Source organism: Trichosurus vulpecula, chromosome 8 (genome assembly GCF_011100635.1).
Source record: "Trichosurus vulpecula isolate mTriVul1 chromosome 8, mTriVul1.pri, whole genome shotgun sequence".
Taxonomy (NCBI): Eukaryota; Metazoa; Chordata; class Mammalia; order Diprotodontia; family Phalangeridae; genus Trichosurus; species Trichosurus vulpecula.
The window spans coordinates 215,330,591-215,402,414 of NC_050580.1; the positions used below are offsets into that span (position 1 = coordinate 215,330,591).

The 71,824-nt window shown below is 38.6% G+C and overlaps 1 protein-coding gene across 1 annotated transcript; it reads right to left on the reverse strand.

The window, feature by feature from the left end:
• Positions 1–9,483: 9,483 nt before the first annotated feature.
• DHRS7 (dehydrogenase/reductase 7) lies at positions 9,484–41,018 on the reverse strand. Its single transcript, XM_036769560.1, has 7 exons — positions 40,288–41,018; positions 33,265–33,417; positions 31,248–31,354; positions 29,613–29,852; positions 20,805–20,927; positions 19,724–19,939; positions 9,484–9,666 (listed from the first exon to the last, which is right to left on the reverse strand). The coding sequence occupies exons 1-7, from the start codon at positions 40,418–40,420 to the stop codon at positions 9,619–9,621; spliced, it is 1,020 nt and encodes a 339-aa protein (XP_036625455.1). The 5' UTR covers positions 40,421–41,018; the 3' UTR covers positions 9,484–9,618.
• Between the last annotated feature and the right edge of the window lie 30,806 nt (positions 41,019–71,824).

Below are 71,824 nucleotides of genomic sequence, written 5' to 3' on the forward strand. Positions count from 1 at the left end.
GGAGGAGCCTCTGGGGTCTATCTACAGGGGCTAATTTCTGGAGAGGGGTACATTTCCTTCCCTCATTCTTTTCTGAACCTGATAAAGGTGCTCATGCACATGCGTGCGTGCGTGTATGCACATGTGCGCGCACGCACACACACACGCAGAGTTTTGCGTAGAAATACATCAAAACTATTTTGGCATTGGTTAAAAATAGTGATGTAGATGAGTGAAACTAATTAGGTACACAAGACAGTGGAGCAAAGAACATAATACTTTAAAAATTATTTAATATTTTATTTTTACCCAATTATACAAAAAACAATTTTAACATTTTTTAAAAATTTTGAATTCACAATTCTCTCTCACCTCCCCCTTCATAGAGAAGGCAAGCAATTTTGATATAGGTTATACACGTGCTGTTATGCACAACATATTTCCATATTAGCCATGTTGTGAAAAAAAATACAAATCAAAAAAAGAAAAAGAAAGTAAAAAAATATGCTTCAATCTGCATTCAGACTCCATCAGTTCTTTCTCTGGAGATGGATAGAATTTTTCATCTTAAGTCCTCCAGGAATTTTCTTGGATCATTATATTTCTGAGAATAGCTAAGTCATTAGTTGATCACTGTACAAAATTGCTGTTACTGTGCACAGTGTTCTCCAGGTTCTGCTCATTTCCTTTTGCATCCTATAAGTTTTTCCAGTTTTTTCTGAGAGCATACTGCTTGTTTCTTGTAGTACAATTGTATTCCATCACCATAGTAACATACTTTTGATAATGACACAACTATGGGGAGAAGAGAAGCCATTAAAGCCTTAAATTCAACAGAAACTTCTAGAAATACTGTGAAGTGGCCTGGAAGAAATTAAGCTATAGCCTATATCACATGCTATCTACCACAATAAGATCCAAATTAATACATGACCTAAATATAAAAGATCATATTATAAACAAATTAGAAGAGAAATGAAGGTAAAATCCTTTACAGTTATGGGTAAGGGAAAAGTTCTTGACAAAAAAAAGGGAAAGAGATGAATTCATGGGCAAGTTAACTTAAAGTTAAAAATATTTTGCACAAACAAAATCAATACCATTGGAATTAGAAGGGAAACATTTAACCAGGGGGAAATTTTTTGCAGGACATGTCTCAGATAAAGGTCTAATATCCAATATTGATGCAAATATATAAGAGCAAGGGCCATTCTTGTTCTTAATGGTCAAAGGATATGAACAGGTAATTTTCAAAAGAAGAAAGGCAAGCTTTCAACAACCATATAAAAAAGTAAAATAAATGATAAAAAGGGAAGAAAAAAGGAAAAAAGTTATATAACTTTATTATATATTAAAAAGGAATAGCAAATTTGCAGTTTCATGAACAATCATCTCTTTTTCTATTCCACTATGTTATGGAAATGCTTGTTTTATTTCTTAGGTTCATAATAAAATAAGTAAAATTTTAAAAATACTACATCACTGATAATAAGAAACATTTAACTCTCAAGTTCCACCGCACACCTATCAGATTGGCAAAGATGAATGAAAAAATGACTCTAAAAGTCCTATGCTAAGTGCCGGGGATACAAATACAAAAAAGAAGACAATCTTAGCAATCAGGGAGTTTACTTTCTAATATTGAAAGACAACACATAGTCATGGGGATGGAGAACTGCTCATGGAAATCATAGGAATGATGGATTGAGTCTCAGAGCAATTGATACATTCTTTCTGGGAATAATTGTGTTGATTAAGTTTTGACTCCCAGAGCTAGAGGTGGAAATAAAACATGGGAAGGGGGGTGGGTGGTATAACATGAAAATAGGAGTCTGTGTAGGAGTCTGAGTCAGCCTAGAAATGGTGAAGTCCTAGCTGTGTGACCTTGGGAAAGTCACTTAACCCCAATTGCCCTGCCTTCCTCCCTCCAAAAAAATAATTAAAAAATAGAAATTGTGAAGTCTTATTGATCAGAAGCCCAAGGAATCAGGGCCAAGACTCAAATGTATGTTTGGAGGTAGAAGGTGGTGTGCAGGAGCATGGAAGGAAAATGGCTAGGAAACAGCAGCATGGAGTCTTGGGTCAGGTGAGAAAAGATGAAATCTTGCCAATCAGAAGCCCAGGCACTGGGGACAAAAGGTCAGGTGATGTGATGATAAAAAGGGAAAATGACTATTGTTGGCTGTTATCAGACACTCTAGTTCACTAAATATTGGGCTCCAATTTGGAACTTTACTCAAAAAGTCACTAAACTAGATATTCTCCTTGACCTGGTGATACCACTACTATTCGTCTACCCCAAAAAGATCAGAGAGGGGAAAAGGACTTACCTGTATGAAAATACTTATAGCAGCACTTTGTGCTATAACAAAGAACTGGAAACAAAATGGGTACCCATCAATTGGAGAATGGCTAAATAATTTGTAGTATATAACAGATATTATTACATTATAAGACATGATGTAAGGGAAAGATTCAGAAAAAACCTTGGAAGACTTCTTATGAACTCAGGCAGAATGAAGTGAGAAGAAATGCAACAATTTCCACAGTGACTATGCCATTATAAAAGAAAACAGCAGGGTGGCTAGGTGAGTAGAGCACTGGCCCTGGAGTCAGGAGGACCTGAGTTCAAATCTGGCCTCAGACCCTTGACACACTGTGTGACCTTGGGCAAGTCACTTAACCCCAACTGCCCTGCCTTCTCACCTCCAAAATAAAATAAAATAAAGTTTTAAAAAAAAGAAAACAGGTTTGAAAAATATTCATCAATTCAACAAACAATTATAACATCATAAGACTCATAATGAAGCATACTTCCTGCCTCTTGAGAAAACTGATGAATTGTAGATGCAAAAGAGACATGTTTTCAAATATGACCAATCTGTGAACTTTGTTTTCTTTTTTACTCATTTATTATGAGAAAGGGCTTTCATTTTCTTTGAGGGGAGAGAGGGAAAAGAGATTGTGGGTAGGGATTGAAGTGAATAATGATAATGATGCTCCTCTTTCCCCAAAAAGAGAAAAGAAAGAAAATAACATTAATAAAGAATTTTTAAAACATACCCAACAGAGGAGATAGAAACTTGGAAGGGGATGAAAGCAAGCAGGGCAAGATGCTACTCTGTTATACATATACATGTACACATATATATATATATACACACACACACACATACATATACATATATATATATACACACACACATACATATACATATATATATATACACACACATACATATACATATATATATATATTAAAAACAATGGGGCAACTAGCTGGTGCAGTGAGTAGAGCACCGGCCCTGGAGTCAGGAGGACCTGAGTTCAAATCTGGCCTCAGACACTTGACACACTTACTAGCTGTGTGACCTTAGGCAAGTCACTTAACCCCAATTGCCTTGCCTTCCCCCCTCCAAAAACAAAACAAAACAAGATATACCTAATAATCAGTTTCATATATCTTCTTTTTTCTGTTCTCCTTTGTATATGGAAATATTCATGTTTGTCAAGTTCATGATAATTTTTTAAAGAGGAAAAAAAAACCCACCATGGTGTTCTTGTTACCCAAGCCTTTTCTCCTTCTACATAAATTTTACCTACCCTTCAAAGTGCAAGTCACAGCTCTTTTATGAAGCTGTCCCGACTCTAACCCTAACCCTAAATTACCACGCCTCCATCACCTCTTCTGTCTTTTCTGAGTTGCATTTACTATGTACGCTAGATCATCCAACATTTGCATTTTTCTTATATTGTTTGAGAATACTCTAGCTTAGGCAGCTAAGAATAGTGCGTTGCCTACAATAAACTGGACCTGGAGTCAAGACAACTGGGGTTCCAATCTAATCTCAGACACTTAGTAGTTATGTTACCCTAGGCAAGTCACTTAACTCTATTCATCTCAGTTTGCTCATCTGTAAAATGGAGATAATACTAGCACCTACCTCCCAGGGTTGTCGCAAAGAAAAAAATAATATTTGTAAAGTCAATGGCTGGCACATAGTAAGCACCAAATAAATGTTCAGTGTCTAATAAATCTTGTCTAACCCCCTTGTTTTACAAATAAGAAAACTGAGGCCTAGAGGAGTGAAGTGATGAGATGAAAGTAATGTGTCAGAGGTAGAATTTGAATCCGGAGCATCTGTACTAATATAATCTATAATCTATTGTAACCAGATGACTAAGGTCTTCTTTTTTTTCTGTATCAATTATTTTTTTCCAACTGTAAATAAAGCAAAGGCAATTTTGTTTTTTTAAAGTTTTAATCAACAACACAGTATTCTCTATGCTGTTTGGTGTGACTTTGAATATGTGTAATAGCAATTTAGATTTGAATATCTTTTCCACTCATTAATAGGCCATGTGACCTACTTATGTCACAGGAAGCCTAAGTCACATGTGGTGGGAGGAGCTTACTGAGAAGAAAAGGAAGTTGTGTCACAGGAAATGCTGAGAGAGCAGTTACTACAGTTAGAACTGAGGTAAAGAAAGCCAACCTGTGATAGCTGAGCAGCCTGTGGTGGCTGTCAGTGAATGAGCCCCCAGCAGGGGGCAGAGAGATTTTGGGATGGTGAGGCTCCATGCTGTGATATTGTGTTTTAAGTTCCTTGCTGTTATGATAAAGTGGGCTCACTGGTTGTGGGAGCTGGTGGCTTGGTTATGGGATCTCATTATCTGGTGCCTGAATAAATGTTTTACTTCTTCTACCTACTATATGGAGTCTTTCATACTTTGCAATACAGAACTACAGAGACATATTCACTATTATCATCAATGTTGTGTTTATTGCCTTACTGATACAATATGTGATGGACTGAAGAAAATAATCTATCAAGGCCTGCCTGTGACCATCCTACAAGAACAGGAGAGATATCCTTAACATATGTAGATCACACTGTTTTTTGAAGAGAAGAGGCATGAGTTGGTAGTTTTTAATGTCAGCTGGTGGCACAGGGGATAAAATGTCAGTCCTGGAGTCAGAAACATCTAAGTTAAACTCCAACTTCAGGCACTAGTTGTGTGACCTTGGGCATGTCACTTAACTTCTATTTGCCTCAGTTTTCTCAATGATAAACTAGGGATAATAATAGTACCTACCTCACATAGGTTGTTGTAAGGATCAAATGCAATAATATTTACAAAAAGCTCTTAGCACAGTGCCTGCCATACAGTAGGCACCATATAAATGTTTATTTCCTTCTCAATTCAGTTGCAGTGGAGGGGCTGGTTTAAAAGTATCACCTGTGATCTTTTTAATTCTCTTGGAATCTTTTCTTTTACGTATCTTAAAAAGTGGTCACTATGTTGCCTCCAATAGGATTTTTTCTGCATATATCTGGTCAGATCCAGCAATTCTTCCTAACTCCTATCTTCTTTTCTTTTAGAACAATCACAAAATTATATTTCAAATGAAGTTCTAATGGAACAATCAATTCATTTGGTATTAATAATTTTACTGCTGCAGTAACAAGATCTGATGCTTCCCATTTTCTGTGCAAAATTCCTCTAACATACACTTTTTTTGAGGAGTGAATAGATAAGTATTTATTAAACACGTACTGTATACCAGGCATTGTGCTAATACAATGAATGTAACCATTCCTATTCACAAGGAGTTTACATTTTTTTGGATTATTTATTTATTTAATATTTTTAGTTTTCGGCATTGATTTTCACAAGAGTTTGAATTACAAATTTTCTTCCCATTTCTACACTTCTCCCCATTTCTACCCTCCCCCCCATTCCAAGATGGCATATATTCTGGTTGCCCCATTCCCCAGTCAGCCCTCCCTTCTGTCACCCCACTCCCCACATCACCTTTTCCCTCACTTTCTTGTAGGGCAAGATAGATTTCTATGCCCCATTGCCTGTATATTTCCTAGTATATGCAAAAACTTTGAGTTCCAAATTCTCTCCCCTTTCCCTCCCCATCCACCCTCCCTAAGAAGGCAAGCAATTCCTCGTAGGCCACATGCTGCAAAAGACTAACTATATTTTGCTTCTTCCTATCCTATCCCCCTTTATTCAATTTTCTCCCTTGACCCTGTCCTTTTTTGAAAGTGTTTGTTTTTGATTACCTCCTCCCCCTATCTGCCCTCCTTTCCATCATCCCTCCTTTCTTATCTCCTTCCTCCTTCTTTCCTGTGGGGTAAGATACCCAACTGAGTCAATTGAGTATGTATGTTATTCCCTCCTCAGGTCAAATCCAATGAGAACAAGATTCACTCATTCCCCCTCACCTGCCCTCTCTTCCCTTCCTACAGAACTGCTTCTTCTTGCCACTTTATGCAAGATAATTTACCCCATTCTATCTCTTCCTTTCTCCCTCTCTCAATATATTCATCTCTCATCCCTTAATATGATTTTATTTTTTTTAGATATCATCCTTTCATATTCAATTCACCTGTGCCCTCTGTCTCTCTACATATGTATATTCCCTTCAGCTACCCTAATACTGAGGTCTCATGAATCATACACATCATCTTTCCATGTAGGAATGTAAACAAAACAGTCCAACTTTGGTAAGTCCCTTATGATTTCTCTTTCTTATTTACCTTTTCATGCTTCTCTTGATTCTTGTGTTTGAAAGTCAAATTTTCTATTCAGCTCTGGTCTTTTCACTGAGAAAGCTTGAAAGTCCTCTATTTTATTGAAAATCCATATTTTGCCTTGGAGCATGATACTCAGTTTTGCTGGGTAGGTGATTCTTGGTTTTAATCCTTGCTACACTGACCTCCAGAAAATCATATTCCAAGCCCTTTGATCTCTTAATGTAGAAGCTGCTAGATCTTGTGTTATCCTGATTATGTTTCCACAATACTCAAATTATTTCTTTCTGGCTGCTTGCATATTTTCTCCTTGAACTGGGAGCTCTGGAATTTGGCAACAATATTCCTAGGAGTTTTCTTTTGGGGATCTTTTACAGGAGGCGATCTGTGGATTCTTTCAATTTCTATTTTACCCTGTGGTTCTAGAATATCAGGGCAGTTCTCCTTAATAATTTCTTGAAAGATGATATCTAGGCTCTTTTTTTGATCATGGCTTTCAGGTAGTCCAATAATTTTTAAATTATCTCTCCTGGATCTATTTTCCAAGTCAGTGGTTTTTCCAATGAGATATCTCACATTGTGTTCCATTTTTTCATCAGTGGTTCTGTTTTATAATATCTTGATTTCTCATAAAGTCACTAGCTTCCACTTGCTCCAATCTAATTTTTAAGGTAGTATTTTCTTCAGTGGTCTTTTGGACCTCCTTCTCCATTTGGCTAATTCTGCCTTTCAAGGCATTTCTCCTCATTGGCTTTTTGGAGCTCTTTTGACATTTGGGTTAGTCTATTTTTTTTAAGGTGTTATTTTCTTCAGTATTTTTTTTGGTTCTCCTTTAGCCGGTCATCGACTTGTTTTTCATGGTTTTCTCGCATCACTCTCATTTCTCTTCCCAATTTTTCCTCTACTTCTCTAATTTGCTTTTCCAAATCCTTTTTGAGCTCTTCCGTGGCCTGAGACGAGTTCATGTTAGACTCTTTGACTTTGTTGACTTCTTCTGGCTGTATGTTTTGGTCTTGTCACCAAAGAAAGATTCTGAAATCTGAGTCTGAATCTGAGTCTGTTTTCACTGCCTGGCCATGTTCCCAGCCAACTCACTTGACCCTTGAGTTTTTCACTGGGGTATATGACTGCTTGTAGAGTATAGAGAACTTTGTCCGAAGCTCGAGGGGCTGCCACACCAGTGCTACTCCTTCCCCAAGGATCACCAACCTGGACTGGACTCAGACCTAAGCTGGCTCTGCACTCCCACTCAGATCCACCACTTAATTCCTCCCACCAGGTGGCCCTGGGGCCAGAAGCAACTGTAGCTGAAGTTCTGTAGTGGCACCACCTCCGCTGCCCCTAGGGTGGTGGCCGAACCGTGAACTCCTTTCACTCTGTCCCTGCAGCTTTTCCCACTAACCTTCTCTGTTGTCTTTGGTGTTTGTGGGTTGAGAAGTATGGTAACTGCCACAGCTCACTGATCCAGAGTGCTAGGGCCTGTTCCACCTGGCTCCCAGTCTGGTTGGTCTACGCAGCCCATGCTGGGCTCTGCTCTGCTCCACTCCCAGGTCAATGCAATAGACCTTACCCTGCCACCATCCAGGCTGTCCTGGGCTGGAGCCCTGCTTCCCTCTGCTATTTCATGGGTTCTACAGTTCTAGAATTTGTTCAGAGCCATTTTTATAGGTGTTTGGAGGGACTTCTGTGGGAGCTCACAGAAGTCCCTGCTTTCCAGCTGCCATCTTCTTACATACACTTTTACATGTTCAGTTTACATCATATGTAATCATATTTATCAATTGGGGTATAATTACTATGAGTAGTTTTTACAACTTATTAGATAAAACAGAACAGCTACAAGGTTATACTACTTATACTTTTCCATCCTCTTCCTCTGTAACATTTTGCAAACAAGTTTGTATTCTAAATCCATTATTTTTCTTGGTGCCTTCTCTCTTCTTGGCAGAGATGCTGAATAAATATATGGTAGTAGATTCATTAAAAAAAAATCAAAGTATTTTGGCATATATATATATATTTTAAACTGTTAAGGCACCAAAGCCAGTTGTTCAGTCATTTTTCAGCTGTGTCCAATTCTTCATGACCCCATTTGGGGTCATGATACTGGAGTGGTTTGCCATTTCCTTTTCCAGCTGATTTTACATGAGGAAACTTGCCCAGGGCCACATAGCTAGTATCTGAGGCCAGAGGTGAACTTAGGAAGATGAGTCTTCCTGACTCTGACTCCAGGCCTGGCCCTCTATCTATACCCCTAATTTGGTTTAACAGCATTTGCTATGTTCTACGCATGTTATACTTAGGTGTGTTGTCTAACTTTTATTATATTGCAAACTCCCACAACAGTGGACAGAACCTTGGCCAGTCCACATATATGTTGTATGTAGGCAATCAATTCACTTTCTTCCAACCTAAATTTTAAGTGCATATACTAGAGTATTTGTAGCTGTGTTTTGAATAGACTTATATTAATTTTTTTGTTTTTCCATCACTTCCTCTTTATTTCCCCTACCCCCTCTCAGAAAGCCATCCTAACAAAGAATTTTTTTAAAAGGAAGAATGGAAAATAAATTCAACAAAACCAATTAACACACCAGCAAAATCTGAAATTATATGTAATGTTACATGCCCATGGACCCACTCCTCCCCCATCTCTGCAAAAGAGTAGATAGTAGATTCTCCTGTCTCCTTTGGGGCTAAGCTGTTTCTTTATACTTTAGCAATAGCCTAGTTTGACTGTTTTGTGGTTCTTTTTCTATTTTCATTGTTGTAATCACTATATATATTATTTCTTGCCTTTCTCTATTTATTATGTTCATTGTTTCTTGCAGTATAGTATATTCCATTACATTCATGTACCACAATTTGTTTAGCTCTTTCCCAATGGATGGGAATCCACTTTGTTTCCAGTGTAGAGATGTTTGTTGTTTTTTTTTTAACTCAAGAATATGAAACATAATGTTTAAGATCTTTATTGAAGTATTTATGATTTGTTTTATGAATCAAGTTATAGAAATATAAACTGCATTTAAAGCATTTCATTTTTTTCCATCTCTTCAATTACAGTGGGAAGAAAAATACTGGTATTCTTTCAGTCTGATTTTTTCTCCGATGGTGTGAAATAAGAGCAATCAGCATCCTGTAACACAAAGATTATATTAGTCAACATAATCATTCCACATTTTTCTTACTTCTGTTAATGATGGAGATATTTTTTGGTTAATCCTATCAGTTTTATATTGTGCTTAAGGCCCAACTCTGCTTTATTGCTGTCATTAGAATGTTTGGAAGAGAAATAAAACTTGGGGCCTACAAATGAAGCCTTATAAATATTTCATTAAGTTAAAGCTAAACCCTTCAGCACCCATTCCAAAGATACTATATTCCATAGCCTAGAATTATTTAACAACAATAAAAAAGAATAGAAAGGGAGCTCTCTTAAGAAGTAGAACTTTTGAAGTATTGAAAATGTACATCTTGAATTGTGTGGTGGATGTCGTAAGAACTCTGGCTTTGGGCTGCAGCAAATCTGGATTCTCCTACAATTGCAGCTCTCTACCAAGGGATAAACCTATCTCAGGGGGCCCGAGACAAAGATAATATTGACAAGGGTCAGTATTACATTCATCCTTTCTGTGATGTCTACCAGCATTGTCTCTAGACTTTTCCTTCCTGCTCGTGGAACAGGAACCTCAGAGACTTTTGCAACCTGATTGTAACAAAACATTCTTTTTACTTTTATGAACCTCACTTAAAGGATTATGCTCAGTTTGTACAATTCTTGGGAAAACTGGATAAAGACTCAAATTTGAATGATAAGCACACATTAAAATCCCGGAGTTTAGGCAAAATGTTAATCCCCTGATAGTTTGTTGCAAAACTGTAATCTAACCAGTTATGCTATCAACTGTGTTACTGTATTAAAGAACAGTTGGCATCTGCTCATTCCACTTTTAAAAACTATTTTTCTGCATTTCTGGACTAGGATACTATCTGCTATGATTTGTCAGAGTAAATTACAAAGGAAAGGTTTAACCATTTACAGGGCAGATACATTTGACATGAGGTGAAAGGCAGATGAGTTTGCAATTTGTTAGATTTCAAAGCTAATTTTAATAATGAAAAACCATTTTAAAAAGGGGGAAAGGGGGCAAAGAGGTGGCACAGTAGATAGAGCACTGGTCCTGGAGTCAGGAGGACTTGAATTCAAATCCAGCTTCAGATGCTTGACAATGACTAGCTGTGTGACCTTGGGCAAGTCACTTAACCCCGAATGCCTTGCCCAAAAAAAAGATAATGAAAAACCATGAACAAATAAATTTCTAACAGACAGAATTTGTAAGCTAGCAGAAACACTAAATTCACAAGGTGGACTGTGTTTTTGCTTCCCCTCCCCCATCCAAGATAAATATTCATATAAATACTATATATAGATAGGATAAACTCTTCCAATCCTAAGGGTTGAAACTAAAGAGAGAGACAAAACTTAAAGCAATACCTTTTTAGCTTTTCCTTTTATGTCTTTATAGACTATATTAACAGACTCATTTATTAAGTACCTACTATGTGTTAAAGTACTCTGCTAAGATTGGAAATACAAAGAAAAGCAAAAAAAAAAAAGTCCTCGTCCTCAAAGAGCTAACAATTTCATAGATTTTTCACTATCATAGTTGTCCTTCTCTGGAATCTCTCCAACTTGCTAATGTCCTTCCTACAATGGGGTGCCCAGAAGTGAACACAATACTCAAAGTGTGATCTGACTTGGGCAAAGTCCAGCAGGACTATCCCCTCCCTAATCCTGGATATCTCACCTCTCTTAATGCAGTCTAAGATTTCATTAGCTGTCATAATGCACTGGGCTCAAACTGAGCTTACAGGCCATACCACACCCACATCTGTCCTGGATGAACCCACATCTCTACTTCTCCCATTCTGTACTTGTAAAGTTGTTTTTTTAACCTAACTATAAGACATTATTAAACCTCTGCTTAGTACATTCAACTCAATGTTCTAGCCTGTCAAGATAATTCACCATGAGTTCTTCTCTTCTCATCTCAAAAGCCCTTGAAATCCCTTTACTTCTCTCCCCTACACTCCAGTCTCTAATAATGAGATAGTCCTTCTCTCCTCACTAAGGCTAACTCCCCTCTCCTCCAAGAGACTGCCCTCTGAATTATCTTCTATCTCTAATCTACAAGTTACTTTCCTGCTGCATATAAATATGCCCAAGCCTCTCCTCTCCTTAGAAAGCCTTTTCATTAGACCCTACCACCCCCCTCAAGCTTCTGTTGTTCTATCTCTTCACCCCTTCTCAACCAAACTCCTAGAAAAAGCTCTTAGTATTGCCTCTACTTCCTCTCCTTTCACTTAGTAGCTCTACTTTCTCTCCTCTTAGTAGCTCTACTTACCCTCCTCTCACTTAGTAGCTCTATTTCCTCTCCTCTCACTTAGTAGCTCCATTTCCTCTCCTTTCTCTTAATAGCTCTACTTACCCTCCTCTCACTTAGTAGTTCTATTTCTTCTCTCATTAACTTCTCTATCTTTTGTAATCTGGCTTCTGATCACATCACTCAACTGAAACTACTTCCTCCAGTTACCAATGATCTCTTTTTCACCCTAGACATTTTTAAATTCTGACTTTAAATACCCCCCAAAAGAGTATTTCCATACATACAGCAGAATATAAAAAGAGAATTCTATATGAAGCTGTCAATCGCCATTTCAAGGAACTTGCTTTTTTTTAAAGTGTTTAATAAATTCACCAATGATTTCTAATGGCCAAATCTGCTGGTCTTCCACATGTCCTCATTCTTTTTGATCTCTGAAGCATTTTATATTGCTAAGGATGCTCTCCTCTCTGGGTTTTCATGACTCTGTTCTCTCCTGGATCTCCCTCTATGTGAATGACCACTACTTCTCAAGTCTCTTTTGTTTGCCCAACATCTCTGTCATAGTCCCTGACTACGAATGTATCTGTCCCTGTTCTCTTCTCACCGTTCTTTCTTGCCTAGTGACTTTACCAGCTCCCATGGTTTTAATTATCATCACTATGCAGATGACTCATAGATTTTTATATCCAGATCTAACATCTCTTCTGACCTCTAAACCCACAAGAACAACTGCCTATTGGACACCTCAAGCCGAACAATCTCAAATATCCAAAGATTTTTTTTAAACTCAACACATCCAAAACAAACTCATTATCTTTTCCCCAAAGCCCACTCCTTTTCCAATCTTTTTTCTTTCTATTGTGGATGTCAATACCATGGTCCTTCCAGTCTGCCAGATTTGCAAATGCGGCATTATCTTCAATTTTCTGGCACTCGCTGCACACATCCAATCATTATCTAAATCTTCCCATTTCTAGGTCTATAACATATCTCACATTCTTCCCCTTCTTACTAACTCACACAGCCACCACCTTAATTCACACTTCGACTACTTTTTGACTGGATTAGCAATGGCTTCCTAATAGATCTCCCTGCTTCGAGTCTCTCCAATCTATCCTCCACACACTGCCAAAGTGATTCTCCCAAAGTGAAGGTCTGAGCACGTTGCCCTCCTACATCAATAAACTGCAGTGGCTCCCTATTGCTTCAGGGCAGCTAGGTGGTGAAAAGGGCCTGGAGTCAGGAAAACTCATCTTCATGAGTTCAAATCTGGCCTCAAACATTTAGTAGCTGTGTGACCCTGAGCAAGTCACTTAACCTCATTTGCCTCAGTTTCCTCATGCATAAAATGAGCCGGAGAAGATAATGGCAAACTGCTCCAGTATCTTTGCCAAGGGAACCCTAAATGGGGTTGCAAAGAGTTGGACATGACTGAACAACAAGAATGTATTGCTTCCAGGGGCAAAGGTGAACTCCTCTGTTCAGCCTTTACACCCCGGCCCTAACCTAACTTTCCAGCCTCCTCATACACTACTCCCCTTCTCACAATCTACAGTTTAGCCATACAATCCTTACTGTTAGTGATTTTGTGCTGGCTTGTCTTCCATGACTGGAATGCATCCCCTCCTCACCTCTGCCTCCTGGAATCTCTTACTTCATTCAAGATGCAGCCCAAGCACTACTTCTGACTTTTTCTAACCCCACAACTACTAATGTTTCCCTTCTCTAAACTACCATTTTATTTTGTATTTATCACTTATGTACAATTATATGTATCACTTATAAGTACATATGTACTTATATGTGCATTTATCATTTATATGTACTTATATGTATCTTTATTTTTGTCTTTTGTCACATACATATGCATGTGAATATATATAGATATTATATGTGTACACACATATTCATATACATGTGTGTATGAATACATTCACACACAGAGCAATAATATATAGTCAAACACATGTACTTGAATATGTGTTAATATATTCACACACATATAAGTGAATGTATGTGTTGAGTATATATTCCCACATATAATGTGTGCATTTAAGTATAGATATGCTTGTAATAAATGGATTTGTTACTTATTGTCTTTATTTATTAGTGACTTAATAAACATATTGCCGAGCCACTGTCAATGGCTCAACAATCATGTCTGCCCGCTCTTTCAGGACTCTAGGAAGTAGTTCATCTGGGCTTGGTGTCTTAGACTCATCGGGAGCTGCTAGGTGCTTTCTTACCTTCTCCCGATTTCTCTTGGATTTCATCTCCCTATGAGCATTTCTGTTCTCTTTTTCCAGCCCAAACGTCATTGGCAGAAGAAACAGAAGCAAATGATAGCTGAACATGCCTTCTTTCATCTGTTTCTGCTTTCCCACCCTCCACCCAAACAATCCTTCTATACCTTCTTTGACTGCCCTCTTTTCCCCAATACAGTTAAAAACAGTCTTCATTCCCACTCTCACACCTCCCCCAAACCTCATTTTTATTGCTGCTCTCCGCTTTTTCTCAGCAGCATCAGCTCATTCAGGAATTTTTTCACTCTTGACACTGCTTTTAAAGGAAAGCGTCACACTTTTGTTCATCTCACATCATCTGCCCTTTCTTCCACTTTTTGTATAGATCTTTTTAAAATATCAGTTGGTCGATGCGTTTGTTTTCTGTACAACCACAAAAGTCGCTTTAGACAATTGCCCAGCTTCCTCCTCCTCAGAATTGCTTCTCTTCATATCTTCAGAATAAAGGCTCCTGCTCCCTCCTCGCCTGACTTCACCATGATAATAAAAGCCAATGTTGTTCTAACTCTTCGTAATCCCATTGACAGAGATACTGGAGGGGTTTGCCATTTCCTTCTCCAACTCATTTTACAGATGAGGAAACTGAGGCAAATAGGGTTAAATGACTTACCCAGGGTCACACACCTAGTAAGTGCCTGAGGCCAGATTTGAAATGAGGAAGATGAATCTTCCTGACTCCAGGCCTGAGCCTCTATCGACTATACCACAATAATGGCTAATAGCTAGCATTTACATAGGGCCTTAAGTTTTACAAAGCACTTTGAAATGTCATCCCACATGACCTTCAACACAACCTTGGAAAGTAGGTGCTATTATTATTCTCTTTGTATAGATGAGGAAACTGAGGCCGGCAGCAGTTAAGTCACTTGCTCAGGGTGACACGGCTAGTAAATGTCTGGGGCTAGATTTGAACTCAGGTCTTCCTGACTCTGGGTCCAGCATTCTAGCCGCTGTACCGCTTTCCTGCCTCTGTGGAATTTTAGGCCATGGGACACTACTTATTATTCCTCTGAAATCTTTCCTCCTTAAATCTATGATGCTTATCAGACTGTGCCCCACTTGCCTTTCTTTACCACAAATGCTAATATGGAATGGTCACTTCCCCCCACGGTTTCCATTGAGTTTCACTCCAATAACCAGTTCCTCCTTGTTGGTGAGAATTAAATCGAGAATAGGAGCTCCCTTGGCAGGTTTCTCTGCTCTTTGAAGGATAAAATGGTCTTTAAAGCAAACTAATGCTCTGCTTGAGGCAGAAAGAGAAAGATTCAGCAGGTAGAACACTTTAATTCTCTATCACTACTACATTATTCCTTCATGCCAGACTTTCCCAAACCATTTCACTTAGTTCTTTCTGTCTAGGGGGTCTTTAGGATATTTCAATGACATCCCCGCTTGTTTTTGCCTCCTCTCCCCAATTCATCTTCAGTTACTCTTAGAACTGGACACCCTGTAGGCATCTATTATCTGCCCTCTTCCCCAAGCCTGCTGCTTTTCTGAGCTTCTCTACTAATGTTTAGGGTACCACAATCCCTCTGGTCACTGGGGCTCAAAAACTTGGCCTCATCAACAACTCCTTTTTCTTACCCCACGTAACAAATCATTTGACAGCTCTTATCTTTTCTCTGCTTCCAAGGGCCTGCTAATATCTTCCTTCAAGTTTCTCTCCCACTCTAGTCTACCCTGGAGTCCCTAGCGGTCAAAGTGATTTTCCTAAATGGTAGGTCTGATCGCATCACTGTGACCACTCATCAACTTCTAGTGGCTCTCTATTACTTCTGGGATCAACTATAAACTCCTCTGTTTACCATATAAAGCTCTTTACATCCCAGGCCCTTCCTATATTTCTATTCTACTTACATATTACTCCCCTCCACATACTCTATAGTCCATTCAAATGGATCAAATCGCTATTCCACACATATGAAGTTCTATCTCCCATCTCCAAGCCTTTGCTCTGGTTGTCTCTCCCTCACTGCTCCCCTCCCTGACCCCAATGATGTCTGGAGAGCTCTCTTCCCACATCTCTACTTCCTAGAATTCCTGGTTTCCTTCAAGACTAGGCTCTTTTGCATGAAACCTTGTTTGGTCCCTTCAGATGTTAGCCTTCCCTCTAAGGAGCACAAGGTCTGTTTGCTTTTCTTCTTTGTATCCCTAGACTTTAGCTCAGAGTTTGGCACCCAGCAGGTGGTTAATAAATGCCAGCTGGCTGATACGTTCATTAACTTAATTCCTCTATAATTTTTGTTGCTGTTTCTGTTCAGTTGTGTCCGACTCTTCACGACCTCATTTGGGGTTTTCTTGGCGAGGTACTGGAGTGGTTTGCCAATTCCTTCTCCAGCTCATTTTACAGAGGCAAACAGGGTTAAGTGACTTACCCAGTGTAAAGTGTCTGAGGCCATATTTGAACTCAGGAAGATGAGTCTTCTTGACTCCAGGCCCAGAGCTCTATCTACCGAGTGACCCAGTGTATCTTTTTACTACTACATCTAACTCTGCTACTTACTACCTGTGTGGTCTTGGACAAATAACACTAGGCTTCCCCCTCATCAGTAAAATGAAGGAATTAGACTCGATAACCAGCTCTAAGCCCATGATACTGTGATCAGTCAAGGTACAAAGCACTGTGTACCTAGCTTGCTGTCAAGTTTTTAGAAATGAAAACTAATCAATTAATTAATTAACTCTGAGCTCAATTTGTAAGATAAACAAAAGAAAACTCTTTTTCTATGAACTTTTTTCTTGTTTTCTCAACTCCCCTCATCTAAGGGTAGCCTATATTAAGGCCAATGAACTGTTTATGGTGAGATAAAGTGCAAGTTTCTTAATTTATGAAAACTAACTTATGAGCATCTAAGAAAAGTGTTTGAGGTAGACATCTGTTAAGTTACAAGAAATTCCTCTGACTTGTTTGGGTTAAGCTAGTGTTTCCCCAGAAAGTTAATTTTAATTATTCTCAAAGATTAGTTACTTTTAATTGTCTATTGAAGGTGAACACACAAAAGCTATATTTAAATGCGTTTCTATTGTAGGAGCACTGCGTGTGCGTGTGCGTGTGTGTGTGTGTGTGTGTGTGTGTGTGTGTGTGTGTACGCGCATGTGTGCTTCCTATTGAATTGTTACCCTTGGTCCAAACTTGCTGTACTAATGTTCTTCCTCACTGACAATGTATTATGGATAGGTTAAGTGATTTGTCTAATGTTAGGAAATAAGATACACACATAGAACCACTGTTAAAATCTAAAATAAAACATTACAGGTAGTGACAGGAGTTAAGGAATCTTGAATTCTGGTCTCTATTCTAACATTCTACACTGTTTACAAGTGAAATCCGAGGAAAGTCGGTCCACAAAAGACTGAGAATACCTGTAAAATTATCAAACTTACATGACTGATCAGTCAGTAACCAATTATTAAGTGCCTACTGTGTGCCAGGTACTATTAACATGGAAAAGACTTGTTTATAGCATCATATTTTTTTTCTTAACTTCACGTTATTTCCTATGTTACTATAATAATAGCTCATATTTGCAAACCTCTTAGTTTACAAAGTGCTTTATATACTGAGTAGTATTTCATCTTTTCCTCACAACAGTTCTGTGAGACGTAGGAATCAGTCCTATTTTAGAGATGAGGAAACTGAAGATCCAAGAGGTTATGTGACTTAAACTCCAACATTTTAGCACAGTGCCTGGCACACAGTAAACACTTAATAAATGCTTCCTGACTGACTGACTTGCCCATAATGACACAACTAGTTAACTGTCAGAGGCAGGCTTCAAACCCAGATGTCTCTTGACTCAGAGCCCAAGCTCTTTGAATATTAACTCTTAATCTCATTTCCACTGTGATATTCATCATTTCCTCAGGCAAGCTATAAAATCAGGCTGAAGAACAGATAGTTCCCGGTAATCCCTGTATAACATGCTTTGGTATGCCTGGCCTCCTTGTTTACAGATACAGTACATGACTAGGATCTAGAGGTGGAAAACCTCTTAAAAGTCTAAGCCAAGCCTATCATTTTAAAGATGTGGATGCTGAGGTGTAATGAGGGGATGATGTGCTTGGTGAGTACACACAGTTTCTAAGTGCCACAGTTAAGAATTTAACCCAGGTCTACTGATTCCAAATCTACTAGGGGTGGGAACAGGAGGGAAGGTAGCAGAGAAGAGCAGTAATTAAACTGACTAATAAATTGAGTAATTCCTCCTCCTTCCATTTTTAACATCATAAAATCAAACATTGAACTTTACAGACAGAAGAGATCTTAAGAGATCATCTCTCATTTTAGATGTGTTGAAACTAGAAAAGTCAATTTGGACTACATTAAATACATTAATATTGCACAGATAGGACTATAATACACAGAGAAAGGGGATTGGCAGAGGAATTAGCTCCACTTTGTAAAAGGCTGTAGTGTCCAGGACTGGTAAGAGTTTGTAATGAGTCAAACTAACAGGATGTAAAGATATTTTTCTACTTTCTGGCATGTTATCCGGGCATACCCCACATCAGGTAACCTGAACAATACTCCTTTACAGAAATATAATAACTAGACCCAATCATTCAGCCAACCATCCATTTATATAGCGTGATTGCTATGGAAGGAATGATCCTCATGACATCATATCGCCTAATAATCTTTTTGCTGTGCTACTCTGACAATGCTGCTGCTCCTGCTAGAACTCCTGCCCTGGGACTAGACTATCCTGATTGGTGAGAGGTCACTACATTGAGCCAGCCTAGACCCCTGGCTGTGCTTTACTCTGGCCCTCTTCCTGCTGTACACATACCCCTCACCACACCGCCCCCCCATCCCAACTGTCCCCTGCATTTTCACATCCTCTTCTGAGCACATAAAGCAAATCAATGCTGCCATTGCTTCTGGAAAGAGCATGTCAGTTGACTGACCTATAGCTTCATACCATCCCTCTGAGCTTCCAGTTAAAAAAGCAATTCCCTAACCATCGTTCCCCCATGTTTGTGGTCTCCCCCATTAGAATTTCCCTAGCACTTGGCAAAATGTTTGGCACTTAAATGTTTTTCACTTGTTCATTAAACGTATCAATTAATATTAGACAGGAACTATGTAACTATATAACCAATGTGTTGATTTTTTAAAAACATATGTATACATATATGCACAAATATATACACACACATATACATAATTTATGAGCATACACTATTTAATGTAACCTGTGATTTCATTACTGTTGGGAATTTCCAACAAGGAAATTTGTTCTATCAATGTAACTAGTCTTAGAGAATTGCCTGGGACACTGAGAGGTTAAGTTACTTGTACAGGTCACCAAGTAAGCATATGTCAGACTCAGGACTTGAACTCAGGAGACATACAGGCAAATAGACAACAGACAGACAGACAGATAGATAGATAAAGAGATAGAGAGATAGCTAGATAGATTTGAAAATAATAAAACATGAGAACCAACAAATTCTTTGTATTCTTCTGCAAAGCTATAGAAAAAAATTCATAAGACCATACCAGTCCATTCTTAAAATTTTCGATTCTTCTGCGTCCCAGCTTGTTTGTTAGCCAGCAGGCCCAGGTTGGGGCATACTGCCAGATGTAGCAAAATAACAAATATGGGTGTTCAGAAATCCAAGCTTCTTTTAGATCATTGGCCATGGAGACCAGCATCAACCGAACACAACGACTGGTTGCCATCTTATACTGCTGATTTCCTGGGTTCTCTAGTTTCTGGAAATATAGCAAAAAATTCCAGTGCTGTAAACTGTCATTCAAGATTGGTGTTATTAAGTTCTATATACTGAATGCAGGCTATTTATTTTCTCAATCATATATAATCAATTTGTCTGGCCTGGTATAGAAGACCGTAACAGGGCAAACTTGAAATAGGTAACAATTCAATAGGAAGTACACACACACACACACACACACACACACACACACACACACACACACACACACAAACACACACACACACACACAAAATGCTCCTACAATAGAAACACAGTTAAATATAGATTTTATGTGCTCACCTTCAACAGACCATTAAAAATAACTAACATTTGGGAATAATTAAAATTAACTTAACCCAAACGAGTCAAAGGAATTTCTTGTAACTTAACAGATGTCTACCTTAAACACTTTTCTTAGATGCCCATAAGTTAAGTTTTTATAAATTAAGAAACTTGCACTTCATCTCACCATAAATAAGTTCATTGCCCTTAGATGAACGGGGTTGAAAAAGCAAGAAAAAAGTTCATAGAAAAAGTTTTCTTCGTTTTATTTTACAAATTGAGCTCAGAGCTAATTAATTAATTGATTAGTTTTCATTTCTATTAATGTATGAGGATATATCAGATTATACCTCTTGATTGACTTAGAACTCAGGATGAGATCAAGGAGTGAGCCAAAAGCAGCTAAAGAGGCTACGTGTGGGAAGTGGCCTCTCTAATCCTGATTACATTTACAATGCTGGGTTGGAGTCACAAAATAATCAAAAGTATATTTAACCTATTAAAACAAAAAAAATCTACATATATTAAAATAACAATGATCCCCACATAATTCATATTTTTCCAAATGCAAAAATTCTTACCTTTGAGACTTCTTCAGTAAAGGCATTTTGCACAATGTTTGACTGTACAGGTCCAGGACAAATGTTCATAATTGTTATGTCTGGATACATTACAAGTTCACCTCGGAGGCTATTAAAAAACCCCTAACAGAACACCCCCAAAAGATGTTTTTGTTATTAAACATAGACATAAGAATTAGCTTTCTTTAATCATTTATAAACTATGACCTCACCACAATTCTTTTACCATAATCTGTTGTTTGGATAATGATATGTAATAAAGTTTCACCTTTTAAAATGACCCTAAGTTAATTTTCTTACCCCTTCCATCAATTTTGAGGAAGAAAATGCAAGATATTTTTCCTTGCCACATAATTTCTCCCCTGCTAGCAGCCCTTGTTAATTGGAACAATCCTGAACTTCTGTGGGAAAAGAAGTAGCTCCAACTTGGTCAGATTGTTAAGCTCTTATTTAAGAAGCGTTGACATTTAAATTATCTCCAGGGTTGTTGTTTACTGTTTCTCCTGTTCAGAGTAGGGAGTGGGGAGGGGGAAATAGAGAGTTCACTTTTATGATCATTGTCTATAAGGAACATGCCTATTTGCAGTTATCGAGAGGATGGCACCTTGTTCTGATGACACTCCTAACCCCAGTATGTATTGGGACAAGAATATATTTGAAGTGGTTTCTCCTTGTCCACCAATTGAAGGGGTTTGACAAGATGGTCTCTTTTAGCTCTAAGTCCTGGGATCCCAGGATCTGTGTGTCCTTCTTTAAGGCTAAGGGATATGGACAGGTGGTATATTTCTTTCTGTTCCTGCCACTATGTAGAAGGGAGGTAAAAAAAAATCTGGGGAGAATGAGGATAAAATCTAAAAATACTACCTGTCTTTGATATGTCAAGACTATTTCCTGGAATCTTAAACAACCTAGACACCCACAGTCCTATTACATTTAAATTAATATCATTGCCCTTGGAAATTCTGATTAATTGAAGAACAGCTAGGCTGCCACTCAGAAGGAAATTATGCAACAACTTCTAGGAGGGATGCTGTCAGTACAATACTGTCCCCTTAATCCTAACATTTTAACCTTCTGTATGAAGAAAATATCTAAAAATGGGGAAATCATTCAAAAAAAAAATCATGGGCAATACAATATCTAAAACAACTGCTAAATTATTATGTATCATAACTAGCACACTACAGAATGCTTATCTAACCTGCTGAACATTCATCTCCTGGGCATGACTTTGCACAGACACATCCTATATGCCTGTAATGTACTCACTATTCACTTCTGCTTCTTTAGAATCCCTTGTTTCCTTCAGTTCAACTGCTGCCTCCTAAATAAGATCTTCCTTGGTGTCCCGCATAGACTGTCAGTTCCTAGAGTGCAGGTGCTATTTCACTTTTGTGCCTAGACCAGTGCCTGGCACACAGCAGGCGCTTAATAGATAATTGTTGATTGATGTTAAACATTAAATGGTCTTTCTGCAGCATGCTCATGGATGTCATATACTGAATCATGCCTGAGGGCAAAAAGTACCACTCTCTAGAAAGACTCCTGCCCTCTTGGTTAACTACATGAGCGGCATGATTACTAGGTGAATGAGTAATCCCTTTTAATTTAACTAACCTTTATCTTCAGAGGGCTAGGTAGCCCAGTGGGTAGAGTGCTGGGAATGGAGTAAGAAAACTCATTTTCTTAAATTCAAACCTGGCCTCAGACACTTACTAGCTATGTGATCTTGGGTAACTCACTTAACCCTGTTTGCCTCAGTTTCCCCATCTATATAATGAACTAGAGAAGGAAAGGACAAACCACTCAAGTATCTCTGCCAAGAAAACCTCAAATGGGGTCACAAAGAGTCAAGTATGACTTAAAAACAACGGAACAACAAATCTACCATATTTCGCCACATAATCATCACAGATTTGTGCCAAAATTTTTTTGCATAAGTGGGGTGTGACCATTATATGATTTTTGAAAAAAAAAAACTGTGCCGGTGTTACTTAAAAATCCTTTATTACTAAACTATCTTTGGTGCAAGACTAGGATGCATGGAATACACGTGAATATGCATTAAAATTGGGAAGATGCACATCTCACCATATCATGTGACTTATTCACAGCAGCTTCACCTGCCTGCTCCCTTGCGCCTATTTGAAGTTTAAAAAAACTTCAATGGTTGAGTGACAATACCATTAGTACTGCAGGCTCTAAACAAACCATGCAAGTCAGCTTTCGTAAATATACTGACAATGCATATGAGCTGAGAATTCTAGGCTCTGGGCTTGCAATGTGTGTGAGATAAATGTATATCCATATGCCACTGGTGAATACATAGCTGCTTTGTTTACCTTTTAAGTGGAGCAATGAAGGGAATTATACCATGCAACAATTAGGCACTAAAAGGTTATAAACCAATTTTTGGACTGAAAAAACAGGGTGTGACAATTATTGATGGTGACAATTATGTGGCAAAATATGGTAGGTCTTCACCAGGTATAGTCAGCACAGAGCCACAGGTTCCTAAGGACTGGATTCAATATGCATCCTGCTAGGATGCTGGCAAGATGTAACACATGTTTAACAGTAATTCTGTTTTAAGTGCTGATATGGAGAGGGACATACACTTCCTCTTTTCTACAACAGCTGTCCCCCACCTCACCTCTATAACCTTAGGGTGCAATTACTCCCATGAGACTCTCTTGCCACCCTCTTCTCTTTACACTGACCCATCAACCCCATTCACTGTCACGCTGTCCTCTGCCCCTGCATGCTGTCTGCCCTGATGCAGCTATAGCTGGATAGTTACATCTCTAGATCTTACCCAGCTACATTCAATCAGGGGGTTCAAGCCTAGTGAGGAGTCGCTAAAATGTTGTGGGTCATGGCTGGCCAAAAGCACCATCTGTGGATGGGAACGCCCTCTCTACTTACCCTAGTAGTCACTTTTAATTTCATATAAACTCTTTGATGCTAACTAGGTGAAGATGACTGTCTTACCATGTCAGGCCCAGTGGACTGACAGTGCAGTGTTACCAAACAGGAATACCAGCTCTAAAACTAGACCTCTCTTTGTCTATTGCTCCATCAGGAAATAAGTCACAACTGCCCTCACAGCTGATGAATTAATTACTTTCTTTACCTGAATTGCTAAATTTGCCTAGAGACAATGCTTCTACTTCATCATCATACATCCAATCCTGAATATGACTGTTAGTCCCACTAAAATACTGCGACTGTTCTCTTGAGGGTCACCAGTGACTGTTCAATTACTTTTCTGTCCCAATTCTCCTGCACCGCTTTGAGCGTGTGTTTCTGTTACTTAACATCTCTTTAATAATCTTCTTCCTTAGTTTCTAAGACGTTACTATCGTCTGGCTCTTTCCCTACCTTTCTTACCTCTCCTTCACTTTTGCTCTCCATCATTATCCTTATCTGACCCCAGCCCAAGTGTGTGTGTCCCAGTGCTCAGTCTTCATCTCCTCTTTTTTTACATCCTTTCCATAGGAGATTATGTCTACTCCCAAGGCTTCTTCACTCATCATCCCTATCAAAATGACTACCAAGTCCTTGGTTACCTCCACTCAAACTCAACATGTCCAAAAATAAACTCATCATTTCCTCTAATTCTTATCTCACTTTACCTTTTTAATCTGCTAATGACACTATCATCCTCCCAATCACAAAACTTCAGGGTCACCTTTGACTCTTCCCTCTCCTAAAATCAAAACCCAGCTCATGTGTGTATTAGCAAAGCAATAATCACAATATAGACGATAATTATAAATGTAGTTCTGTATTGCAAAATATAAGAGACTCTTTATGTGGAAAGTAGAAGAAATAAACCATTTATTCAGATGCCAGAGAACCAGATCCCAAAACCAGCAAGTCCAATCCATCATAGCAGCAAAGAAATTAATACACATTATCACAGCAGAGAACAACTGCATCTCAAAACCATTCCCACCCCATGCTGGGGCCTTGCTACCAAGAAACACACTCACAGCATAGCTGGCACATGTCCGCTCTCTCCCTCAGCTCTAAAGGTTCTGAGCATTTCCTGCTCCACCCTATCCTGTTCCTCTCATTCAGCAAGCTCCTCCCACCACATGTGACTTAGGCTTCCTGTGACACAAGCAGGTCACATGGGCCTATTAACCGGTGGGAAAGATTTTCAAATTTACATTACCATTACAATGTGCCACCTCCTCCAAGGTCTTCCCTAACTCTCCTTCCCCTCTACCTAAAGAAATCTCGCTGTTCCTTCATACATGACACTTCATCTTCTGTCTCCATGTCTTTGTATAGGCTGTCCCCCATTCCTGTGATGCACTGATGCCTTACCGCTACCTCTTAGAATTCCTAATTTTTTTCAAAGCCCAGATCAAGTACTGTCTCCTGGATGAAGAATTTCCTGATCCTTCAAGTGACGAGTGCTTCCTCACGACCCCAAAATTGCTTTGTATTTATTTTCCACATATATTGAATCAGCTCTATGTGTGTGTGCTATCTTTCATGGTAGACTATAAGATCTTTGAGGGCAGAGACCTTTTGATTTGACACACAGAAGATAATTAATATATTCTTCTTGACTGATCTTCCTCATTCAATTTTGTTAGAGAATTTTGTCTGGATCACTTCTTAGGATCCAAGCTGATCCTAGAGCTGGAAGGGGCATTAGAGATCATCTGATCGAATGCCTAGAGAGAGCTAAGTATGGCAGACTTGAGTTCAGATCTAGCCTCAGACACTTCCTAGCTGTGTGACCCTGGGCATGTCATTTAACCACTGTCTGTTTCGGTTTCCTCATGTGTAAAGTGGGGATAATGATGGCACCTCCCAGGGTTGTGGTGAGGATAATATGGGATAATATTTGCAAAGCACTTAGCATAGTGCTGGGCACATAGAAGATACTCATTAAATGTTTTATTTCCTTCCTTCCTATGTGCTATATGTGCTGTCTGCCCTGATAAAATGTAAGCTCTTTGAGAGTAGGGAAATTTTTTTGGCACATAGTAGGTGATTACAATTCTTGTTGATTAATTGATTGATCTTCCTACTTCAATTTTGTAAGAGAATAATGTCTGGATATCTCCTTAGGATCAAAGCATGTAGAGTGGAATGGACACTGAAGATTATCTAATTGAATTCCTTCATTTTCCAGATAAGAAATTCAGGCCCAGAGAAGTGACATGATGCATCCATGGATGTGTCCTCATTGTCTGATTCCATGATAAAGGGCTCTCTTTGCCCCTTTCACATTCTATCTTGTAGCATACTTATTTGTATATTTATTATATCTCTGACATTTGACTATAGGCCCTTTGACGATAACAACTGTGTTTTTCATCTTTGTATCTCCAGTATCTAACCAGGACCATGCTTGTTTTAGGTATTCAATAAACTGCTGTTGAATTCAATGGAAATTTAACCCTATTACCACCTCAAAACTGCTTGCATGCCCTTCAAAGCAGTGACAGCATAGGTAAATTACTTGTTACTTCCTTTAAAAAAATTATAATTTAGAGAGGATTCTGGGAAGATGGTAGAGTAGGTCAGAAAATTCCAAGCTCTCTCACAAACAAGACAAAATAGCATCTCAGGGTGAATGTAGAGCACAAGAGTTGAGGCAGAACAGTGGTTCTCCTGGGACAACCAGGAGAAGATCCAAAGAAAAATTCCAGGACAGAGGTTCAGTCCCTGTAAAATGTAAACACCTCCAGGCTAATTCTGCTGAAACAGCAAGCAGTGAGCCCTGGGCCTAACTGGGTTCAGAGGAAGCCTCAGCCCCAGCCACAGTAATTTACAGTGTGGGGCCTCCAGCTCTGATTGGGGGAAGATTGAGAGAAACTCTAAGAAGGGATGCCAGGCCCAGCAGTGCTGCCCATATGTAGCCCTGAGCAAGAGAGAACGCACACACGCCTAGTGAGTACAGAAGCAGTGGGGTGGGGACACCACTGGCTGTAGGAATTTACAGGAAGGCAGAGTTCAGTTACGGGCCACAGAAGGGGACTGAAGGAGGAACTAAGGACAGAAACACCCTCCTCCCCATACCCCAGGACTAGAAGTGATTACAGTAATAAGCTGCTACAAATTTTTAAAAATGAGCAGGCAAAGGACAAAGAACCCAACTACAGAATGTAACTATGGGAACAGAGAAGACCAGGGTTCATCTTCAGAGGAGGATACTGAAGCAAAAAAAAACCTCTCCTACCCCAAAGAGTAACATCAAATGGTCACCTGCCCCAAAAGAATTCACAGAATAACTTAAAAAAGACTTTAAAAATCAAATGGGAGAGATCAAGGAAAAATTAAAAAGAAAATAAGAACAATCCAAGAAAAACAAGAAGACTACAAAAGAAGATCCAGAATCTTAAGGAAGAAAACTCCTTAAAAATTTGAACTGGGCAAGGGGAAGCCAGCTAAGTTATAACAGACCAAGAAATAATAAAACAAAATATAAAGAATGAAAAAATAGAAGAGAATGTGAAACACCTTATTAAAGAAACAACTGATCTGGAGAACAGATAGAGAGAAAACATAAGCATAATCAGACTAACTGAAAGCTACGATCAAAAAAAGAATCTTGATACAATAATACAAGAAATAATTAAAGAAAATTGCCCTGAAACATGAGAACAATAGGGGAAAGTAGAAATAAGAAAAATCCACCCATCAAGAGATACCACAAGGAAAACCTATAGGAATATCATAGTCAAATTCTGAAACTCCCAGTTCAAGGAGAAAATATTACAAGCAAGAAGAAAATAACAATTCAAATATGGTGGAGCCACAATTAGAATCACACAAGACCTAGCAGTGGTGACACTAAAGACACTAAAAGTCTTGGAACACTATATCTGGAAGAGCAAAAGAACTGGTGTTGTGGTCAAAAATATCATACTCAGCAAAGTTAAGCACAATCCTGAATGAAAAAAAAATGGATATTTAACGAATTGCCAGACTTTCAGGATTTTGTTGCAAAAAAAACCTGAACTCAACAGAAAATTTGATATACAAAATCCAAGAGAAATATACGGTACACATCAAAGACTAATTACAAGGGACTCAATAAGGACAGACTGTTTACTTTTTATATGAGGAAATGTAAAACGACACAGATTGTTATAAGTAATTGGGTAGTTCAAAAGAAAAATTGGGATAGACCTGAGTATGATGTGATTTTAAAAAGTACCAGTTTAAGAAAAGGTAAAGAGTAATTATCTTACACAAATGAGGTATAAGAGAAAGAACTGACACAGAAGAATTAGATAGGGGAGGAAGGCTGGTAGATCTGGAACCCCAGTAACATTGGGAATAGGTTACAGAGGAAACAATAGATAGATATCTAGAAGAGTATAAAAATCTTCTAAATTCAGAAAGAAATAAAAGGCTTAGGGAACAGGGAGGGTGGAGAATATAAAGGAGGTATTTTTAGAGGGCACCCTACTCACATCAGATCTGGTTTAAAGAAAAAACAATATATACATTTAGAAAGGAATAAAAGTCTCCTAAATGTATAAAGAAATAAAAATATGAGGGAATAGGATAAGGAGAGGGCATAAAGAAGAGTGTTTAGATAAACGAGCATGAGAGGATAAGGGAGGGATCTTTGGAGGGAGGTAAGTTAAGTAATAGGAGGGCAAGGGAGTGGGCAGAAGTAAAGTAGAGAAGTCGAGAAGGATAGGAAATAAGAGATACACAGAAACATAAAACAAAGATCAGAAGTAGGGTTTATTAGGAAAAAAAGCAGGGGAAGTAATCATGATTTCAGCCAAAGTTAAAGGGAAACCATACTATTATGTCATTTGTATTAATCAATATTGTTTTAGACCATTTAAAATAACTAGACAATATAAGGCTGGAATATTGCTGTGGTGTAGAAAATGATGAGTGGGTGGATTTAGAAAAAATATGGAAAGACTTGGACTTATGAAGGAAGATGTTACCTACCCTCAGAGAAACAGGACAAACAAGTATAGTACGGTCTTATATAGATGCATATGAATATATATGTCTATATATGAGTATGATCATAAATATTTAAGTATATATATATGCATGTATGTGTATATGTGTGTATATATGTTTGTGTGTGTATATGTATGCATGTGTATATATATATATATATATATATATATACGTGTATATAGAGATTTATAATTTTAATTGTAGCCTTCTTGAGGGAAGGGGCAAGGAAAGGGGAAAAAAGAACGAAGTAAAAAGCACACAGAAGAGAACAAAAGAAAATTTACAAGGAAGCAAAGAAAAGATGGACAGCTTTCAACACAATACATAGTATTTATTAAGCATTCTTGAGATGGAAATTTATTGCTGTATATTTTGAATTCCCTTACATTCTGTTGTGCACATGACATGCTTTTTTTTCTTTTTTATTGTGTATTTAAATTTCAGTAATAAAAAAGAAACAGAAATTTATTGCTGTATATCTTGAATTCTCTCTTATGCTCTGCTGTGCACATGGCAATACTTTTTTCTTTTCTTATTTTGTATTTACGTTTTAACATTTAAGTTTACTATACTTTCTTTTTCTTTTCTTATTATGTATTTACATTTAAAATAATAAAAGTTATAATTTTATGTACATACATAAATATATATGTAAAATTATGAAATGTCATATCTGCAATTAAACTTTTTATAATAATATTAACTACAGATATAGAACTATCTTTTCCAAACCACCAATTTGGACATGTTTCATTGAGTCACTGGCCAGCAGAAGAAAGGTGGGGCACAGCTCTGGGGGAGTTCTGAATACAGAATATTACTTAAGTTCAATAAAAACCAACTTACGTGAAGTGCATGTTTGCTAGCGGCGTATCCTGAGCCAAGAGGGGCTGCTGCAAGGCCCATTAAACTGGACACCGTAACTATTTTCCCTTGCTTCCTTTCAATCATGTGAGGCAAAACACATTTCGTTAAGGAGAGAGTGCCCATAAAGTTAATTTCCATTATCTCTTTATAAACATCCAGGTTTGTTTCCTCAAACAAAGAACGTTGAGACCTTCCACCATTGTTTACCAGAATGTCAATCTTGGGTAAAAAAAAATAAAAATTAAAAAAGGCAAGGTGACTATATTATTAATTGGAATGACTTTTCATTGGAAGATTACTATGCTGAAATATTAGGTAAGGCATCATAGTTCTAGCCAGAACATCAACAACAAAAGTAACCAATCAACAACTCAGAAACAGAAACGGAGAGGAAAAATCATTATTTCAGTCTCCAATCTATTATAAATCACTTATAAGTAACTAGATGGCAAACTAGATAGAGGCCTAGACCTGGAATGAGGAAGACCTGAGTTCAAATCCAGTCTCTGACCCTTCCTAGCTCTGCAACCCTGGACACAATGTCTCTCAGCATCAGTTTCTATAAAAGTAAGATGCTAATAGTAGCACCTACCATTTATAAAGTTCATTGCAAACTTATAAATGCTGACTATTATTATTATCATGAAACTCTTCTGAATTAAAGGCCCACTGCTCTAAAACTGACAAAGGGTAATCAATAAATGAACTAATTTTCATTTTTCATGAAAATAATTTCTCTATACTATATGTATTATAACACACCTTCTATAAAGAAAGCATATCAGGGTAAGAATAAGCCAGCTCTTACTTCTATACCTTAGACCCAATTCTATCGACAATCTAAAAAAAAATTTTGCTGGCTTATAAACTACTCCTAGGATGGTGTCCAATCTATCTCTCCGCCCCTTATCATGCATTCTTGCCCAGGGTTCCTTCTTTACAACATTGCTCCTAGGTCTGACTATGCAGTAGTCACAGTTCCTATAGTATAAAGTTAACAACATTTTTATTCATGTTTCAGAAATAAAGGATTTTGAAATATGCTGAAGCAGACACCTAACGTACTGACTCTCCCTTGTAGGTTGCTGTTATATATATATACATATATATATGTGTGTGTATATATATACATGTATATATACATATACATGTGTATATATGTATATATACATATACATGTGTATATATGTATATATACATATACATGTGTATATGTATGTATATATACATATACATGTATATATGTATATATACATACATATATGTACATGTACATATACACTCATATACATTTTAAAACAATTTTAAACATATTTTTAAAGTTTTGAGTTCCAAATTCTATCTCTTCTGCCCTCCCTTCCCTCCACCCTCCCTGAGACAGTAAGCAATCTGATATAGGTTATACATGTGCAGTCATGCAAAACATTTCTATATTAGTCATTTTGTACAAGAAGACTCAAATTTTTAAAAATAATGAAAGAGAGAAAGAATGAATGAAAGTGAAAAAAGCATGCTTCAGTCTGTATTCAGACAACATCAGTTCTTTCTCTGAAAGCAGGTAGCATTTGCAGTTACTTTTTAAAAAATTGTCAATCAACTCAAAACATAACTTACTTGACCGAACTTTTGGAGGACTCTTTTTGCTGCTGCTTCATGAGAACTTCTGTCAGTCAAATCAAGGGGTAAAACAAGGATATCTTTTTCTTTCAAGTTGCTAATTTCTAAATAAAGAGGTTGAAACACCGACATGACTGCCAGGTCACTGCTCCGACACATTCCCATCAGCATTATTCCACCACTAAGAAAATGCACTTTGCTATTACAGTTTTCCATGGATCTCTAAAAGAGGAGTCAGATATGTACAACTTGGGATAGTAGAGGACAGAAGATATCATCTAGATATCTTGGTTGGATTATCAAAAAGTGAGCTATCCCATTTCTATGGGCAGAAGTCCCAGCAGCAGGAGCAGAAGGGATCATAATGAAGTCCAGACTCTATTATAAAGTCTAAAGGAGGACCAAATTGGATTTAGGACAACCCCTTGGGAGGCACAAAAGGACTATATGTATTTCCTATATGGCCCCAACATTAGCAAGATGCCACAATCAATTGTTCAGAGAATGTAATTTATAGAAGTGTCTGTTAGGAATTATGGCCAAATAAAATGTAGCAATGATTTTTTACAAAGAAGGAGTTAATAGCCAAATGACCCAGATAGGCTCAAATAATATAATACATTGCAAAAAGTGAGGGGGCATAATTCGAAGTGTGTGTGTATTTTAGCTTGCTATCTCTTAAGGTTAGGGTCATTCCCTACAATGCACATTTTAGCCAGAAGAGAACAATGGGTATTTGCCAAAGGAAACAAAAGAGACAGCCTGAGGGTTCTGAAAGAGACTCAGAGGCATAATAGGGATCTAAATATAAGATTTAAGTGTTTGGTGATCTTAACTTCTTATAGACTCAACATTTCTGATTTGGCCTCTTTAAGGCCTGATTGTTGTTTGTCCTTCTTCTTTGAAGAGGACCGTGACATCAGGAGGGTGATGTTATGACTTGCAAATGATTTGCAAAGAATTTAAGTAAGGGAGGGAAGTGCAAAGTCACCAGCCTCACTCTCTCCTCTGGAGCCATCTGGGTCTAGTGGCCAGATACAGATCAGAACAACTGGAGATGGCCCAGGATGCAGTGGGAGACCTTGGCCTTTTTCACCTGGTCTCCCTAAAGAGCTCAGAGAGGGCTAAATGATCTTGGTGTCTTAGTGATGGGGGACCTGATGAAATTGCAAAGAAAGCCCCCCAAAAATGCAAGTTTTCACAGTGGTCAGGAAGGGTGCTGAATAAAACAAGATAAGAATTGGCTATAAAAGGATACTTTGACTCCTTCTCAGCATTAACTTGGCATCAATCAAATGCATTGAAGAAGGGATTTCAGAAGGAGGACTGATTGAATACAATAGGGTTCTTTCTGTCTTATCACCAAAACAAGACTATTTTTGCAGATGGAATAGAAACTTTTCTAACAAAAAACCCAAAATTCTCAGAGTTTGGGGCTTGAATTTCTAATAATAAATATTAGCTAGGATACTTGAGATTGCTTCTAAATGACACTCCAAGAACAAAAATATTGAGCCTGATCACCATATTTATGACACCACCTTAAGGGTTATTAGGCTATTACTGCCTACCCCCTGCACTACCTCTCTATTTTGTAGAGCAGTAATTCTAGAAGGGACAAGTGCCTAAGAAAGAACCAAACGGAATGGTATGAAAATTCTGAGGAAAAAGGAATGAGTTATGGCTAGGAGTGGGGGAAGGGGAGGATCAAGAAAGACTTCATGCAAGTGTACAAAATATAACCCAGGTACTGGTAATGACATCAGGAGGATGACGTCATAGAATGGCTGGAACACAGAGCACAGTGGTGGGGGAGGGGTGGGGGGAGGTGGCAGAAAGATAGACATCTGGGTCCAAGTACTCAAATCACAGACAAGGCAACCACCCCTCCACCAAAAAAAAAAAATTCTACCAAATTCTCACAACTGTATTCAAGTTTAGACTTGGATTAAAGTTAAAGAAGTTAAAGAAGATTTTACATACATAAATGAAGTACATTTGCAATTTTACTTACCAAGACATTTATTTTTCACCCTTTCTAGTTCATTTACTTTTCTTGATGACAGCACAAGGGATGTTCCCAATTTAGACAACTGGTAGACAAGCTCCTCGCCAATTCCACTTGAGGCTCCTGTCACCCAAACCACCATATCAGATAACTCCCATTCTGTTCAAAAGAAAATAGGAAAAAAGAGCATATTGATTATAATAACATGTAAATGAATAACAAAAACCTTATTCCTTCCTCCCAAAAATAACTTTAACACAAAACACAAGGATAACACCTGGAAGAAAAACATGAAAAATAAAGTCTTTAGGAAAATCTCAGAATATTACTGACAACCTCTGAGAGGGTAGTTTCAGTGGAGTGATGAGGTTGGAAGTCAAAATAGAAGAGCAGAGGAGAGAAGTGGAGGCAATGACTGTGAACAGCTTTTTCTAGTTTAGCTGTAGAAATAAGACAGCTATAGGATGGTAATGAAAGAGTATAGTAAAGTCAAATGATAGCTTTTTTTAAAATAAGGGAGACCAAGGCACATTTACATGCAAAGGGGAATGTGGCAGCTAAGTGGCGCAGTGAGTAGAGCACCGGACCTGGAGTCAAAAGGACCTGAGTTCAAATTTGGCCTCAGACATTTGACACACTAGCTGTGTGACCTTGGGCAAGTCACTTAACCTCAATTGCCCTGCCTTCTTCCCTCCAAAAAAAAAATTAAATTATATGCAAAGCAGAAGAAGCCACTAAAGAGAGATTGAAGATACACAAAAGAGAAGGGATAACAGTAAGAACTAGCTTCCAGAAGAGATGGGGGGTGGGTGTTGGGATCACAGGGCACAAGTAGCAAGGAGAAAAATCACACCTCTGTCCGTTGTTGTGTTTGTCCTTAGTTTTCAAAGAGGACCATGACATCAGGGAAATGATGACATGACTTGCAGCTGACTTTGATTTGAAGGAGGGAGGGCTGTGCAAGGTCACTTTCTCCTCCAGAGCCACCTGGGTCCAGTGGCCAGATATTCCTCAGGATGACTGGAGATGGCCTTGCATGCAATGGGAGACCCTGGCCCTTTCAGGCTTAGGCTTTTTCATGTAGAGTGAGGTAATGCCCATTCAGTAAATAGTCCTCTTTAAGAAATGAGTCAAGGGATGGCCCCTTTAATTAGAAAAAAAGAAAAAAAAATCAAGGTGGGAGGGGAAGACCCTCAGGGTTGCTGTTCCAAAGAGAAACAATTACCATTGACATTCATTCTAAGCCTGGAAGGCCCAAAATACGGCCTTTGAGTGAAGTTTGGGCAGGGACCTATAGTGATACAACCAGTGAACTTCAGAGGGGAAGGGAGGGGAGGAGAAGGGAGGGCAGCGAGGGAAGGGAGGGAAGGGAAGGGAAGGAGGAAGGAAGGAAGGAAGGAAGGAAGGAAGGAAGGAAGGAAGGAAGGAAGGAAGGAAGGAAGGAAGGAAGGAAGGAAGGAAGGAAAAGAAAAAGAGAGAAAGAAAGAAACCTAGACAGTAAAACCCAAGTTAAGTGGGCAGCACCTCTGTCTGAGACTAAAGCAAAGGAGGAGAGAATTGGAGCATTAGGTTGAGGATTTTAAGATTTAGGATGAGGATGAAAAGGATGATTTCTATTTTTCTCATAAAGTAGAAAACAGGATCCTTTGCTGAGAAGGACTGAGGAGGAGGTGGCATAAGAAGAAACTTAAAGAGAAACAAGATGTTCTTTTTAATTTAATTTTTTTTTAAGTTTGGAGCAACTGATGTGGGAAGTCAATTAGGGAAAATAAAAAGACTGCTACGGAAGATACTTCAGGGAGACAATGGCAGAGTAAGCAGTAAATCACTGTAGCTCTCCCACATTCACTGTCAAACAACCATAAAATAGTGCCCAGAACAAATGCCGGAATGGCAGAGACAGCAGAAAGACAGGATGGAGCAGTCTTTTAGCCCAGGAGACTGGGAGGATTGACAAGAAAGATCTATCACACTCAGGTAAAAGGGGAGTGCATTCCAGGACAGGAAGAGTCCCAGCAAGCCAGCAGCAAGCCCCACCAAGCCCCACCAGCAAGCAAACCAGTGGGAGATCCTGAGCCCCAGTGTGGTGGGACAGGCAACGCCAACACCAACATCCCGGCATGACTCAGCATAGTCAGAGGAACTGGCAAACTCCAGCTCCGAGAACCACCACATGCTTCAGCGCAGCCCCAGGCTGGGCCGGCAAGTGACCTATGGTGGCTGGACCTCCAAGTGTTTCAGCTTTGCTCTGGGCTGCCATCCTAAGGCATTTGGACTTCCACTTGCTTTTGTTTGGCTTAGGACAACTAGGCATCCTCCAGCAGCCCAACCTCCATATAAGTCAGTGTAGCCCCGGGGAAACACAGAAAAACCCCACCAGGCCTTAGCACATGCCAGACATCACCACTAAGACCCCAGCTCAGCACCAGGTAAACTACCAGATCCCTGTAACCTCCAGCAGAACCAGCCACAGCACAGCACCAGGTAAACGGCTAAGCACAAGAAGCCCGAGACAGTGACCCTTCCCCTGGGAGCAGAGCTCAAATTTAAAAGAAAGGAAAACGGTCTAAAAGGGGCAGGGCAGGGGGAAGGGGATAAGCAGAAAACAACAAAAAAAGAAGCTGAACAGAGAAAGTTATTATGGGGACCGGCAAGACCAAGACACAAACTCAGAAGAGGACAGCAATGTCAGAACACCCAAGGGCAAAACCCCAAAGAAAAACGGGAAGTTGTCTCATGCCCAAGAAAGAGCTCATGAAAGAGCTCCAAAAGCAGTTTAATAATCATATAAGAGAAGTAGAAGAAAAATGGGAAAAAAAAACAAGAGTGATGCAAGAGAATTGTGAAAAAAGACTCAACAGCTTGGAAAACAGCTTAAAAAGTAGAATTGGACAGATGGAAAAGGAGATACAAACATTCACTGAAGAAAACAACTCCTTAAAGAGTACAATTGGCCAAATGGAAAATAAAGTACAAAAGCTAATCAAAGAAAACAACACTTTAAAAGTTAGAACTGGGCAAGTGGAAGCTAATGACTCTATAAGATCATGAATCAATCAAACAAATTCAAAAAAATGAAAACATGGAGGAAAACATAAAATACCTCACGGGAAAAACAACTGACCTGGAAAACAGATCCAGAAGAGACAATCAGAATCATTAGACTACCTGAAAGCATAATCAAAAGGAGGACCTGAATAGCATCTTTCAAGAAATTATCAAGGAAAAATTGCCCTGATGTCCCAGAACCAGAGGACAGAATAGGCACTGAACAAATCCACCAATCACCTATGGAAAGAGATCCCAAAATAAAAATCCCAAGAACATTGTAGCCAAATTTCAGAACTATCAGGTCAAGGAAAAAAATACAGGAAGTGACCAGAAAGAAACGATTCAAATATTGCTGAGTCACAATCAGGATCACACAAGACGTGGCAGTTGCAACATTAAAGAATCTGAGCTCAGAGAACATAATGTTCCAGAGGGCAAAGGAGTTAGGACTACAACTAAGGAATCACTCACCTGGCAAAATTTAGCATAATATTTCAAGTGAAAAAATGATCATTCAACAAAATAGGAGCATTTCAAACCTTCATAAGGAGAAGACCAGAACTAAATGAAAAATTTGGCGTTCAACATCAAGACCCAAGAGAAGCATAAACAGGTAAAAAGGAAAAGAAAACAGAAGGGATTCAGTAGAGCTAAATGGTTTACATCCCTGTACCTCTTAAAAATTGTATCACTATCAGTACAGACAGAAGGAATACACAGAGGGGGTGCGGGTATAAGGTATATTTGAGGGAATGACACAAAAAGTGATAAGAAAGAGGAGTAAAATGGGTACAGAAGGGAGAGGTAGAATGGGGTAAATTATCTTACATGAAGAGGTGAGAAAGATCTATTACAGTGGAAGGGAAGGTGGGGGAGGGGTGATGGGCATTACTTGAACATTACTCTCAGCAGTATTGGCTCAAAGATGGACTAATACACACAATCAGATGAATATAGAAATCTATCTTACCTACCAGGGAAGTAGAAGGGGAGGAGATTAAATAAAGGGGGGGAGGGTAGAGTGGGGACTGATAGAAGGGAGGGCAGATCAGGGGAGTGGTAGACAAAAGCAAAACATTAGTGATATGGGAAAGGGTAAAAAGAGATAGAAGACAAACAGGAGGAAGAATAGGATGGAGGGAAATACACAGGTAGTCATCATAAATATGAATGTGAATGGGATGAACTCTCCCATAAAACAGAAGCAGATAGCAAAGTGGATCAAAAACCAGTATCCCACACTATGTTGCTTACAAGAAACACACTTGAAGCAGAGAGACACAGAGCATAAAGGAAAACCTGGAAAGACTTTGTAGGAACTGATGCAAAGTGAAATTAGGGGAAACAGGAAAACACTGTACACAGTATCAGCAACATCGTGTGATGATCAACTATGAATGATTCAGCCTTTCTCAGCAACACAATGATCTAAAACAAGTACAAAGGACTCACAAAGGAAAATGCTATCTATATCCAGATAAAGAACTGATGGACTCTGAATGCAAATTGAAGCCTATTTTTTTACTTTATTCTTTCTCCTGTGTGGTTTTTTTTTTTTGCTTTTGATCCATTTCTTCTTCCACAACCATGATGAATGTTTTACATGATAGCATATGTATAAACTATATCAAACTGCCTGCCATTTTCAGAAGAAGGGAGGGGAGAAAGGGAGGGAGAAAAATTTGGAACTCAAAATGTCAAAATGAATACTAAAAACTTTCTTGATTTGTAATTGTGGGGAAAAAATAAAGTACTATTTAAAGTAGAAAAAAAGACTGTTATGCAGCAGTTAGGGCCCAGCTAAGATTAGATAACAAATTTGTAGCCCAGTAGGCATCATCGTGTGGCTCACTCCTACAGCATTCAGCTGCACACATGTATCAGTGGAGAAGGGGGTGGTGGCAGTAACCCAGGGTTGGGTTATAGTAAAGTATGAGCCATGGATAGAACAAGGAGGCAAGCGACATAAGAGGAGTGGACAACATATAGCTGAACTGGTTAACTACAGAGTACTGTTTGCTTCAACCCAAAGTGGTGGGAGATGATACACAATCTGATGAGTCCCTGCACCTGGAGCAAATCATTAGGCCAGAAGAGGCCTAAGCACTAGCCAAGGTCCTAACAGCAAGAGGAATGGGGTCCTAGACATCTGGTCCTGGTCAGATTCCTGAAGGTGAAAATTCTGGTGTCAGTGGGGGAGGCACTGAAGAGAGGACATTTTCTTGAGTGGGGTCTGGTCCAGGAAAGGGAGCTCTGTGGTAATGAAGAGGTGAAGGGCTTGTGGCCATGAGTCACAGCAGGGTAGCATCATATTCCAGGGCTGTGGAGGTGGGAATAGGAGGCCTCCAAATCCATGCCTTGGGCAGACATGGTGCCAGAGAATCCCCTCACAGTGTCAATAGAAAACAGTCCCAGATCCCTCATGGTAACTCTTGAGGCAACTGTTGCATTCCTGCCCCTCCCGTGGCCATTAACTATTTCCCACCTCCTGATGCCACATCTCACAAGGACTTGCACCTGACAGTGCAAAGAAAGCAAGAGGTTGATCCGCAATACTCCAAATGTGGTCTGAACAAGGCAAAGTACCAGGGGGGCTGTATCACTTCCCTCAGTCTGAGGACAATGCCTCTATTGCTGTTTGCTCTGCCCTAAGTAGTTCAGAAAGGTCTTGTGAGAATTAAATGCAATGCATGATGCAAAGCATTTTTGTACCATTCGAGCACTATATAAATACAAAGGAGAAGTAAAATGTTGTCAGTTCAATCAGACAAAAATAAGGACTTAATCTCTCCCAATAGCCCGATCCTTTTACTCCTTCCAACACCTAAGACAGAGTGAAGCACGCAGAACAAGGGAAAATCCAAATCATACTGATACATGGTCACATCAAAGCATCAAGATCATATTACCTAATGCTCCAGAGGTTGTGAAAGACGTGAAAAGCAAGGGAAAGGGAACATTACCAGTGTAGTAACTGAAGGAGCTTAGAAAGGCTTTCAAAAAACGCTCGACCATCTGCTGTGCCATGAAATTCTACCTGCCTACTAAAATTCAAAGACCCTTGTGGAAGATCATCCCAGTTTTCTCCACTTACTTGTAGTATGTGGGAAAGAGCATGGACTCAGAAGTCAGAGATCTTTGGTTCAAATCTCACCTATTACGTGTGAGATTTGAGGCAACTAAACCTATGATCCTCACCACGTACGTAAGTAGAGTGCTTTGCAGAACCGTAATGGGTGGTATAAATACTCCAGAAACTAGCAAAAAGAATAAATAACGTTTGCGTCCACTTTAGAAAGAGTATTCTTGAATCACTCCAAGTATGAAACAACACCGTGCAAATTCTATCGTGCTAGGGCAGGACTTACTAAGCATGAACGACTAGCCCTCATCTTTCACAACTGCGCAGCTCCTTGAATTTGCTGAATGAACATTCTGCTCCATTTACGCCTTACTCCTAAATTCTGCCAGTACTAGTCCCTTAGGTAAACAAGAAGGGGCGGGGGGGGGGGGGCCCCCGCAGGAATGGCTTGGGAAGGGGCCATCCTAGATTTACTAGGTGTAAGTATGAACTCCACCCTCCATCCAAACAATGGGGATTCTTGGGGACGAGCGTCCCCAATCTGGAAACTCTTCCCCTTCCATATTTTGCAGGAGGTGTGTCCCAAGACAAGAGGCAGCGAGGCCTACCCAAGAACGTTCCTCCCTAGCCATTAATAGAGCTACTCAGCAAGATTTCTCAATTTCTCCTTCCCTTCGGAAACGGGGCTGGGCTGTGCACCGCCCTGCTTCTGGCCTTGTGAGGGAGCGCCGGCGACTCCGCTCCGCGCTCTCCTCCAGCCCTGAGGACGGATGCTTTTATCCCACACCAGAGGCAGTGCCGAGATCACACCCCAACCCCTTGGGAAGCCAGCAGCCGCAGCTGCCACCGCCACCAGTCTCACCCGACAGTCCCTAGAGCCCGGACGAGGTCCTCACCTGGTCGGCGTCCCTGCCATTCTGCCCACAGCAGAGTCAGGTCGCCGTCGGCTCGCACGAAACGGACCAACTGCACCCCTAGGTAGACGAGCACACAGGCCAGCAGCAGGGACAAGAAGAGGTCCCAGCTCATGCTCGCTGCGCCCTGCTGTACTCCCCAAGAAAAGGTAACCGCAGGAAGCCCTCTTCTCCTGGACAGCGACCTTCCTCTTTTCGGGGCTCTTGCCTTACCACTGAGGCTCAGCGCAGGCGTTCGCTCAAAAAGCTAGGTGGCCCTGCGACCATTCCTCGCCAGGCCAGGAATCTAAATATAAAGACTTTCTCAAGCCCCGCCTCCTGACCCTTGCTTGCAAACTGGTCCGCCCTGTACTCACTTCTGCCAGCCGAGAGAAAGAATTTTCGATAACAGAGGGAACTGTACACGAGGAATGGAGAGGGACTTTATAAGTCACTTAGTTCTACGCCCTCGTTTTACAGGCGAAGCTACTGAATCCTAGAAGGATGATGTGATCTGTCCAAAGTCAGACAGAAAACAACAACAGTGATGACGATGATGATGATTTGAAAATACTTTCTCTAACTCCAAATCAGTACTCTCTCCATCCACCATGCGGTCTCTTTCTGCACCCTACGTGCCAAACTCCTGCGACAGCTCACGATGTTAGAAAGCACGCACCCAAGATCAAGGAAATTTGTTCTGTATAATTAATGCCGAAGAAAGGAGATCGGGCAAAAGCGGGGCGGGGCGCCGGGGAGAAGGGGCGGGGCGGGGAAGGCGGTGCCGTGTGGGGAAAGGGAAAGAGGGTACGGTTTCCGGGCAGCTAGATGGCACAGTGGATAGAGCACTGGTCTTGGAATCAGGAGGAATCATCTTCGTTGAGTTCAAATCCAGCATTAGATTCTTACTAGCCGTGTGACCCTGGGTAACCTGCTTGCCTCAGTTTCATCTATAAAATGGTCTAGAGACGGCGAACTATCGTGGTCAAGAAAACCCCAAATGGAGTCACCAAGAATCGGGTATAACTGAATAGCAACATGAATAACATGCCTTGTTCCTGGATCATTTCAACATGTTTTAACAAGCTCATTCTGTTCTTTCTTGTAGCCAGTTATCAGTTTTTTATCAGTTCCTCTTTCAGAGTGCCGGGTGCTGACTTAAACTGGTTGGTTGGTTGTTTTCCTTCCTTCTGTTAGAGCCAAGTTACATTGTGTCTGACTGTGACTGATTGGAATGCTCTAGCACAGGTCAGGCACAAATAGTCAACCTGAACATTTGGTGTGGATTCATTAAATTTGTGCATCTCCTATTTCTTTTGAGCTACTTCAATTCTGCTTTTCTCCTAGAGCACAGTACCTTATCTAATGAGGGCACTCTGTGCTGGATGCTCTTTTGCCAGTGTCTCCCATGTCACACTGTCACACCATCAATTCCAAAGTTCTTAAGAGAGACCTTGAGAGTGTCCTTATATCGCTTTTTTCTCGACCACCATGTGAGCACTTGCCCTGCATGAGTTCTCTATAAAATAATCTTTTTGACAAACGACACAGAACAGGGATCTTGAGATAGGCTTTTGGGGGCTGGCTACCCCAGGAATTCTTGATTTTCTTATGTGGCGCCGACTGGAAGCAGATATTTTCTGCAACTTTACCCTTCTTGGAGAACATGACCATTAAGAGAAGGATCAGCCTGAGCACGCTCTGGCTTATTAGAAGACAAATCCTGAGGAGGTATTTGGAGAATTGAAGATGAAATATTTATTCAAAAATCTACACTAAATGCCTCATGTGTAAATATTTTAAGCATCAATCCTCCCCAAAGATAGAGTAGGAATTATTGGCAATGTTTCATGTTTCAAGTCTTGGTCACTTTGTGCTTAAGAATCTTTTGTGGTTTAAAAAATTTCTTTGTGTGGAGAAAATTAATAGCTACCCTATACCTAATCTCCCTATACTTTCAGTCTGTTTCAAGTTTCTTCTGGTTTGACACTGAGACACCAGACTTTTAGCTTTAAGTGATTTTGCCCAAGTCTAGGGGGAAGGAGGACTGCATGCATTAAAAGAAATTAGATATGTTCTTGTGACTAGCATTTTGAAAAGTCTAGGACTAAGTCCTCTGTGAGGAGAGAGGCCTCCAGCCTTTATCCACTTACTGCGACTGTTTTTGCTTTGTCCCAGTTGTGTATATTGGATATGGTATGATCTTATGAGCTTTGAGCAGCTGGAGTCCATGCTGGAATTTGCCAGAAGCCAGAACATGAGAAATAATATCCTCAGTAATGACTCAGTCTGGCTATAGCAGAGATGCAGATTCATCCACACATCGGCCAGCCCGTGCTGTATTTTGGTTGTGGTTAAATCCCAGTTCGATATCCTTAAGGATCAAGGTGTTAGGGAATGTATCCCCCCAGGTGTTTGGGGAAAAGGTTTGGACTTCTGTTCTTACTTTATCATTGCAATAAATATCTCATTTATAAAAAAGGGCTTTGTATGTTTGTTTTATTTTTAAACAGCCATAGATAATAAGAAAGAGTCTAACCCCTCTCATTAGAGACCAGGCTAAACCCAATCCAAGTGAATAAAGAGCTTAGGGATTCCTTACCGAGATACATTGCCCCATAAGCCCCTGAAATGGTCAAACCTTTGATTTGGGAACATCACTTTAAGAGAAGAGTGGAGAATGGACAGGGATGAGGAGAGACTTGAGGCAGGGAAACTAACCAACAGACTATTATAATAGTACAAGTGCTGGTGATGAGTATGCATACCAGGATGGTAGCAGTATCAGAGGGGAGAAGGCAAAGTACATGTTATGAAGGTAAAATTAACAGAACTTGGCAACAGATTCAATATAGGGGCAGATGGGTGAGAGAGAGTAAGGAGTCAAGGAAGCCATCAAGGTTGCTTAATTTGACACAACACAGTTTCTTGTAATAATTCAAGTAATAGATTAATAAATTCTTTTGAGTAGCGATGATGATGAATCATAAATGCCTAACATTTGGTTCTAGGTTCCTCACTGAAGATGAGGGCTTGGAAAGTCAATTAATTTTGATGAACATTTCACATTTTAAAATATAAAGTTTCAAAGTTGAAAGGGACCTTAGAAGTTATCTAGTCCTACTCATGCTTGAACCGGAAGCCCCTCTGAAACGTTTCTGATGTGGCCATTCAGCCTCTAATTGAAGATCTTCAGAGATGTGGCCCCTACTACCTCCTGAAGCAGCCTCTACCACTTTAGGACAGCTCTAATGGTTAGAAACTTTTTTCCTTAGATTGAGCTGAAATCTGTTTCTCTGAATCTTCCATACATTACTCGTAGTTCATGAAAGGAGTGATTATTTCACAGTGTTAATCTCCTCCAAAAGGAATGAATATGAAAAAAAATGGTTAATGGCAGGGACTTTTCTTGGTACCTAGTCCACTTTCTCGCATTGACAATCTGGGCATTGAGGGAACTGCATTAAGCAACTTCCAGTAGTTTTTAGAGAATGTATTAGAAAATGTATTACAGCATTGGAAAATAAACAATTTTCTTGAGGAAGAAAAGAGTTAATATGTCTGAAATTCCTGACAGTTCAAAATTTATGCCCTGATGAAGTCTAATGAGGACAGAGTACAGCAAAACTCATCTCCCTTGTTAGGGTCACTATGTACCAGATCTTTTCTTTTTTTAAACACAATCCAGTAGAAAGAATTCTTGCATTTGACATCAAATGACCTGAGTTTGAATCTTGACTTAGTACTTACTATCCAATTTGGCAACTTATTTAACTTTTATGTGTCTTGGTTTCCTAATATGTAAAATGAGAGAGATAGGTTGAAGGATCTCTTAGGTCTCTTCTAGTTCTGAAGCTATGATTCTGTGAACTACAGGGTTTCCCAAAAGTCTTAGGGCAGCTTTAACTTTTCATAACTCTAGAAGTATAAATGACACAACCCTTTCCCCCACCCCCAGATATGGAAGGTTAACTATTTAAATTTTTAAAATACTTCCACATCTCAGTTTTCCCCATTGAGGTTTTGATATATTGTGGGTTGACATAAGAAACTAAATGGAAGCTTTTGGGGAGTTTTGTGGAAGCCGCAGATGACACTTGAATGCCAGCAGATAACACTGAAAAAGTTTAGAAACTCAGAAATGGATAAAATATGCATATAGTATAGTATTCGGCTAGCAGCTGCTGTGGGGGTGAAAGACCAACACAAGCCCAACAACAAAGACGCTGCCAGTACAGCTTCTTTTGATCTGCTTTACTAAGGAAAGTAGCGTTGGGGGTTAACAATCTTATTTCAAAACAACATGCAAATATCATTCACTTAGTTCAGGGGAAAAAGCCAGCATCCTGAACTTCAGAGCAAATACAAACAAATTACAAACATACATTATAAACAGACCACATACAATTCATAGTTACCAAGAAACCATCAACATCTGAGTTCAGGAGCCCGGGAGCTCATAACAACGGCTGACCCAGAGTAATGCCCCACTCCTCCTGAGGCTCAGAGCCCCAAGGGAGAACGCCAGCCTCTGGGTTTATGTATCTTGTCTGGTGACTAAGGCGGTCAAACAAGAGGAGTTCTTCTGCCAGTCCAGTGCCCTGAGAAAGTACCACCCAGAAACTCCTTTGACCTCTATCACATACTATAATGAGACAGAAGGTGATAATTCCATAGTTTTTTAGGGGAGAAGGAAGAAGAATGGATTGAAGCACTTCCCATGAGCTAAGTGCCTACTTTGACCTTGGACTCTTGGGCCTTGAGCTCTGTGCTCTGGTCTCCTAACAAACATCAGTAAATAATTACTTACCAGAGTGGGAGAAAGAGAGACTGATTTAGTAGAAAGAATATTGCATTCGATATCAGATGACCTGGATTTGAAACTTGACTCAGCTACTTATTTTCCAATGACCTTGGGAAATTTACTTAACCTTTATGTTTTCTAACATGTCCAATTATCAGTTTCCAAATACGGCAAATGAGAGAGCTAGATTGAATGAGCTTTTAGGTCTCTTCTAGTTCTAAGTCTGTGATTCAGTTATTTCTTTGGGTAAGTGATTTCAGGTAGGACTATGCATAGACCTCCACTTCACATGGGTTGTTCTTCCAATATCAGATACATAATAATTAGTGGACTGATTTTCTATGACTTCACAGCTTAGGAGGACCTGCCAGAGGTCTTCATAGAGGTCTGTGACACTAATATTGCAATGGATCTTTGATCTCGTTGATGTGAGTACTCCCTCCAAAGATGCAAATCTTTGGACCCATCCATGTTTGCTTCCAGACTTCCAAACTATACCCTTGCTGCTGTCTCATCCTGGAACTCAGTGCCTGGAGCCTCCTGGCTATATCCAACCAGCCCTAAGACCTTTGCAACCCGTAAGTCCCATCTCATTCTCCATTGGTGAATTTCTCCCAGAGCCTCCATTTTGTGGAGGGGTCCAGGCTGGTCTTCATTCTTCTCCTAGCTCTGGACCTTGCTTCCAGACTTCATCCCCCATACCCCTCTTTCAGCTCCTTTTGTGTATTGTCTTGCCTCATTAGAAAGTAAGTTTCTTGAGGGCAGGGACTATTTTTCTTTTTGCTTGTATTTGCCAGACAGGGCAACTAGGTGGTACAGGGGATAGAGCACTGGCCTTGGAATCAGGAAGACTCATCTTTGTGAGTTCAAATCCAGCCTCAAACACTTACTAACTGTGTGACCCTGGGCAAGTTACTTGACCCTGTTTGACTCAGTTTCTTTATCTGTAAAATGAACTGGAAAAGGAAATGGCAAGCCCCTCCAGTATCTTAGCCACGAAAACCCCAAATGGGGTCTTGAAGAGTTGGATATGACTAAAATGACTGAACAACAACGTGCAAGCAAAGCATACTGATTTTGTAGAGGATGTGTAGAAATAACTAATAATTCTACCAGAAGATTATGACAAGACAAAAGAACCTTAACACCATAATGCAGGAAATAATGGAAGAGAACTGCCCAGAACTCCTGAACAAGAAAAATGAAATATCAATAGAAATTATAGATTGCCTCCAGAAAAAAAAACCCAAGGCTGCAAACTGCCAAGACATATAATGGTTAAATTTTTAGATCTGCTTCAGAAACAAGTTCTGCAAGTGACCAGGAGAAAGACCTTGAAAAACAAAGAAAAGAAAATTCAAATAATGCAAGACTATTCTGTAATTACCAAAAAATGCAGGAAGGAATGGAATAATATCTTATGAAAAGCAATTGGGTTTAGGGTGCAGCCCAATGACTTACTCTACAAATTTGAGCTTAACTGTAAATGGAAAAAAAAGATAGACATTTAATAATAAAGAGGCATTTGAAACATTCTTTGAACGAAAGCCAGACCAGACAACAGAAATGTAAGAGGTATGAATGAATTCAGGAGCTAAGGATAGAAATTGCAACAGAGTGACATCAGAGAGACCAGTAAAAAATTTATTTCTAAACATACACAAAGATAGAAGGGTAAAGATGAAATTCCAGTGGGGTAACAGTGAAGAGGTAAGTCTGGGGCATTATGGACAAAACCTAGCTACATTCTCCTTTGAGGAAAATCAGTGTGTGTGTGTGTGTGTGTGTGTGTGTGTGTGTGTGAAAGGAGGGGAGCCGAGAGATAGAAAGGAATTACCGTGTGCAGGGGTCAAATCAAAGGTTAGCAATGAGGGAAAGGTGAACTAGTGGTCTCAAGAGGAGAAGAACCTGCAGGGGAGTGAGAGAGAAGGTGGGGAGAAAGATTGAAATGAAGAGAGGGAAAGGATGGAGGCCTTGCTTTAGTAGTGAGGGGGTTCTACTGATGAAGGCTTCTATATATAAAGAGAGATATTCTGTTAAGGGAAATGGGAACCTTGTACTGGGTGTGGCCTGGGGGATTTGGTGATTGAAAAAATCTTTTAAACAGCTCACCAGGGAGTTGAATATCCTGGGGGCAAATAGCACCTGGGAGAATGGGAGGGCTTGGACCCATGGAAGAGATTTTGAGGCAAATGGAGAAAAGAAGATAGTGGACCACATAATCAGGGACAGAGTTGAGGGAGTGGGAGCTCTGCCATGGGACAATATCTTCTCTCTCACCTGCAAGAATTGGTTTTGTTCTGGGAGTGAGAAACAATGCAAAAATCCATGAGGCAAGTTCTCCAAGGCAGTGGCAGAAGCTCCCAAGAGTAGAGAGCACAGAACTGATACCTCTGAAGTTATGATTTCATGAGGGATACAGAGAATAGAGAGAAACAAGATAATTATAGGAGACAGGAACCAGAGAATGAGGATCTAGAGTAGACAGAAAGAGAAGATGGGTGATGAAGAACAGGAGAGAAACCGTTTCTGGAAAGGGGCACAAAAAATGAAATTTAAAGGACTGATGAACAGGATTAGTGGAAGGGGAGGAGAGGAAGGGGGAATCTATGTGACTGAGGGGGAAAAAAAAGGAAGGAATTAAGTAACCAGATAAAAGCAGGAAAGAAAAAAGAACTAATAAGCAAAATTCCAAAGGGAAAGTAGAAGAAGAGGATTGAGGGTGAGGGAAGAGAGGGAAGAGAGACACTGGGAATAAGACCACCTTAAAACAAAGATAGACTAAAGTATCTGGAGGAATTTATACAGGAGAGGGAAAATTATAATTTGAAAAAAAAAAACCAACAACAAATCTTAGAGGCAGATGGAGGAAACATAACTCTCATAATATTAGGTGTGAGTGGATTAAACAATCCAATAAAATGAAAAAAAAAGTAACAGATTGTATAAGAAAACAAAGCCCTATAATCTGTTGCCTGCAAGAAACACATTTAAAAAACAGTCATAGAGAAAATAAAACTGATGGGATGAGAAAAATTTTATAATCCACCAAGTGAATCCAAGAAAGCAGCAGTTGTAATAATTTATATGACAAGGCCAAAACAAACATCCAAAAAATAAAAATGGATAAAAAAAGAGCCTCCATTATGGCAAAAGGAACAATAGAAAACAAAGCAATGTTAATAATAAACATATTCTCCAAATGTCTTAACATTTAAATTCTTTTTTTAAGCATAAAAAAAGTTTTTATTGCTCATTCATATCTGACTCTTCATGACTCTGTGGACTATACTGTCCATGGGGTTTTCTTTGCAAAGATATTGGAGTGATTTATCATTTCCTTCTTCATCTCATTTGACAGATGAGGAAACAGAAGCAAACAAGGTTAAGTTACTTGCCTGAGGTCACATTGCTACTAAGCATCTGAGGCCAGATTTAAAAAAAATTTTTAAATTTATTTATTTTTAGTTTTCAACATTCATTTCCACAAGATTCTGAGTTACAAAATTTCTCCCCCATCTCACCCCTTCCCCTCATCCCAAGATGGCATGCATTCTTTTTACCCCTTCCCCCAGTCTGCCCCCTCTTCTATCACTCTACCTCCCTTCTTATTCCCTTCCCCCTTACTTTCTTGTAGGGCAAGATAGATTTTTATACCCCATTGCCTGTATATCTTATTTCCCAGTTGCATGTAAAAACAATTTTTAATATTTGTTTTTAAAACTTTGAGTTCCAAATTCTCTCCCTTCTTCCCTTTCCATCCACCCTCATTAAGAAGGCAAGCAATTCAACATAGGTTATACATGTGTTGTTATGCAAAAGACTTCCATAATAGTAATGTTGTGAAAGACTAACTATATTTCTCTACATCCTATCCTGCCTCCCCCATTTATTCCATTTTCTCCTTTGCCCCTGTCCCTTTTCAAAAGCATTTGCTTCTGACTACCCCCTCCCCAAATCAACGTTTAAATTTATAAAAGAAACATTAACTGAACTACAAGAAAACATAGTAACACAATGATAGGAGACTATAATATCCTCTCTCACTTTTGGATAAGACTAACAAAAAGGAAAATATGAAACCAAACAAATTGCTAGAAAAACTAGAGTTAAAAGACTAATGGTGAACTGAAAGACAAATGGCAACTTCTAAATTGGATGGCCAAAAAAAATATACACTTTTCTCAGCACCACACATATGAGGGCCCAGAGATATTGCAAACAAATGTAAAAAGCAGAAATAGTTGATACATCCTTTCCAGATCACACCACAATAAAAATAGTCATTGGTTCAAGGACCACAAACAAAAAACACAGACCGAAATCTAGATTTAACAATAAATCCTAAATAAGGAATGGGTCAAAGAACAAGTCATAGAAACAATAATTATGAAAGTGAATTATTAACTAATTTATGGAACTATTAATTGAATAAAAGACTGAAACCACAAGGGGATCCCTCTGAGTCAAAATGGGGCAGCTACTCCCAGTTCTTTGGCTATATTCCAGAAAAGACCATAATGGCAGCGGGGAGTAATGCTTCAATCACATTTTAATAGGGAACAGAGGGTACAGGGGCAAATGGCACAGAAAATACAGACAAACAAAAAGACAAAAGAAAGACAAACAGTGCAGGGATAGAGACAGACAGTGTGGGGACAGGGATGGGGCAATGGAGACAGCTCGGGGAAGATAATTGGGAGAGTCACAGAGAATCACTTATGTAACCATGGATTGGAGTTGAGAGCACCCAGGTAGCATGGACTCTTAGGAGATGGAAGAGTATTCAGGAAGCAGAAGTTTGGGATTTCATTTTTATAATGTTTTGGTGGAGGAAAAACTCTTATCCCTGCCATTGGGGGGTTAGTTCATTAACACGTCCACATCGTCTCAAAGTTAACAGCAATACCTGGTGTTCTGCTGGTTCTACTGCACATGTCTGGAGCTTATCTGAGGTTTACAGACCATTGGTAGTTAGCAGGTCCAAAGGGCCCTTATAGCAAAACCTAACTGGTTTCCCCTGATTTAGCCCATGGTCTCAGGATGTGATTTTTAGTTTATTTATGATACAGTTGTAAGTAACTGGTATGCTCCTTTGATCTATTGGACAGGCTGTAGATGACTTCTACGTTCCCCTTTACAATCATACTTTCTGCTATAATTACTTTATACTGGCTACTTGTAAACTTACTATACTAACTAGAAGGGGGAAGGGTGGTCAGGAGAACCAGGACAAGATAGGATTTTAACACAGAAAGAAAATTATGATGATGAAATAACATACTCAACTTTCTGGGATGCAGCTAAAGCAGTCCTTAGGGAAAAAGTCATACCTGTGCAAACATACAGTAACAAAATAGAAAAAGGGAAGATTAGTATACATATGCAGTAAATGTGCATTTTTTATTTAGAAAATTAAATAAACAAACCTAAAATAATCATAGCAGTATTGAAGCTCTGGGTCGGTGAGTGTCAATTCGTGGTTTTATTTTTTTAATCTTCTGATTCTGAGGGTTCTAGACCACAGAGACAGCTGAAGTTGCTTTTATCTTTGGCCTATCACTTCTATTTTGGAGAGGTTTGAAAGGTCAGGAGGATCAAAGAAAATGTCTAGCCTTCCATCTTGTTGCTCATATGGCATGGAAGCAGACAGTGTATTCCTTTTTTTAAAATTTATCATTTAATTATTTTTAACACTCGTTGTAAAAATTTTCTTTTGAGTTCTGAATTTTCTACCTCCTACCTCTCCCCTACATTGTGAAGAAAGGAAATATGAAATCAATTATGCATGTGAAATCATACAAAGTATATTTCCGTATTAGCCATGCTGCAAAAAAAAAAAGAAAACAAGAAAGATAAAGATAAAAAAATTATCTTCAATCTGCATTCATATTCTATCAGTATTCTCTGGAGGTTGATAGTATTTTTCATAGTAAGTCCTTCAGAATTGTCTCAGATCATTGTATTGCTGAGAATAGTTAATTCATTCACAGTTGATCATTGTATAATATTGCTGTTACTATGTGCAATGTTTTCCTGATTCTGCTCACTCCATGTTACATCAGTTCCTGTAAGTCTTCCCAGATTTTTCTTAAAGCATCTTGCTCATCATTTCTTTTATTAATTGTTTTTTAATTTTTAGTTTACAACACTTGGTTCTATATAATTTTGAGTTCCAGATTTTCTTCCCCCCTCCTTCCCTTCTCCCTCTCCAAGACAGCATGGAATCCAATATATCTTCTATGTATAACTTCTCATTGAACATATTTACACACTAGTCAAGTTGTGAAGAAGAATTATGACCAATGGAATGAATCATGAGAAAGAAGAAACAGAACCAAAAAAAAAAAAAAACCAAAAACAAAAGAGAGAAAAAAAAAGGGGAGGGGAAAAGGCGAGCATAATGTGTGCCTCAATCTGCATTCATACTTCATAGGTCTTTCTCTGGATGTAGATAGCATTCTCCATTGTGAGTCCTTTGGAGTTGTCTTTGAACCTTGTGTTGCTGAGAAGAGCAAAGTCTATCAGGGTTAGTCCTCCCAGAATCCATATATCTGTGGTTGTGTATAATGTTCTCCTGGTTCTGCTCTGCTCACTCAACATTATATTGTGTAGGCTTTTCCAGGTTGTTTTGAAGTCCGTATCATCCCCATTTCTCATAGCTCAATAGTATTCTATTACCTTCATATACTACAACTTGTTCAGCCATTCTGCAATTGATGGGCATCCCCTTGATTTCCAATTCTTTGCTACTACAAAAAGAGCCGTTATAAATATTTTTGTACATATGGGTCCTTTTCCCACTTGTGTGATCTCTTTGGGATACAACCCTAGAAGTGGTATTGCTGGGTCAAAGGGTATGAACATTTTTATAGCTCTTTGGGCATAGTTCCAAATTGCTCTCCAGAATGGCTGGATCAGTTCACAACTCCACCAGCAATGTAACAATGTTCCAATTTTCCCACATCCTCTCCAGCATTTATCATTTTCCTGTTTTGTCATTTTAGCCTATCTGAGAGGAGAGATGTGGTACCTAAGAGTTGTTTTGATTTGCATTTATCTAATCAGTAGTAATTTCGAGCATTTTTTCATATGCCTATAGATATCTTTAATTTCTTCCTCTGAAAACTGTCTGTTGATATCCTTTGACCATTTCTCAATTGGGGAATGACTTGTATTCCTATATATTTGGCTCAGTTCCCTGTATATTTTAGAGATGAGGCGTTTATCAGAGACACTGGTTGCTCATCATTTCTTATAGCATAATAGAATTCCATCACAATCATATACCACAACTTGCTCAGTGATTCCTCAATTGATGGGTATCTCCTCAATTTCCAATTCATTGCTACCACAGAAAGAGCTGCTATAAATATGTTTGTCCTTTTCCTTTGTTCTCTTTGGGAAACAGACTTGGCAGTAGTATTATTAGGTCAAAAGATACACACAGTTTTCTATCCCTTTGGGCATAATTCTAGATTTCTCAAGGAGGTATATTCTTAGCCAAAAAAATAAGTTATAGGTAATTACAAAAGACAAAATAGATAACTCTGATTACTTGAAACTGAAGAGCTTCTACACATACAAAATTAATGCACATAAGAGGAGAAAGGAAGTAGTCAATGGTAAAAAAACAAAACAAAGCTCTTTTGTTAGGGGAAAAAATATTCCCACTGAGTAGGTGATAGGTAACTGTTGCTTAATAAGTATCACAACACAGAGATTCCGGAGATTAAACCTAGGTTTCATTATGCTCAAGTACAGGTTCAGAGTTCAGAAAACGCATTGAACAAAGATTAGGGTTCTGAAAAAGCTTTTATAGAGTAAAATTATGTCAGAGGAACAGAAAAATAATTTTTGATACACAGCAATCTTGTGATCTTTTTGGACCATAAAGTCACATTAATCTAGTCAAACAGAATCATAATCTCATGCACACATACAAGTTATATAATAGAGTTAAGTTTCCAAGGCTCAGAGTTTACAATGGTATAACTGAGAAGAGATATTTACATATCACAAAGAAAACCATAGATATGACTGTAGCCTAATACCCTAGTTAGAAATTGCCTAAGGAAAGAAGCAGTGTTCAACTATAACCTTTCTCCTGTTCCTCAGCAAGGCAAACATCATAGTTTCTCTTGGAGATGCAGACTGGGGTACTCTAAATGTTATCAGTCTAAATTCCTACAATGAAGGTCATCCAAAGTCCCTGTGGTCCCAGTCAAAGCATCATATGACTATCCCTAGTACATGGTACAGTTTATAGCACATAGTAAGTTATTAATAAATGCATGTTGATTGATTACAAAACCACATCTTTAAAAAACAACCCTCTTTTAAAAAAAATGTATCAAAGGCATAAGAGTATGGGATAACCACAGACAGCCTGTGTGTTCCACTCATTGGAAACTATGAAATTTCAAGAAGACTGGTGGAAGTCCTCCAGCATATTGGCTGCCATGTGGAAAAGAAATTCGATTTGTTATGTTTGGCTCTAAAGAACTCATCATCTTTTTTCCATAAACTCTTCCCTCCTCCTAATTTCCCTCTACCTACTTTCCAAACCATCATTATCTTAGTCATCCAGGTTCACAAGCTAGGAGACATCTTTAACTTTTAATTCTTGCTTCCCTCATAACTAATCAGTTGTCAAGTCCTCAATAGCTTTCTCATATGTTCCCTTTTCTGTACTCAGATCACAGCACCAGTTCAGACCCTTATCACTTCTTGCCTGGAATATCCTCCTGATTGTTCACCATATATCCAATCTCTCCCTCTCCAATTAATCCTTCACATAGCTGTCTAATCAATATTCCTAAAGCACAGTTCTGACCATGTCATTCCGACCTTTGTGTCTTTTCACGGGATTTCACTCATTCTTGGAAGGCTCTCCCTTTTCACCTGTCTCTTGGTGACCTTAGTTCCTTTCAAGCACTGTACTTGAAGTCAGGAAGACTTGAGGTCAAATCTGGCCTCAGATAATTACTGGCAGTATGACCCTGAGCAATTTACTTAACCTCTCCTGGCCTCAGTTTCCTCATCTGCAAAGTTGTAAACAAGTAAGCATGTATTTATTAAATGCTCACTATATGCCAGATACTGTGCTAAGTGCTGGGGACACAAAGAACAGCAAAAAAAAAAAACAAAAAAAAAACCAAAATTAAAAAAACTACCCAGTTCCTTCTCTCAAAGAACTGAAGTTTACAGTCTAACGGGGGAGAGAATGTGTAAACAACTGTGAAGAAACAAAGGATATACAGGCCTTCTCCATCTATATGGAGGCATTACCATTAAGGACAACTGGGAAAAGCTTTTTGCAAAAGGTGGGATTTCAGCTAGAATTTGAAGGAAGTCAGGAAAGCCAGGAGGCAAAGATAAGGAAGAGAATTCCAGGCATAGAGGTCAACCAGTGAAAATGTGCATAGTTGAGAGATGGAGTGTCTTGTGTAAGGAGCAGCAAGGAGACCAGTGTTGTTGGATCACAGAGCATGTGACAGAGTGTAAAGTGCTAGGAAGACTAAAAAGGTAGGAGGCGGCCAATTTAAGAGGGGCTTTAAAAACCAGAGCACTTTATATTTGATCCTAGAAGCCACTGGAGTTTATTGAAGGGGGGGTGAGGGAGAGTAATGGGGTGTGTGTGTGTGTGATATCATCAAATCAGTACTTTAGGAAGATAAAAGCCTACACCAGTGTGGTGGCAATCTCAGAAGAGAGAAGGGGGTGCATGGGGAGAGCTATAGGAGAGATGTTATGAAGGTAGTATCAACAGGGCAGAGTAAGAGAGTGAAGACTTATGGGGCTTCATAATAGCATCTACATCAAGGATTGTTCTGAGCATAAAATGAGATAATGTATGTAAAATGCTATATAAATATAATAATAATAATTATTGTTGTTGCCATTGCAAACTCATATCAAGTGCCACCTCCTTCAAGAGACCTTAACTGCCATTCCACACCCCCCCCCATCATTATTTCCTTGATTTACTTATCTGTGAACCTATCAAAAGGTAAGCTCCTTGAGGGCAGAGACTGCCCCACATCTGTATCTGTATGGCCAAATCAAGGTACATAGTGGATTCTGAATGAACGCTTGTTGATTGATTGATTGTAGCTTTAGCATCCTCCCTGTGATCTTGACAACAATTTGTTTAGCAAGTCCTTTCCCTAAAAGCAAAAGAACCCATCCCCATTCAAATTATTAGAATTTTAAAAAATATTTTATGATAAATTATTGATTTATTGCATTATGCCTACTGTGTGTTTTAACTACGGCAATTCTTTGTTCATGAGAATCCTTTTTAAATTACTATTGTACAGTTGGTAGGTGTCCACAAATGAGTCTATACTGCCCTCTACTGGAAGGCTTGTATGCATTAATCAATGGCAACTAATTAAACGAAAAATTAAATTGAATTTTAGCTAGTTTCATTAAGAAGGTGATTAGAAGCCAGAATTAGGGGTCAGCAATCAGAATCAGCTGACACCTACCTTTCTAGTGAGATATAGTTGAGTTACTGTTTTCAATCTTTTTTGAAGAATTGTTTTTGTCAAAAGGATTATTAATTCTACAGTGAAACTTCTCACCAGGGTAAGCAGTTAGCTTCTCTCCACCCCAGCTTTGGGACTCTCCTAAAAATGTAAAGCAAATGCTTTGTTACTAACATCATCTGCCACGGGTCTTTACAAAAATGATGCTACTTCCATCACACTGAATGAACTCTGTATCTTTTTGGGACAGTATTTAATCAATCAATCAATAAACATTTTAACATACCTACTATGTGTCAGATACTGTGCAAAGCACTAGGGATACCAAAAGAGTTAAGAGTCCCTGTGCTCAAGGAGCTCACAATCTAATGAGGCAGACAATATGCAAACAAATATATACAAACAAGCTATATACAGGATATATAGGAAATTACAGAAGGAAGGCACTAGAATTAAGAGGGATTAGGAAAGGTTTCCTGTAAAAGATGAGTTTAGTTAATCTGTGGGTTTAGTTATTCAGCATCATTCTACCACTCTTAAAGTCCAATGTTTCTATCCAAGCAGAAAGATTTCTCTTTTGCTGGGAGTCATTCAAAGCAAAGTGATTACAGTATCAGAATGGGCTGAAGTCTGCCTCATTTATTGATTCATAAGTTTAAGAAAGAATAATCTGGGTTTGAAAGACTCAAAATAAAGTTATATTTTAGGAGTATTTCCTAACTAGTAAAAATGGAAAAGTCAGTGTAAGTAGAAGCTGAATTCAACTACATGCCAGAAATGAATTATATCAGGAAACACATGGGAGCCAATTTAGCTTAAGTCAGGCTCAAAATAAGAATCTTGAAGCTTACTATGGATTTCTAAAGAAGCTCTATGCTAAAGTAACATTGAACTCCTTGGGATTCCCAGGGTCTAAGGGCATACACTTGAGCTGAAAAGACAAACCCATATTGTTTATAGTAATATAAACCTAATTAAACCAATAACCTAATTGTTTGTAGTAAACCAGAAGCTAACAGTCCTCAATTTATCAATGATCTAAGAAATAATAAAAAAAATAGTGCTTTTGTGTAGTATGTTTATAGAGTGCTTTACAGGTTACAAAGCGCTTTGCTCAGTCAGTTGATGGTAGAGTGTTGCTGGACCTGGAATTAGGAAGACCTGAGTTCAAATCTGACCTCAGACACTTATTAGCTGTGTGACTCTGGGCTCAAGTGACACTTAACCTCTGTTTGCCTTCAACTGGAAAGTGGCAGTAATAACACTACTTCACAGGGGTTGTTGTGAAGATCAAATAAGATGATATCTTTAAAAGCACTTACTGTGCACACAGCACTGTATAAATGCTCGTTTCCTTCTTCCTTCTCCCAACTCATTTTACAGATAAGAAACTGAGGCAAAATAAGCTCACCCATGTTCATGCAGCTAGTAAGTGGTGGAGCCATCTGTATCTTGAATAAGTTGGTTGTCTGGAACTTAGAATACATCTTCCCAAAGTCACAATGTTATAAATCATGGTTTCCAGGCAGTCTACCAATCGTCATTCCTTGTTCTCGAACTAACCATAGCCTCAGTGTAGGAGCTCTGATAATATACCCCTCCTGATCCTCCATGAACCTTAAGGCCAGCCATGAGAGAGGGGAAGTTGGGTTGAGTCTACAGTAGCTGAGTAGCTCACAAGATAATTTGGGAAAAATACATGGGTCGCAAAGGGGACAAGGTTTTACAAAGGAAAGCAAGTGTTGATATGTAAGTTCATCCAAGGATTCTTAACCTGGGGTCCATGAACTTAAAACAAAACATATGTGACTATATTTCATTATAATTGGTTTCCTTTATAATTCTCTGTGCTTCATTTTATAAACAAAATCATTATTCTCTGTAGGGCTAATGAGACTACCAAAAAGACCATGACACACAGAAAGGTTACGGAGTCCTGCGATAGTAGTTAGGGGAAGGTCTGAGTAGCAGAAGGTAGGCAGAGGTTGAAGTGACTGAAGTGTCTTCAGCAGGCGCAGTGGGTGGGGCAATAGCTGCTGATTGTATAACCATAGCTTCCCAAAGTGGGCAATACCGCCCACTGGGGGGGGGGGGTGCTAGAATGATCCAGGGTGGGGCAGCAGTAGCTTCTGGTGTAATTGGGGAGTGTTGAATAAAAATAAGAGGGCAGTGGAGGCATAAGGAAAGCAGAAAAGAAAAATTTTGAAAAACTACAAAATCCTACATTTTTCATCTCTTGTATAACAGAGTTAAAGTTGTAGTGATTACATTATTTTCCAAATAAATACATAAAATGCAAGTTATAACTGATCAGTGATCAAGTCCACCAACAAGTCTTAACAAGCAAGTGTTGGCAGGCCAGCATGTCATGCATTGTTAGGAAGTCCAGCATGCATCAGCAGGAATATGTAAACATAATGACTTGTTTACAATACAATACTACATGGTTACATGACATAAAATTGTGTCATCAAAATTTTAATGCAGGAAAAATCCCACAAATTTACAATAAATTGTTAAATTTAAGATGAATCTTTTAAAAATTTTATATTTTTTGAAATGACACAAATTTAAAAAAAAAACAAAACACACCACCATTAAGGGTAAAAGAAAGTAGATTTCGGGGGGGGGGGCGGTGCTGAGTAATTTTTATAAGCTTGGGAACCTCTGATATAAGCATAAGAAAATTGTTTCTAAGTGCAAATTTATCCAAACAAATTCTTGGCATAATGGATAGAGAGATGACTTAAAAGTCAGGAAAACATGATGTTGTAGTGATGGGGGTGGTTTGTGTTGTTTGCTCTGTTGATACTGTCTCTCTGTGATTTCTATTTGCTCTGAAGTTCAGGGTGCTGGATTTTTCCCTGGAACTAAGTGAATGATATATGTATGTTTGATTAAAGTGAGATTCTTAATCTCTTAAAAGTTGTTTTCCTTAGAAAAGCAGATCAAAGAACTTGTGCTGGCAGCTCTTGTGGCTGGTCATGTTGGGTCTTACACCTCAGCAGCAGATGCTAGTCGTATTGTTGTTACAAGAAGTCAAAGGAGCTAAGATTAAAACCAAGAATCACCTATCCAGCAAAACTGAGTATAATACTTTAGGGCAAAAAATGGATTTTCAATGAAATAGAGGACTTTCAAACATTCTTGATAAAAAGAGCTGAATAGAAAATTTGACTTTCAAATACAAGAATCAAGAGAAGCACAAAAAGGTAAACAGGAAAGAAAAGTCATAAGGGACTTACTAAAGTTGAACTATTTACATTCCTATATGGAAAGATATTTGTAACTCATGAACCTTTCTCAGTATTAGGGTAGTTGAAGGGAATATAGATATAGATATAGATATAGATGTGTGTATACACATATATTTACATACACACACATATATATATACACACATATATATGTATATGTGTGTATATATATATTCAGAGGGCACAGGGTGAGTTGAATATGAAGGGATGATATCTAAAAAAATAAAATTAAGGGGTGAGAGGAATACATTGGGAGAAGGAGAAAGGAAGAGATAGAATGGGGAAAACTATCTCACATAAAAGAGGCAAGAAAAAGCTATTATAATGGAAGGGAAGAGGGAGCAGGTGGGTCTGTATCCCAAAAGAGATAAAAAAACCAAAAAATATTATAGTAGCTCTTTTTGTGGTGGCAAAGAATTGGAAATCAAGGAAATGCTCATCAATTGGGGAATGTCTGAACTAGTTGGGCCATATGATTTTGATAGAGTACTATTGTGCTGTAAGAAATGATGAGGTTTCAGAAAAACCTGAGAAACCTGATGCAAAGCAAAGTGAGCAGAACCAGAAGATTGTACACAGTAATAGCAATATTGTAATGATGATTTACTGTGAAGGATCCAAGACAATTCCAAAGGACTCATGATGAAAAAATGCTATCTCCAGAGAGAGAGCGCTGATGAACTCAGTACAAATCAAAGTATAATTTTCTCACTTTCTTTTTCCTTTCTTTCTTTTTTTTGTAATATGGCTAATATGGAAATGTTTTGCATTATTTCATATGTATAATTGATACATTGCTTGCCTTCTCAGTGGGTGAGGGAGGGGCAGGAGGGAGAAAATCTGAAGTCAAAATTTTAAAAGAAAGAATGTTAAAAAATAATGTTTATTAAGAAAAATATTGTAGTCATTTATATAAATAGTCCTGCTTACTTCACTCTGAACTGGTTCGCGCAAATTTCTCTGAATTTATCTCCTTTGTCATTTCTTCCAGTGCAATACTCTTCCATTATATTGCTATTCTGTCACTTATTCATTCATTTCTCCAGTTGGTGGCATTCACTTTGTTTACAATTGCTGGTTATAAACAAAAAGGACTGTTATAAATACTTTTTTGTGGATATGAATGCTTTTCCTATTTCTTTTGGGTATATAGATGGTACAGGTATCATGATTCAAAGATTATACATATTTTAATGACTCGGGATATAGCTCCAAAGTGTTTTACACAATTGTTTAATTAATCCGCAGTTCAAAGTTGTGGTATATGTGGTATATTCCATTAGAATACTATTGTTCTATAAGAAATGATGAGCAGGCAGATTTCAGAAAAACCTGTAAAGACGTTCATGATCTGGTGCTGAGTGAAGTGAGTAGAACCAGGAGAACATTGTAACAGCAAAATTGGGCAACGATCGACTTTGATAGACTTAGCTCTTCTCAATAATACAATGATCTAAGACAATTCCAAGACTCATGATGAAAAATTCTATCCACGTCCAGAAAAAGAACTATGGAGTCTGAATGCAGATCGAAGCATACTATTTTCTCTTTTGTTTTTTCTTTCTTGTGGTTTCCCCCTTTTGTTCTGATTCTTCTTTCACAACATGACTAATGTAGAAATATGTTTAATATGATTGTACATGTACAGCCTATATCAGATTGCTTGCTGTCTTTGGGAGGGGGAACAGGAGGGAGAAAGGGAGAAAAAAATTTGGAACTCAAAATCTTATAAAAGTGAAGACTGAAAACCATCTTTACGTGTAATTGGAAAAAATAAAATACTATTAAGTGGGGAAATAAAGGAAAGAACACAATAATATTTATGGTCCCCAAAGTCTGGAGAATAAGGGGAATACACAGAAAAAGGGGAATCGACTAAGCTGAATAGAGATTTTAATAAAAGGAGATAAAATGGAAAAAAATTCACAGTTCAACTAACACTGTATTAATGTAACTGCATTCCCAAAACTCTTTTATTCCTCCAGATGGAATTTTATTATTTTTTTCTAGTTCTATAAAGTAACATTTTGAAAGTTTGAACGGTATCACACTGTAATTGGTTTAGATAATACTGTATTATCATTCTTATCATATTGGCACAACCCAAACATTAACAGTTAGTTTGGATCACAGAGTGCAGAAGAGAGAATATTGTACATAAAGACGTGTTACATTTTGTCAAAAGCTTTTATTGTATCTATTTATATGATCATATAGTTATTATTTTTACTATTATTGTGGACTATAATATTTATATTTTTCCTAATACTGATCCAATCTTGCTTTCCTTGCATAAATCCAATGTGAATATAGTATATAAATGCTTTCATGTGTAGCTATAAACTTTTTGCTAATACTTTTAATATTTTTGCATTGCTATTCATCAGAAGTATTGTTCATAGTTTTATTTTCTCTTTCTTTTTTTTCAATGTAAAAATTTATTTCACTTGATTACAAATAATTGTTATACTGGAGAGGGTAGATTAATACATAGGGATATATAAGCAAAAAAGAATTGCAATAACAGATTCTTTTAAATGCAAATACATTTTAAAAATTTATTTAATATATTTAGTTTTCAGCATTGATTTTCACAAGAGTTTGAATTACAAATTTTTTCCCCACTTCTACCCTCCCCCCCACTCCAAGATGGCCTATATTCTGGTTGCACCGTTCCCCAGTCAGCCCTCCCTTCTGTCACCCCACTCCCCTCCCATCCCCTTTTCCCTTCCTTTCTTGTAGGGGAAGATAAATTTCTATGCCCCATTGCCTGTGTATCTTATTTCCTAGTTGCATGCAAAAACTTTTTTTTGTTTGTTTTTGAACGTCTGTTTTTAAAACTTTGAGTTCCAAATTCTCTCCCCTCTTCCCTCCCAACCCACCCTCCCTAAGAAGGCAAGCAATTCAGCATAGGTCACATGTGTATCATTATGTAAAACCCTTCCACAATACTTATGTTGTGAAAGATTAACTATATTTTGCTCCTTCCTAATCTATTCCCCTTTATCCAATTTTCTCCCTTGACCCTGCCCCTTTTCCAAAGGGTTTGTTTTTGATTACCTCCTCCCCCTATCTGCCCTCTCATCTATCATCCCCCTTTTTTTTATCTTCTTCCTCCTTTCCTGTGGGGTAAGATACCCAATTGAATGTGTACATTATCCCTCCTCAGGTCAAATCCGATGAGAGCAAGATTCACTCATTCCCCCTCACCTGCCTTCTCTTCTTTTCCTACAGAACTGCTTTTTCTTGCCACTTTTATGACAGATAATTTACCCCATTCTATCTCTCCCTTTCTCCCTCTTTCCATATATTCCTCTCTCATCCCTTAATTTGATTTTTTTTTTAGATATCATCCCTTCATATTCAACTCACCCTGTACCCTCTGTCTATATATATATACACACACACTATATATATATGTATATATACATATATATATACACATACACATATACATGCATACACACATATATATATATACACATTCACACACACACATGTATATGTATATGCATATTCCCTTCAGTTACCCTAATACTGAGGTCTCATGAATCATACACATCATCTTTCCAAGTAGGAATGTAAACAAAATAGTTCAACTTTAGTAAGTCCCTTATGATTTCTCTTTCTTGTTTACCTTTTCATGCTTCTCTTGATTCTTGTGTTGGAAAGTCAAATTTTCTATTCAGCTCTGGTCTTTTCACTGAGAAAGCTTGAAAGTCCTCTATTTTATTGAAAATCCATATTTTGCCTTGGAGCATGATACTCAGTTTTGCTGGGTAGGTGATTCTTGGTTTTAATCCTAGCTCCATTGATCTCTGGAATATCATATTCCAAGCCTTTCGATCCCTTAAGGTAGAAGCTGCTAGACCTTGGATTATTCTGATTGTGTTTCCACAATACTCAAATTGTTTCTTTCTGGCTGCTTGCAGTATTTTCTCCTTGATCTGGGAGCTCTGGAATTTGGCAACAATATTCCTAGGAGTTTTCTTTTTGGGATCTTTTTCAGGAGGCGATCTGTGAATTCTTTCAATTTCTATTTTACCCTCTATCTCTAGAATATCAGGGCAGTTCTCCTTGATAATTTCTTGAAAGATGATATCTAGGCTCTTTTTTTGATCATGGCTTTCAGGTAGTCCAATAATTTTAAAATTATCTCTCCTGGATCTATTTTCCAGGTCAGTGGCTTTTCCAATGAGATATTTCACATTGTCTTCCACTTTTTCATTCCTTTGGTTCTGTTTTAGAATATCTTGATTTCTCATGAAGTCACTAGCTTCCACTTTCTCCAATCTAATTTTTAAGGTAGTATTTTCTTCAGTGGTCTTTTGGACCTCCTTTTCCATTTGGCTAATTCTGCCTTTCGAGGCATTCTTCTCCTCGTTAGCTTTTTGGAGCTCTTTTGCTATTTGAGTTAGTCTATTTTTTAAGGTGTTGTTTTCTTAGGTATTTTTTTTGGTTCTCCTTTAGCAAGTCATTGACTTGTTTTTCATGGTTTTCTCACATCATTCTCATTGCTCTTCCCAATTTTTCCTCTACTTCGCTAACTTGCTTTTTCAACTCCTTTTTGAGCTCTTCCATGGCCTGAGACCAGTTAATGTTTTTCTTGGAGGCTTTTGATGTAGGCTTTTTGACTTTGTTGACTTCTTTTGGCTGTATGCTTTTGTCTTCTTTGTCACCAAAGAAAGATTCCAAAGACCAAGGCTGAATATGAGTGTGTTTTTGCTGCCTGGCCATGTTCCCAGCCAACTTACTTGACCCTCGAGTTTTTCGTGGGGGTATGACTGCTTGTAGAGTAGAGAGTACTTTGTTCCAAGCTTGAGGGGCTGCACTGTTGTTTTCAGAGCTATTTCTACACAGCCAGCTCTGCCACACCAGCACTCCTCCTTCCCCAAGAACTGCCAACCTGGACCTGACACAAATCTTAAGCAGGCTGTGCAGTCCTGCTCTGATCTGCCACTTAATTCCTCCCACCAGGTGGGCCTGGGGCCTGAAACAACTGCATCTGTAGTTCTGTAGCTGCCCCATCTCCACTGCCCCTGGGTCGGTGGCTGAACCACGAATTCTATCACCCTGTTCCCAGCAGTTTTTCCCACTAACCTTCTCTGTTGTCTTTGGTGTTTGTGGGTTGAGAAGTCTGGTAACTGCCTCAGCTCACTGATTCAGGGTGCTAGGGCTTGTTCCGCCTGGCTCCTGGTCATGTTGGTCCTGCCGCTGCCCATGCTGAGCTCCGCTCCCCTTTGCTCCCCTCCACTCCTCTCTGCTCCCAGCTCCATGTGTGATAGGCCTCACCCAGCAACCATGCACGTTGTCCTAGGCTGGAACCCTGCCTCCCTCTGCTATTTTGTGGGTTCTGCAGTTCTAGAATTTGTTCAGAGCCATTTTTATAGGTTTTTGGAGGGACCTGGTAGGGAGCTCACGCAAGTCCCTGCTTTCTGGCCTCCATCTTAGCTGTGCCCCTCCTCTTTCTTTCTTTAACTTAGGTATCATGACACTATTTATCTCATTAGAAGTTTGGTAGGAGCCATTCTCAATTTTTCAGACAATTTATGTCATATCAGAATTAATTTTGTTTGCTTTTAAAATTTTTCTATTTCTTGTTCTCTTAATCTGAGTATTTTACATATTTGTAAGCATTTGTTTATTTCATTTGTTACTAGTTTTCTTGGCATATAATTGGGACAGATAGGTTTATTTTGTTTCCCTTTGAAAACAAAGAAAAACAGTCCTTGACCTCAAGGAGATAAAATTCTTTTAATTTTTTTTCATTCTGAGTTTAAGGAACATAAATAAAAATGGTTTCCAAAATAAAACAAAATGATTATATGTGAAATTGTGAATTTCTATTACATCTAGTTTTTTAGACATATGTATATATGTATGTGTGTATAATTCAACATATTTTCAAAGATTTCCTGATTATTTGTGTTTCCTCCTGAACTTCCTTCTGTTCACTTTTATGAAAAAAACACTTCAATAAAATGGCCTTCTTCATACACTATAGGGGGAGGATGTTGGAAATAATCTTGCCCTTCATAAAGAGGAGGGTATGCTTCATTATCAATCCTTAGACTTAGTTTCTAATAATGTCCTTTATTTCCTATTCATGTGTTGTAAATTCTCTTTTTTAAATTTTCGATTTTGATTTTACTTCCCTCTCTCTTCTTTATTTAATTAGCTAAAGTCTGTCTATTTTATTATTATTGTTTTATTACTATTAAAGCCAGCTCCTAGCTTTGTTATTTCAATACATTGTTATTTTCAGTTTTATCTCTTCTTTGATATCAGAATTTCTATTTTGTGTTCAAATGACACAGCTTCACTGGCCAGCCTTTCCATCAATGGTTGTACTTTCAGGTATACTGCCCCCTTCCTTCACTAGTCATGGTGGGGGAGTCTGGATATTCTTTGCTCCCCATTGTTACTTTGAGATTCTCTATCTGCCACCAATACTCAGTTACCTCTTTTCCTTTGAGATTCATTCAATCCATATTTATCACCCAATCAAGATTCTGATAGCTGTTATCTACCAACCTCCAAGGATGCTCTCCTTCCCTCTTAGATAAATTCAGTGCTTGGCATGGTCATTCTCTAGTCTCCAACTCCAGCTATCATATTGGGGGTCTTCAACATACACATTGATATTTCCTCTAACATTCTAACCTCTCAGTTCCTCAATGTACTCATTTGCCATGATGTAAACACCTCACCTCAGCTACACACAGAGATGATTTTATCCTTGATCTTGTAGTCACCCACAAGTGTTTCACTTCCATGTTTATGAATTCTGAAACTCCTTTATCTGATCATAATCTGTTATCATTCCAATTCTTCCTCCGCTTTGAATCCTCCTAATTCTTTTCTTCATCTTCACCATGATATCTAGACTCTCCACTCCTCAGTTCTTTCCCAGGTCATCATGCTTTCACTGGATACACTTTCTTTAACTGGATGAGCTTTCCCGTCTTGGAGAATATAGAACCAGTTCAAGTGTATACTATTCTCTTCTTTAGATTCCTGTCCTCCACTTATTCTTTTATATTTCCCTCACTGATTCAGTATCCCATTCACCACAAACTTTTTTATTCCTCTGCCTTCCCCTCCTCCCCTCTCAGATGAGAACCTTGCCTCATTGAAAAATATTGAACCCATTAATCAATAGGTCCCTTTTTTTTACTCTTCCCTACCTTAGATCACTCAGATGCCTTCTGCCACTATCTCCTCCTTTACCTCTGACTCATATAATAAAGTGGCCTTTTCCTTACCAAGACAAACCCCTCTACATTCTAAAGTGAACCCATTCTTTTCTATGCTCTCCTGTAGATTTCCTCTTCTATAATCCTCAGTCTCTCTAATCTTCAATCTCTCCCTATCTATTGGTTGCTTTCTTGCTGCTTACAAATGCCCATGTCTCTTCCATCCTCAAAAAATTCTCACTTGATGATTTCATTCTCCTAGCTATCATCCTACATCTCGCCTCCCACAAGGATCTGTGCTTAGCCCTCTTTTCTCTTTCTTTATCATTTTGCTTGATGATCTCATCGATTGCCATGATTCAATTACAATACTACACAGATTATTCTCAGATCTATTTGTCAAGCCCTAACCTCTCTCTTTACCTCCAGTTTCTCATTTCCAATTACTTATTGGGCATCTCAAGCTGGATGACATATTGGCATCTTAAGACATGTCCAAAACTGAAATCATTATCTTTTCCCTCAAACTCTCCATCCTTTTGTCTCAATCCTAAACTTTTGTATCAATCTTCTATTGTCTTTGGCTTGGCCTATCTCTGACTTCCTTTCCATGAACTATCCCTTATAAGCAATTGGTTCCACCCTCTGCCATAGCCCTGACAAGTTCCAGTCAAGATGTTATAAATTGAACTGGTATACAGATTCTCAAAAGGGACTCACTGTGTAGATCCTGAGGAGATGAGTTGGCTCTGTCTCCTGCTATCATTCCTAGTGCTCCAAGGTATGCACAAATATGCCCTCTCTGCAGATTATCCTGTGGGGCTAACTCTGTCCCCAGAATCTGTCTGATGAGCCAAATACTGGAATTCTCATTGGCTTGTGACCACCCCACAACCCCATTTCAGCATTCTCATTCAGAACATCTGCTCCTATCAAGTCTTTTACTATAAGTTCATGCAGGCCCCTCTGTGGGCAAATCCTTCTTCTAGCCTACACTGGCTTATATTTGTCATTTAGTGTAGTTCTAAACTGTATGGAGGAGGTTACTTTTGTTGCTCTTTGGTTTTCTTTGTGAGTACTCTATCTGGGGTCTCTTAAAGTTATTTACTGGGATGTGTGGGAGAGATCTAGGACTTCCAACAAACTTTCCCATCACCATCTTGACCAAAAGTCATCACCTTGACATTTTTAGTACTTAAAAGGGATTTATTATCTTCTCCATGTGGATACTCCCACTGGTGGGGAGATCATAACTCATATCTTCTCATCATGTACCTGTCTGGTTCCTGTCCTCTGGTAAATCTTTCCCAGGGTGCGCTCCTCAGGAGTCCTTGAAATCAGAGGTGCCAAACTTACAGTCTGCAAGCTGTATTAGGATAGCAAAACTACCAAGTGGGGCTCAACTAGATTAAGCATAATTGGGAAATGTTTAACAGAACAAATAAAGTACAACACAGATAATGTGAATTTATGGTTTTCTAAGTCACTATGCTGCTGCAGGAATCTGTTTCTATTTGAGTTTCACACCACCATCCTAAATCAACAATTTTTAATATGATCATCTACTAAGACAGAAAAACCTCACAGACGCACATTGGATAGAGTGCTAGGCCTGGAGTCAGTAAGTTGTGAATTCAAACCTAGCTTCAGACTTTTACTAGCTGGGTGACATGGGAAAATTACTTAACCTATGCTTGTCTCAGTTTACCCATCTATAAAATGGGGATATAATAGCACCTATCTCCCAGGGTTGTTGGGAGGATCAAATGAGATAATAACTTAAATAAAAGCACTTAACACAGCCTGGCACATAGTCAGTGGTTTAAAAATCCTTACTCTCCTTTCAAACCTAACAAAAAGATAAAGAACAAAGAAATTAAGAATGTGCATAGAGTTATAGAAAGTTAGATATGCTGAACATCTTGCAGTTATTAAATGAGAATTGATAGAACTATGCATTTTTCTCAGGCTTTCATGTCACCTTTATAAAAATTGACCATATGCTTAAAGGATAAAAACTTTCAGGTTGTCTTGGGCTGGAAATTTGTTTTACTCTGGTGTTTTGTGGGTTCTGCTGCTCTAGAATTTGTTCACAGTCATTTTTTACAAATATTTGAGGGGTTTGGGGGAGAACTCAAGTGAGTCCCTGCTTTTACACTGCCATCTTGGATCTGTCCCCTGTGACACTGTTCTTTCCCAGTTCTCTTCTCTGTCTGAAGAGGAAACTGGGTAGCATGCTTATTATGCTAAGGGACAATGTTTATTTTATGCTGGACTATAATTCCAATTGTTGTATTCAGCAGTTGATTTTTACAAGGGACTTCAAAATTTGAAACCTTCAGGAGGAATATAATCTGAGTGTCTCTGGGACATAGAGAAATTGTATAACAATGGTTGAAGTTCCTTGGTTTAGATGGAAACTTTTTCAATCCCAATTGAGAGAGTAAGCAACAGGAACATAAGGTGGAGGTGAGGGGATATTGAGTTGAGGTAGCCAACATTGAGATTTGGTTTGCCACTGTGCCAACAGCAAACACTATCGGGGTTTTTAGTTTGCAGAGGTAGCTATGGCTACTGCCATTGGACATCAGTCAAAACATTTTTTAATTGGATTGTGGCAAGCATGAAGTTGAGTAGAAGTTTGGTTTTGTAGAGAGATGAAGGATGGGTCTGATGATGAAAAAGGAGAAAGAAAGTGAGTCAAGAGGACAGTATTGTGCACTTTGCTTTATTTTTTATTTTTATTTGTTTATTTATTTTAGTTTCCAACATTCACTTCCACAAGATTTTGAGTTCCAAATTTTCTCCCCATCTCTCCCCTCCCCCCACACCATGATGGCATGCATTTTGTTTACCCCTTCCCCCAATCTGTCCTCCCTTCTATCACTCCCCCCTTCTCTTATCCCCTTTCCCTTCTATTTTCCTATAGGATAAGCTAAATTTCTATACCCCATTGCTTGTGTATCTTATTTCCCAGTTGCATATAAAAAACAATTTTTAACATTCATTTATTAAAACTTTGAGTTCCAAATTCTCTCCTTTCTTCCCTCCCCACCCACTTTCATTGAGAGAGCAAGCAATTTGATATAGGTTATACTTGTGTAGTCATGCAAACCACTTCCATAATAGTCATGTTGTGAAAGACTAGCTATATTTCCCTCCATCCTATCCTGTCCCCCATTTATTCTATTCTCTCCTCTTATCCTGTCCCTCCTCAAAAGTGTTTGCTTCTGATTACTCCCTACCCCAATCAACCCTTCCTTCTATAACTCCCCCCATCCCTTTCCCCAGTACTTTCCCATAGGGTAAGATAGATTTCCATACCCAATTGAGTGTGTATATTATTCCCTCCTTAACCCAAACCCGATGAGAGTAAAGTTCACTCATTCCCTCTCACTTTTCCCTTCTTCCCCTCCACTGTAAAAGTTTTTTCTTGTCTGTTTTATGTGAGATAATTTACCCCATTCTACCTCTCTCCCTTTCTCCTTCTCCCAGTACATTCCTCTCTCACTCCTTAATTTTATTTTTAGATACCATCTCTTCATATTCACCTCACCCTGTGCCCTCTGTCTATATATGTATATGTATGTATACACACACACACACACACACACACATATATATATATGTATATATGTATGTATATATATATTCCCTCCAACTACCCTAATAATGAGAAAGGTCTCATAAGTAACGAATGTCATTTTTCTTTGTAAGAATGTAAACAGTTCAACTTTAGTAAGTTCCTTATGATTTCTCTTTCCTGTTTACTTTTCAAGCTTAAGTCTTGTATTTGAAAGTCAGTTTTTCTATTTAGCTCTGGCTTCTCAAGAATGCATTACATTTCTCTACATCATTGAATACCATTTTTCCCCTCATTGATTACACTCAGTTTTGCTGGTTTTAATCCAAGCTTCTTTGATCTCTGGAATATCATATTCCAAGCCTTCTAATCCTTTAATGTAGAAGCTATTAAAATCTTGTGTCATCCTGATTGTGTTTCCACCATACTTGAATTGCTTCTTTCTAGCTGCTTGCAATATTTTCTCTTTGACTTGGGAACTCTGGAATTTGGCTATAATATTCCTGGCAGTTTTCCTTTTGGGATCTCATTCAGGGGGTGATTAGTGAATTCTTTCAATTTCTACTTTATCTTCTGGTTCTAGAATACCAGGGCAGTTTTCCTTGATAATTTCTTGAAAGATTATGTCTAGGCTCTTTTTTTTATTATGGCCTTCAGGTTGTCCAATAATTTTTAAATTATGTCTCCTGGATCTATTGTGCACTTTGAATGAGCATTAAGATTAAGGCCTTGAGTGTATGTAGAACATATAACAGATTCCATACTGTCTTGGGGGGGAGGGGGAGGGGAGGAAAGGGAAGAAAATTTGGAACTCAAAAACTTGTGGAACCGAGTGTTATAAACTAAAGATAAAAAAACTAATAAAAAATTTAAATTTTCTTTTTAAAATTAAGATTAAGGTCTCAAGGTGGTGCCTTAAGAGCCAAGTCATCTCTGCCAATTCAAAGCTCTTCTGGGAGTTGTGATTAAACATTTTTCTCTGGAGAGGTAAGAAAGCAAGTGAAGTCCTTCAATTCCTTTCTTCCCCACTATGTCCCCACCTCTCTCTGCAGAGAGTTCCTTAAGTCTACTTATAAGTCCTGTTTTAATTCATTATTTTTGAAAGTTTTTTTACCCTTGATATTTAACTATGATTAATCATAACTGCTTTGTGATTCATGTCCATATATTAGTTATATTGATGGAGAGGGAGTGCAATAGAGGGTGCCAGTGATTAACCACACCATACAAAGGAATAAACCAGGACAGCGTTTTAAACTACTCTCTAAAATACCCAAGATTTCATCTTGGCTTGAGGGCTTTAAGATGAAAGTTAGAGAGAATCTTAGAAAAATATCTACTAATACTTTTTATAGATTCTCAAATAGCAAAGAGATATGATCTATGTGAATCAGGACCATTTTACCTTTAGGTTAATGAAGTCATTACTGAACCAGGATCAAGTGACCAGAGCACAGGTCTTAAGGGGTGGGATAAAGGTGTAGACCAAGAGAAAAGTGACAAGACCACCTCATGGAAGAAGAAAAATATGGTCTGGAATGAATCTTCCCATCTCACTTCCCTGGTGGGAGAAGGGAGGTTAGAAGAATGTTTTTCTTTTATTTTTTGTTTCACTTTCTACCCTAAACTTCACTGGATAGCTAAACTCTTTGAGAAGGTTCTCAGTGCTTCTATTTCCTTTCCTCTCGTTTTCTTCTTAACTCTTTGCAGTCTGGCTTCCAACCTCATCATTCAACCAAAACTGCTCACTCCAAAATTAGAAACGAGATCTTAATTATCAATTCTAATAGGCTTTTTCAGTCCTAACCCTTCTTGAACTTTCTGCAGCTCTTGACACTATTGAGCGCCCTCTTCTCCTTCATACCCTCTTCTCTCTGAATTATTTTGCTGATATTACTCTAGTCTGGTTCTCCTCCTACCTAGCTGGCCACCCTTTCTTAGTCTCCTTTACTGGATCTTCATCCAGGTCTTGAATACTAATCATTCTCCCAAAGTTCTACCCTGGGATGACTTTTATTTTCTTGCTATATTTTTCACTTGGTTATCTCATCAGCTCCCATGGATTCAATTAATATCTCCATTCAGGTGATTCTCAGATCTCTTTATCTAGCAATAACTTCTCTCCTAACCTCCAGTCTCTTACCAACAACTGCCTATTGGACATTATTAACTAGATGTCTCATAGGCATCTTAAACTCAACATGTCC

What these genes read in the sequence shown, in the direction of transcription:
- DHRS7 (XM_036769560.1), bottom strand. Translation starts at nt 40,420, where the DNA reads ATGAGCTGGGACCTCTTCTTGTCCCTGCTGCTGGCCTGTGTGCTCGTC. An exon ending in ATGGCAGGGACGCCGACCAG is followed by an intron (nt 33,418 to 40,287) that starts GTGAGGACCTCG and finishes TCTTTTGAACAG; the next exon opens with AATGGGAGTTATCTGATATG. An exon ending in TCCTCCAAAAGTTCGGTCAA is followed by an intron (nt 29,853 to 31,247) that starts GTAAGTTATGTT and finishes TTTTTACCCAAG; the next exon opens with ATTGACATTCTGGTAAACAA.